The 72,089-nt window shown below is 44.7% G+C and overlaps 4 protein-coding genes and 1 pseudogene across 5 annotated transcripts; 2 read left to right on the top strand and 3 right to left on the bottom strand.

The window, feature by feature from the left end:
• The first annotated feature begins 16,903 nt into the window (after positions 1–16,903).
• On the top strand, positions 16,904–17,701 carry LOC109785157 (uncharacterized). The gene has a single exon (XM_020343769.4). The coding sequence runs from the start codon at positions 17,052–17,054 to the stop codon at positions 17,517–17,519; it is 468 nt and encodes a 155-aa protein (XP_020199358.1). The 5' UTR covers positions 16,904–17,051; the 3' UTR covers positions 17,520–17,701.
• Positions 17,702–17,793: 92 nt separating this feature from the next.
• Positions 17,794–22,845, bottom strand: LOC109785156 (4-diphosphocytidyl-2-C-methyl-D-erythritol kinase, chloroplastic). 2 transcript variants are annotated; one of them, XM_020343767.4, is made up of 11 exons: positions 22,418–22,845; positions 21,364–21,459; positions 21,192–21,260; positions 20,593–20,697; positions 20,441–20,497; positions 20,129–20,329; positions 19,156–19,248; positions 18,989–19,088; positions 18,759–18,858; positions 18,251–18,336; positions 17,794–18,064 (listed from the first exon to the last, which is right to left on the bottom strand). In XM_020343767.4, the coding sequence occupies exons 1-11, from the start codon at positions 22,619–22,621 to the stop codon at positions 17,952–17,954; spliced, it is 1,224 nt and encodes a 407-aa protein (XP_020199356.1). In that variant the 5' UTR covers positions 22,622–22,845; the 3' UTR covers positions 17,794–17,951. The 2 variants fall into 2 exon arrangements, with proteins under 2 accessions (XP_020199356.1, XP_020199357.1); XM_020343768.4 differs by lacking the exon at positions 21,364–21,459 and having other exon boundaries at positions 22,418–22,812.
• Positions 22,846–23,173: 328 nt separating this feature from the next.
• LOC109785155 (probable E3 ubiquitin-protein ligase RHC1A) lies at positions 23,174–26,397 on the bottom strand. Its single transcript, XM_020343766.4, has 2 exons — positions 26,198–26,397; positions 23,174–24,405 (listed from the first exon to the last, which is right to left on the bottom strand). Exon 2 carries the CDS (start codon positions 24,396–24,398, stop codon positions 23,403–23,405), a length of 996 nt encoding a protein of 331 aa, XP_020199355.1. The 5' UTR covers positions 24,399–24,405; positions 26,198–26,397; the 3' UTR covers positions 23,174–23,402.
• A 9,045-nt stretch (positions 26,398–35,442) lies between these two features.
• Positions 35,443–37,068, bottom strand: LOC109785154 (basic leucine zipper 23). Its single transcript, XM_020343763.4, has 3 exons — positions 36,808–37,068; positions 36,619–36,711; positions 35,443–36,370 (listed from the first exon to the last, which is right to left on the bottom strand). Exon 3 carries the CDS (start codon positions 36,318–36,320, stop codon positions 35,676–35,678), a length of 645 nt encoding a protein of 214 aa, XP_020199352.1. The 5' UTR covers positions 36,321–36,370; positions 36,619–36,711; positions 36,808–37,068; the 3' UTR covers positions 35,443–35,675.
• Positions 37,069–42,735: 5,667 nt separating this feature from the next.
• LOC120962192 (small nucleolar RNA SNORA57) lies at positions 42,736–42,867 on the top strand (annotated as a pseudogene).
• The last annotated feature ends 29,222 nt before the right edge of the window (positions 42,868–72,089 follow it).

The following is a 72,089-nucleotide window of genomic DNA, read 5'->3' as shown; positions in this document are numbered from 1 at the left end:
GGGTGTCAACGGCACACCCTCTTCCCAAGAAGAATTGCACCTGCTTGTTAGGGTAGCAACGACGCATCAGCTCTTTTTTATCTCTTTGCTCTGTCTTCCCCCTCCCCCGCTCAACCCATGTCATAATTTTTTCGGCCTCAAAACAAACATAGTACTGCGTTGTTTTTGGGACTTGATGAAAAATCGAGTGCTGCTTTCTGTAGGTTGGCCGCCCAACAAATGGGCTGCTGGTCCACAACAGACTGGGAGGCTAACAGTTGTATGGTGCAGAGGCAAGTAAAAAAACGCCATCGAGAGCCATCCACTGAAAAAAAATCGCGTCTAATGTGCTTCTTCAGTCGTGCCGCTGGCCCCCTCTTTAATCCAGTTCGCTTCATTCCCCGACTGGCAGCACGGGACGGAAGTTTATTTCCCCCTCGCGCTACTGGGGGATTGAAGAAGCGCGGCATCGAATTCAACACCGGTGATGGCTGCTTGTCCAAGTGATTTTCAGATAAGAAACTGCATGTTTCAGAGGCAGCGCATTTAAATCAACAGGCACTTTTCAAACATGGATAACAGAATGTTGGAAATTTTATTCATGGTAAAAAATGGAACTAACAACAGGTTAACATCATGTTGATCAACATTCATGTATAGCACATCTTCATATGATGCAAAGTCAAAAAGATATGCTATTTTCAAAATGGCAAGACAATGTTGAGTGTGCGAAAAACTGGGTAAACTAGGGACAAAATTTTGGCAAGTGTTAGATATTTTTCAACTGCACCAGTTGGAATCAAACCCGGGCAGTACAACTTTTGGGTGAGAGGGCTGCAGCCACAGGGCTAGTGCGGTATGTTTGAAAGAATGAAGGCATCTTCCCCGGCTCCGGTTCTTTCCCATCCGTGTGCGCTTGCCGTGGCGCCTCCGTATGCCGTTGTCAACATGCTCAACAAACGAGAGGAATCCAGAGAGGACTGTACGCCGAGAGACTGACAGTGGGGACCCACCAGGTCCAAGGCGTACACAAGCAAGTGCCTCATTGGAAAAAAAGCTTCCTCCTAATTGTATACTGACATTGGGCCCACGGATTTGTCAACCTAGTCAATAAAGGAAATAAATTTCCAACAATGATTGTCTTCAGGGAGCTTTTTTTTCAGGGGTATCGGGGATCTTTTATTTTTTTTGTTGCGGGAAAGGGGTATAGGGGATCTAGCTGGTATCATTTTTTTCCAGAGGGCGAACAAGTATCAGCTAGGCCTAGGTTTTGTTTTTTACCATGTGTAGCCCACGACATATCGAGACAGTGGTTTCAACTTATTTTTTGAGTTCCATCATGTACGTACCGGCCTATGGGCCTCCCAGCGTAGGTTTTACCTTTTCCTAAAGATCGGCAGCCCAATGTATTCTTTTAATAAAACACAGATCTTTGTTCTATATATCTATATATAAGAATAATAATGTTGTGTCCAATTTATGTTTTCCCTTCTAACCACACTATATATATTTATATTGTTACTATTATCGTATATTTAATAGAGACTTTAATATACATTATAAAAACATCCCATGTCTTATTAACTTATAAAAGTAAATGTTTAACAGAAGTTGGCAAGGAAAATCCTGGTTGTTTTTGACTCATAGGCAAGGAAAATCCTGCCGATTGCGTACAAAAGCTTGCGAGGATTTTAAGGACCAATGTAATAATAACGTGCTCATTTTTCTTTCGAGCAATAACTCGCCAATTTGTTAATTTTATATATATATATAAATGTGTCGCTCCGGTCTATTTTTTGATATTAATTGCTCCTTCTAACCTAACATTATATATAGAACAAGCCCAGCTAATTTGTGTATTTCAAGAAAGTGCAAATGGGCTGAGATTTCTTAGAAAATATTAAATGGGCCGCATTGTAGCAAAATTATTTGTTCACCCAGCCCAGGAAATGGAATGTAAATTTTAGAAAACATGGGTTAAATATATGCCACATTTTTGCAGGCTGACATGTGGGTCAATAGGTCGAAACCTACGCAAGGCATTGTCAACTTGGTCAACAAATGATTTTGACATCCACAGCCATTGGATTTATATCCAATGGCCGGCATGCACCTTCAATCTCTCATCTTCTTCCTCCAGCGTTGGCAGGACTGCCTGCTCCGGCCTCCGGCGGCTAGCGGCTCTACTTAGCATGCATCGCTGCGAAGCGCTACCCCACCGCCGGCCAGGCTATCCCTCCACCCCTCCACACCTCCTGTTATTCTCCACTGACTACAGCCCCACGCCGCACCAGAACTAGTTATAACCCTTGTACTCCTCTCAATCTGTGACTCCACTGCCACGTCTTCCCATCTCCGGGTCGTTCCCGTCCGGGGCCGGCGCGGCATGGTCAACAAACGAGAGTCATCGGAAGAGGACTGTACATGGAGAGCCTGACGGCTAGGACCCATGAGGTCCATGGTCACATGCAAGGAAAGTTCCTCCTTATTAAGCTGGAAAAAATGGTTCCTCCCCCTGACAGCTGGGACCCACCGGTTGTATCTTTGCACGGAAGGAAGTGCCTCCTTGTTATGTGAAAAAAAAACTATTCCTCCCGATGACAGGTGGGACCCGGCAGATTTGGTGGCTGACTTGTGGGCCTGCTAAGCTGACGTGTACGCAAGGCTTTGTAACCTTAATCAACAAATGATTCTAGCAGCTGGACCGTTGGATGTTAATCAACCAGCCGTGCTACTTCTTCAACCTCTGTTCTTACTCCTGTCTCCCATGGGTGGCAGTACTGCCGCGCACCAGAACCAGTCAAGTTTCCCACTCCACTCCATCTATGACTCCACTATCGTGTCTTCCCCATCTGCGGGTCGTTCCAGTCTGGGGCCTCACCGTCGTCCACCGGCCTTGGTGCACTCGGCATGGTGTGGTCAACATGGTCAACAAACGAGAGTCATCAGAAGATGACTATACGTGAGAGGCTGCCAGTGGGGACGCACCACGCCCATGGACGCATGCATGCAACTGCATCCTTTTTACCCTGAAAAATAAATCTTTCTCCCCCTGACAGCTGGGACCCACTAGCTACATCTTCGCACGCAAGGAAGTGCCTCCTTATTACGGGCAAAAAAAATTCCCCCCCAGACAGCTGGGACCCAGCAGCTATATCTTCGCACTCAAGGAAGTGCGTCCTTATCCTCCCTGACACCTGGGACCCACCCGGTCGAAGCGTACGTAGCGTTGTCTGTCTTGTCACGAACATGTATGTACATACTGGTCGATCGGTTGCTTTGCAACGACGAACCATGGCCGAGTAAGTAGCGGCACATGTCATAGTAGAACCCCCCACGTAGCAGTTTAGGTTGTCTCGTCTAAACCGTGTACACGTACATACAGCCACACGCCAAAAAATACGGCCACGTATGTACATACGAGCGGGGTCTCGAAATGCGTACTCGCGCATACGGACGGCCATGGCTCGTGTACATGGAGAGGCAATGGACGGCAGCGACGTTGTCCTGTTAATGTTCAGCTAACCGGCTGGGTCGAAACAGAGGAAACAACGCCGTGTTAACCGGGAGCCAAGTGACTGGGTCGGAATGCGTCCTGTTCATCGGGAGGCAACAGATTGGGTCAGAATGGGTCGTGTTCAGTGGGAGCCAACTAGCTTGGACGGAACAGCCAGAACAGGGTCTGGTGTACCGCAAAACGGAGGAAAACCGCCTTGTGTTCGACCGCGTATGGTCGAAACGGGGTCCTGTTCATCGGGAAGGGTCTGGTGTACCACAAAACTGAGGAAATAGACTTGTGTTCGAGCTCCTACAGTGGAAATGGGGTGCTGTTGATCGAGAGGGGTGTGGCGTACCGCAAAACGGAGGAAACAGACTTGTGTTGGAGCGCCTACGGTTGAAACGGGGGTCATGTTTATCGAGATGGGTGTGGCGTACCACAAAATGGGACTCCACGGGCTACTGTTCATCCGCCGTCTACTGCCTCACTCCAGCCTCCACGGGCTACTGTTCATCCACCGTCGACCTCCTCCAGCCTCCACCTGCGACTGTTCATCCATGGCGTCTTCCTCCTGCATCCACCAGCTACTATTCATCCACGGGCTCTTGTTCATCCAGCCTCCACCACTCCTCCATCGGCTACTGTTCAACCACCCCTCCACGGGCTATTGTTCATCCAGTCCTCCACCAGTTACTGTTCAACCAGCCTCCACGGGGTCCTGTGCATCCACCCCCAACCGGCTCGATCGGGGTCCTGTTCATCCAGCGGCAACGGCCTCTACTACCACGGGGTCCTGTTCATCCAACCCCCACCGGGAACTGTTCATCCACCCCCCAACAAAGCTCACTGTTCATCAAGAGGCAGCATGTTCCATCGGCTTCAGTTAGCAGCAGCAGCGAAGGAATCGCTCGGGTTTAGTTAACAGCCAGGGATCGATCGCTAGGGTTCAGTAACGTAGCCAATTCAATCGCTCGGGTTCAGTAAGCGAATGCCTCGCTCGGGTTCAGTTAGAGCCCAACGCCTCGCACACACGCGCGTACGTGTACGAGAGAAATGCGCAAACCTCCGTGCATCGCTCGGCCCCGACCACCCACCGTAACCGGGAACTCCCTGAAATTTTCCTCGCCCTCGCTTCTACCACGATTTTTTTCCGTCATGGACGACCCAAAGAATGTCATGCAGGTGCGTCTCCGGCCCGCCTAGGACAAAAAGCCCATTTTCTGTCATGATTTTTTGTCATAGAAGCAGGAGCCCACCACATCTATGATGATACCTGGTTTTGTTACAATTATCGTCATAGAAGTGTCATAAGCATGACAGAAAAAAATTCGTTCGGCCCAAAAAGTCACGGATGTGTCTTTTTTTGTAGTGGTTGATGGTTAATAAGACCACTAGTTTCAAGAAAAAGGGCAAGGGAAAGAAGGGAAACTTCAAGAAGAATGGCAAACAAGTTGCCACTCCCGGGAAGAAGCCCAAAGCTGGACCCAAGCCTGAAACTGAGTGCTTCTACTACAAAGGGACTGGTCACTGGAAGCGGAACTGCCCCAAGTATTTGGCAGATAAGAAGGATGGCAAAGTGAAGAAAGGTATATTTGATATACATGTTATTGATGTGTACCTTACTAATGCTCATAGTAGCGCCTGGGTATTTGTTACCGGTTCGGTTTCTCGTATTTGTAACTCGAAACAGGAGCTACGGATTAAACAAAAATTGGCTAAGGACGAGGTGACGATACACGTAGGTGTTGGAAATATGCCCTAGAGGCAATAATAAAATGGTTATTATTATATTTCCTTGTTCATGATAATTGTCTATTGTTCATGCTAAAATTGTATTGATAGGAAACTCAGATACATGTGTGGATACATAGACAACACCATGTCCCTAGTAAGCCTCTAGTTGACTAGCTCGTTGATCAATAGATGGGTACGGTTTCCTGACCATGAACATTGGATGTCGTTGATAACGGGATCACATCGTTGGGAGAATGATGTGATGGACAAGACCCAATCCTAAGCCTAGCACAAGATCGTGTAGTTCGTTTGCTAAGAGCTTTTCTAATGTCAAGTATCATTTCCTTAGACCATGATATTGTGCAACTCCCGGATACCGTAGGAATGCTTTGGTTGTACCAAATGTCACAACGTAACTGGGTGGCTATAAAGGTGCACTACAGGTATCTCCGAAAGTGTCTGTTGGGTTGGCACGAATCGAGACTGGAATTTGTCACTCCGTGTAAACGGAGAAGTATCTCTGGGCCCACTCGGTAGGACATCATCATAATGTGCACAATGTGACCAAGGAGTTGATCACGGGATGATGTGTTACGGAACGAGTAAAGAGACTTGCCGGTAACGAGATTGAACAAGGTATCGGGATACCGACGATCGAATCTCGGGCAAGTAACATACCGATGGACAAAGGGAATTGTATACGGGATTGATTGAATCCCCGACATCGTGGTTCATCCGATGAAATCATCGTGGAACATGTGGGAGCCAACATGGGTATCCAGATCCCGCTGTTGGTTATTGGCCGGAGAACGTCTCGGTCATGTCTGCATGGTTCCCGAACCCGTAGGGTCTACACACTTAAGGTTCGATGACGCTAGGGTTATAGGGAATAGATATATGTGGTTACCGAATGTTGTTCGGAGTCCCGGATGAGATCCCGGATGTAACGAGGAGTTCCGGAATGGTCCGGAGGTAAAGATTTATATATGGGAAGTCCTGTTTTGGTCAACGGAAAAGTTTCGGGTGCTATCGGTAACGTACCGGGACCACCGGGAGGGTCCCGGGGGTCCACCAGATGGGGCCACCAGCCCCAGAGGCCTACGTGGGCCAATAGTGGGAAGGGACCAGCCCCTAGGTGGGCTGGGGCGCCTCCCACCAAGGCCCAAGGCGCCCTCAAGAGGAGAGGGGGCAAACCCTAAGAACAGATGGGCCCTAAGGCCCACCCTAGGTGCGCCCCCCTCTCTCTCCCCCTTGGCCGCCACCCAGATGGGATCTGGGGGCTGCCGCCACCCCTGGGGAGGGAACCCTAGATGGGGGCGCAGCCCCTCCTCTTCCCCTATATATACTTGAGGTATGGGGGCTGCCCAATAGATGATTTGATCTCCCCCTTGGCGCAGCCCTTCCCCTCTTCCATGTCCTCCTCCTCTCCCGCGGTGCTTGGCGAAGCCCTGCAGGATTGCCACGCTCCTCCATCACCACCACGCCGTCGTGCTGCTTCTGGACAGAGTCTTCCCCAACCTCTCCCTCTCTCCTTGTTTGATCAAGGCGTGGGAGACGTCACCGGGCTGCACGTGTGTTGAACGCGGAGGCGCCGTGGTTCGGCGCTTAGATCGGAATCAATCGCGATCTGAATCGCTACGAGTACGACTCCTTCATCCGCGTTCTTGCAACGCTTCCGCATGGCGATCTACAATGGTATGTAGATGCACTCCCCTTCCCCTCGTTGCTAGATTACTCCATAGATTGATCTTGGTGATGCGTAGAAAATTTTGAATTTCTGCTACGTTCCCCAACAGTAGGGAATGGTTCCAAGGTCGATGTGATCGTCGTCGGCACGCTACCTCTACATTTACCTCCGGGGTTAGTTTTAGCCTGAATAATTGTTATTTGGTGCCAACGTTGAGCATGAACATTATATCTGGATCTTGTTTAGAGCGAGATGGTTATTCATTTAATCAGAGAATAATTGTTGTTCTATTTATATGAGTGATATCCTTTATGGTCATGAACCCTTGAAGAGTGGTCTATTTCTGTTGAATCTCGATTGTGGTGATACACATATTCATAATATTGATGCCAAAAGATGCAAAGTTGATAATGATAGTGCAATATTTGTGGCACTGCCGTTTAGGTCATATTGGTGTAAAGCGCATGAAGAAACTCCATGCAGATGCACTTTTGGAATCACTTGATTATGAATCATTTGATGCTTGCGAACCATGCCTCATAGGCAAGATGACTAAAACTCCGTTCTCCGGAAGAATGTAGCGAGCCAATGACTTATTGGAAATAATACATACCGATGTGTGCGGTCCGATGAGTGTTGAGGCACGCGGCGGGTATCGTTATTTTCTGACCTTCACAAATGATTTGAGCGGATATGGGTATATCTACTTAATGAAACACAAGTCTGAAACATTTGAATTGTTCAAAGAATTTCATAGAGAAGTAGAGAATCATCGTAATAAGAAAATAAAGTTTCTACGATCTGATCGTGGAGGCGAATATTTGAATTATGAGTTTGGCCTTCATTTAAAACAATGTGGAATAGTTTCACAACTCATGCCACATGGAACACCACAGCGTAATGGTGTGTCCGAACATCGTAACCGTACTTTATTAGATATGGTGCGATCTATGATGTCTCTTACCGATTTACCACTATCGTTTTGGGGTTATGCATTAGAGACAGCTGCATTCACGTTAAATAGGGCACCATCTAAATCCGTTGAGATGACATCGTATGAACTGTGGTTTGCTAAGAAACCTAAGCTATCGTTTCTGAAAGTTTGGGGTTGCGACACTTATGTCAACAGGCTTCAGCCTGATAAGCTCGAACCCAAAGGAAACAATTGGGTACACCTTCTACCACAAATCCGAAGGCAAGATCTTTGTTGCCAAGAATGGAACATTTCTAGAGAAGGAGTTTCTCTCGAAAGAAGTGAGTGGGAGGAAAGTAGAACTTGATGAGGTAATTGTACCTTCTCTCGAATTGGAAAGTAGCACATCAGATAAATCTGTTCCCGAGATGCCTACACCAACTACAGAGGAAGCTAATGATGATGATCATGAAACTTCAGATCAAGTTACTACTGGACCTTGTAGGTTGAATAGAGCACGTTCCGCACCAGAGTGGTATGGTAATCCTGTCCTGGAAGTCATGTGATACGTCTCCAACGTATCTATAATTTTTTATTGTTCCATGCTATTATATTATCTATTTTGGATGTTTTATATGCATTAATATGCTATTTTATATGATTTTTGGGACTAACCTATTAACCTAGAGCCCAGTGCCAGTTCTGTTTTTTCATTGTTTTAGAGTTTCACAGAAAAGGAATACCAAACTGAGTCCAAACGGAATGAAACTTTCACGATGATTTTTCTTGGACCAGAAGACATCCAGAGGGCTTCGAGTGCACGTCAGGAAAGCCACGAGGCGGCCACAAGGTCGGGAGGTGCGCCCCCCACCCTTGTGGGCCCCTCATGACTCCACCGACCTATTTCTTCCGCCTATATATTCTCATATACCCCAAAACCTATCAGGGGAGCCACAAAACCACTTTTCCACCGCCACAACCTTCTGTACCCGTGAGGTCCCATCTAGGGACCTTTTTCGGCGTCCTGCCGGAGGGGGATTCGATCACGGAGGGCTTCTACATCAACACCATTGCCTCTCCAATGAAGCGTGAGTAGTTTACCACAGACCTACGGGTCCATAGCTAGTAGCTAGATGGCTTCTTCTCTCTCTTTGATTCTCAATACAAAGTTCTCCTCGATGTTCTTGGAGATATATTCGATGTAATACTCTTTTGCGGTGTGTTTGCGGAGGTCCGATGAATTGTGGATTTATGATTAGCTTATCTATGAATATTATTTGAATCTCCTCTGAATTCTTATATGCATGATTTGATATCTTTGCAAGTCTCTTTGAACTATCGATTTGGTTTGGCCAACTAGATTGGTTTTTCTTGCAATGGGAGAAGTGCTTAGCTTTGGGTTCAATCTTGCGGTGTCCTTTCCCAGTGACAGTAGGGGCATCAAGGCACGTATTGTATTGTTGCCATCGAGGATAACAATATGGGGTTTTCATCATATTGCTTGAGTTAATCCCTCTACATCATGTCATCTTTCTTAATGCGTTACTCTGTTCTTATGAACTTAATACTCTAGATGCATGCTGGATAGCGGTTGATGTGTGGAGTAATAGTAGTAGATGCATGCAGGAGTTGGTCTACTTGATACGGACGTGATGCCTATATTCATGATCATTGCCTTAGATATCGTCATAACTTTGCGCTTTTCTATCAATTGCTCGGCAGTAATTTGTTCACCCACCGTAATATTTTCTATCTTGAGAGAAGCCTCTAGTGAAACCTATGGCCCCCGGGTCTACTTTCCATCATATAAGTTTCCGATCTACAATTTTAGTTTCCTATTTACTTTCTTTGCAATCTTTTACTTTCCGGTCCATAAACCAAAAATATCAAAATAATTACTTTACCGTTTATCCATCTATATCAGATCTCACTTTGCAAATAACCGTGAAGGGATTGACAACCCCTTTGTCGCGTTGGGTGCAAGTTGGTGTTTGTTTGTGCAGGTGTTCGGTGGCTTGTGCGTCGTCTCCTACTGGATTGATACCTTGGTTCTCAAAGCTGAGGGAAATACTTACTCTACTTTGATGCATCACCCTTTCCTCTTCAAGGGAAAAACCAACACAAGCTCAAGAGGTAGCATCATGTTACTAGACCATGGCGAACCTACGAACTATGAAGAAGCTATGATGAGCCCAGATTCTGATAAATGGCTTGAGGCCATGAAATCTAAGATAGGATCCATGTATGAGAACAAAGTGTGGACTTTGGTGGACTTGCCCGATGATCGCCGAGCCATAGAGAATAAATGGATCTTCAAGAAGAAGAATGACACTAATGATAATGTTACTGTCTACAAAGCTCGACTTGTCGCGAAAGGTTTTCGACAAGTTCAAGGAGTTGACTACGATGAGACTTTCTCACCCGTAGCAATGCATAAGTCTGTCCGAATCATGTTAACAATTGCCGCATTTTATGATTATGAAATCTGGCAAATGGACGTCAAAACTGCATTCCTTAATGGATTTCTTAAAGAAGAGTTGTATATGATGCAACCAGAAGGTTTTATCGATCCTAAAGGTGCTAACAAAGTGTGCAAGCTCCAGCGATCCATCTATGGACGGGTGCAAGCATCTCGGAGTTGGAATATATGCTTTGATGAGGTGATCAAAGCATATGGTTTTATACAGACTTTCGGAGAAGCCTGTATTTACAAGAAAGTGAGTGGGAGCTCTATAGCATTTCTAATATTATATGTGGATGACATATTGTTGATTGGAAATGATGTAGAATTTCTGGATAGCATAAAAGGATACTTGAATAAGAGTTTTTCAATGAAAGACCTCGGTGAAGCTGCTTATATATTGGGCATCAAGATCTATAGAGATAGATCAAGACGCTTAATAGGACTTTCACAAAGCACATACCTTGACAAAATTTTGAAGAAGTTCAAAATGGATCAGTCAAAGAAAGGGTTCTTACATGTGTTGCAAGGTATGAAGTTGAGTCGGACTCAAAACCCGACCACGATAGAAGATAGAGAGAGAATGAAAGTCATTCCCTATGCCTCAGCCATAGGTTCTATAAAGTATGCCATGCTGTGTACCAGACCTATTGTGTACCTTGCCATGAGTTTGGCAAGGGGGTACACTAGTGATCCAGGAGTGGATCACTGGACAGCGGTCAAAATTATCCTTAGTTACCTAAGAGGACTAAGGAAATGTTTCTCGGTTATGGAGGTGATAAAGAGTTCATCGTAAAGGGTTACGTCGATGCAAGCTTTGACACCGATCTGGATGACTCTGAGTCTCAATCCGGATATGTGTTGAAAGTGGGAGCAATTAGCTAGGTAGCTCCATGCAGAGCATTATAGACATATAAATTTGCAAAATACATACAGATCTGAATGTGGCAGACCCGTTGACTAAACCTCTCTCACCAGCAAAACATGATCACACCTTAGTGCTCTTTTGAGTGTTAATCACATGGCGATGTGAACTAGATTATTGACTCTAGTAAACTCTTTGGATGTTGATCACATGGCGATGTGAACTATGAGTGTTAATCACATGGTGATGTGAACTAGATTATTGACTCTAGTGCAAGTGGGAGACTGAAGGAAATATGCCCTAGAGGCAATAATAAAGTTGTTATTTTTATATTTCCTTATTCATGATAAAGGTTTATTATTCATGCTAGAATTGTATGGATCGGAAACTTAAATACATGTGTGAATACATAAACAAATACCATGTCCCTAGTGAGCCTCTACTAGACTAGCTCGTTGATCAAAGATGGTTAAGGTTTCCTAACCATGGACATGAGTTGTCATTTGATAACGGGATCACATCATTAGGAGAATGATGTGATGGACAAGACCCATCCGTTAGCTTAGCATTATGATCGTTCAATTTTATTGCTATTGCTTTCTTCATGTCAAATACATATTCCTTCGACTATGAGATTATGCAACTCACGGATACCGGAGGAATGCCTTGTGTGCTATCAAACATCTTAACGTAACTAGGTGATTATAAAGATGATCTACAGGTATCTCCGAAGGTGTTTGTTGAGTTAGCATAGATCGAGATTAGGATTTGTCACTCCGAGTATGGGAGAGGTATCTCTGGGCCCTCTCGGTAATACACATCATAAGATTGCAAGCAAATGACTAAGGAGTTAGTCACGAGGTGATGTATTACGGAACGAGTAAAGAGACTTGTCGGTAACAAGATTGAACTAGGTATGAAGATACCGACGATCGAATCTTGGGCAAGTAACATACCGATAGACAAAGGGAATAACATATGTTGTCATAATGGTTCGACCGATAAAGAACTTCGTAGAATATGTAGGAGCCAATATGAGCATCCAGGTTTCGCTATTGGTTATTGACCGGAGAGGTGTCTCGGTCATGTCTACATAGTTCTCGAACTCGTAGGGTCCGCACGCTTAACGTTCGATGACGATGTTGTATTATATGAGTTATGTTATTTGGTGACCGAATGTTGTTCGGAGTCCCGGATGAGATCACGGACATGATGAGGAGTCTCAAAATGGTCGAGAGGTAAACATTGATATATAGGACAATAGTATTCGGACACCCGAAGTGTTCCGGAGGGTACCGGGTACATATCGGGTCAACAGAAGGGGTTCCGGGCACCCCAGGCAAAAGATATGCGCCTTATGGGCCAAGAGGGGAAACGCACCAGCCACAAGGGGCTGGTGCGCCCCCCATATGGGCCGAACCAGGAGGAGAGGGAAAGAGGGGAAGGGAGAAGGAAAGGGGGGATTCGGCCTCCCCCGTCCTTCTCTCCCTCCTCTCTTTCCTTCCCCTCCGGCAATAAGGAAGGGGCGCCACTTGGGAGGACCCCAAGTAGGATTCGGCCTACTTGGGGCGCCCTCCTGGCTGCTCCCTCCTCCCCCAACCTATATATATATGTGGGAGGGGGCATCTAGCACAACCAGACAGTTGCCTAGCCGTGTGTGGCGCCCCCCCTCCACAGTTTACACCCCCGGTCATATTCGCACGGTGCTTAGGCGAAGCCCTGCAAGGATCACTTCGCCATCACCGTCACCACGCAGTCGTGCTCACGGAACTCATCTACTACCTCGACGTCTTTCTGGATCAACAAGACGAGGGACGTCACCGAACTGAACGTGTGCAGAACTCGGAGGTGCCGTACGTTCGGTACGATCGGTGGAGCGCGAAGAAAGTTCGACTACATCAACCGCGTTGTGAAACGCTTCCGCTTACGGTCTACAAGGGTACGTAGACACACTATCCCCCTCGTTGCTATGCATCTCCATGGATAGATCATTGTGTGCGCTTACGGGTCCGTAGGCAGTAGCTAGATGGCTTCTTCTCTCTTTTTAATTCTCAATACAATGTTCTCCTCGAGGTTCTTGGAGATCTATTTGATGTATTGAATTTTTGCGGTGTGTTTCTTGGGATCTGATGAAGTGCGAGTTTATGATCAGATCTATCTATGAATATTATTTGAGTTTCTTTGATCTCTTATATGCATGATTGTTATAGCCTCGTATTTCTTCTCCGAAACTTTGGTTTGGTTTGGCCAACTAGATTGATTTTTCTTGCAATGGGAAGATGTGCTTTGTGATGGGTTCGATCTTGCGGTGTCCTCACCCAGTGACAGAAGGGGTAGTGAGGCACGCATGTATCGTTGCTATTAAGGATAAAAAGATGGGGTCTATCCCTACATTAATAGATCTTGTCAACAGCATGCCATCGTTCTTATTGCATTACTCCGTTTCTCCATGAACTTAATACACTAGATGCATGCTGGATAGCGGTCGATGTGTGGAGTAATAGTAGTAGATGCAGAATTATTTCGGTCTACTAATCTTGGACGTAATACCTATATACATGATCATTGCCTTGGATATCGTCATAATTATTTCCTTTTCTATCAATTGCCCAACAGTAATTTGTTTACCCATCGTATTCTATTTTCTCGAGAGAAGCCATTAGTGAAATCTACGGCCCCGGGTCTATCTTTTATCGTATTTTTTTCAGATCTATTATTCCTAAATCCCAAAAATACCTTCCTGCACTTTTTCTTTACTTATTATTTTTTGTGTTTTTGCAAGATCTATTTATCCAATCTCGTACTAATTAATCTATCTTTTTACGGTAGAGGGATTGAAAACCCCTCTTGCGGGTTGGGTTGCAAGTATTTGTTCTTTGTGTGCAGGTACCGTTTACATAGTGTTGCTTGGTCCTTCTACTGGATTAATAACCTTGGTTTCATAACTGAGGAAAATACTTGCCGTAGCTGTGCTGCATCATCCCTTCCTCTTTGGGGAAATACCAACGCAGATCTAAGCCACGTCAAAGGAATTTATGGCGCCGTTGCCGGGAGACATCATCAACATCTATCAGGTTCCTAATCACAAATCTCATCTCCTTACAATTTACATTATTTGACATTTACCTCTTGTTTTCATCTCCCCCACTTCACAAAAATTTACCTTTTTATTTGCCTTCTTTTTTGTTCATCTTTTTTCTCGTCAGATCTCTTGTTTGCTTGCAATCTTGTTTGCGTAGTCACGATGTCTTAAGAAAATACCAAATTGTGTGATTTTTTCGAACACTAATAATAATGATTTTATTAGTACTCCGATTGCTCCTCCCGCCACTAGTGTGGAGTCTTGTGATATTAATGCCGCTTTGTTGAATCTTGTTATGAAAGATCAATTTTTCGGTACACCTAATGAGGATGTCGCGTCCCATCTAAACACATTCGTAGAATTGTGTGATATGTAAAAGAAAAAAAGATGTGGACAATGATATTGTGAATTTGAAATTATTTCCTTTTTCCTTGAGGGACCGTGCAAAAAATTGGTTTTCTTCTTTGCCTCGCAATAGTATCGAGTCTTGGGATAAGTGTAAAGATACTTATATTACTAAGTATTTTCCGCTCGCAAAAAATATTTCCCGTAGAACTCAAATCATGAATTTTAAGCAACTTGAGCATGAACATGTTGCACAATCTTGGGAAAGAATGAAATTGATGCTAAGAAATTGTCCTACTCATGGTTTAAATCTTTGGATGATCATACAAAATTTTATGCGGGATTGAATTTTGTCTCTAGAAATCTTTTAGATTCCCCCGCGGGAGGTACTTTTATGGAAATTACTTTGGGTGAAGCTACTAAATTGCTTGATAATATTATGACAAATTATTCACAATGGCATACCGAAAGAGCGCCTACTAGTATAAAGATCAATTCCATTGAAGAAATTAGTACGTTGAGTGAAAAGGTTGATGCTCTTATGAAATTGGTTGCTAATAAAAATGTTCCTATTGATCTTAATGATATGCCTTTGTCTACTCTGATTGAGCAAAATAGTGATCCCGTAGATGTGAATTTTGTCTTGTGAAACAATTTTAATAACAATGCTTATAGAGGTAATTTCGATTTTACTTCATCACATTGCCAGAAAAAACGAGACCGATAGAAATCTAATCTTTCGTACCCCTACCGATACCTCAAAAAAAGATAAGAGGAACATCGGCATGCTAGTTAGAACTGAGTTTATCAACACTAGCCGACCCCCATATGACATAAGCTTGCCCTTCCAGCAACTTAGTTTTTTTTCTCAAATTGATCTTCAATGCATTTCCACTACTTATTCGATAATTTCCGATGGTGAATCGGTATCCCTAGGTACGTGAATGGTAGGGATCCCAATTCACATCCGAATATATGCATCTTGTTCCTCTTTGGCTCACCCAAAACAGAACAATTCGCTCTTGTTAAAATTAATTTTCAGTCCGGACAATTGTTCAAAAAGGCAAAATATCAGCTTCATATTTCTAGCCTTAGCAAGGTCATGTTCCATGAAAATAATAGTATCATCAGTGTATTGTAGTATGGATATTCTCCCATCCACAAGATGTGGGACTAGTCCTCCTACTTGGCCATTCTCCTTGGCCCTACCGATAAGCACTGCCAACATATCTGCTACTATGTTAAACAGAATAGGAGACATCGGGTCTCCCTGTCGTAAGCCCTTATGTGTCTGAAAATAATGACATATGTCATCATTCACTTTGATTCCAACAGTTTCTTTTTGAATAAAGGAGTCTACCTGTTTCCTCCAGGCATCATCAAACCCCTTCATGCGTAAGGCTTGTTGGAGGAAGGGCCATTTGACCTTATCGTACGCTTTCTCATAGTCCACTTTGAATATAACCCTGTCAAGTTTCTTCGAATGGATTTCGTGAAGAGTTTCGTGTAAGACAACAACCCCTTCTAGGACGTATCTCCCCAGCATAAACGTAGACTGTGTTGGGTGTATCACCGAATGGGCATTTTGTGTCAACCTATTTGTGGCAACCTTAGTGAAAATTTTGAAACTCACATTGAGCAGGTAGATCGGCCTGAACTGCTCAATGCGCACAAACTCCTCCTTCTTTGGCAACAATGTTATTGTTCCACAGTTTAGGTGAAAAGTCTGTAGGTTAGAGCTAAACAAATCAAGGATCATAGGCATTAGGTCATTCTTAATGATATGCCAACACCTCTTATAAAACTCTGCCGGAAAACCATCCGGACCAGGAGCCTGTTGAAAACAAATAGCTGCAGGAAACAGATCTTACTAACAAGGAGAAGTCAAGGTCGATCATTTCGGACCTTTATATTCCACATACCATGTTGTTTGTTATCATAGGACCTTGATATTTCATACGAGGTCTGCTAGAGATGCTCTTAAGAGGCGGGGGTGGGAAGAGGAGTATCCGATGGATCACGGCAAACGGCTCGGTGGCTTTTACATTTCTGTTTTACCTTTCCAGTAAACTTGTATCAGAGAGAGACCACCTATCGCAATTGAGCTGTGAAATCAATAGAGAGGACGAGTAGATCCTAACAAAAACATAGAGACGGTCGTGGCGGTAACGCAGCAGAGAGGCGCCTGCGCGCGTCGCAGCAAAGGTGCCGCCGCTGTGCAGCAACGACGACAGGAGAGGGCAGCGTGGGCGGTGTCGTCCCGTCCCGTCCCGTCCAGCAGGGCTCGCATGTTACCCTCACGCCGTTAATCGTCATCAACTGGCCACAAAAAGGAAGCTGGCGGAGGCGAGCACGCGCACCGTGACTCGGCCGGAATAGAAAACTCCACTCCCGATCCCACCCCGCGGATTCCCCGAGCCTCACTCCGCTCCGCCTCCACCCCTTGGCCGCCCTGCCCAATTCCGCTGTCTGCTCTCCAAGCCCGAATGGCGGCGGAGGCCCGGGCCGAGGGCTCCGGGCCGCCCGCGCCCCCTCCGCTGCCCGTCCCCGAGAAGCGCCCGGCCCCGGTAGACGGCCGGGAGGAGGAGCGGCCCGGGACGAAGCGGCGCCGCGCGAGCGTCGCGGCGCTCGACGGCGTGCCCTGCGCCGCGGCCAAGGGCGCGGACGGCGAGGCGGACGGGAACCGTGACGGCGGCTCGTCCTTCTCCTTCCAGCACTCGCGCGGCGGTTTCGTGGCGCTGGAGACGACGCCCAAGTTCGGGTCATTCAACCCGCCGGTGGCCGCCGAGCAGGAGGCCCTCCACCCGGAAGATTCACCGGTTGTGAAGGAGGAGGGGGATACGGCCTCGGCCACCGGAGTTGAGGTTGGCAAAGACGGAAGTTCGCAGTCAGTGGCGGCGGTGGACGATCAGGGCCGTCGCCATCCGGGAAGACAAACTGAATCGGAACGATGACTCTCTGGATTTGATTAGTTTCTTCTCCGCAGCCCGGTTTAGATTTCAAGGGCGTCAATGTTGTTCTCTTCCTTCCTACTAGATCATGTGATAGTTTCAGTTGAAGGGAATGTATGTCAAAGCTTTGTTTTCTTATGGAATGGAGGATTGGAAGTCAACGTTGATTCCTGTGTAGAACCAAACCTGGCGTTTTTTCCTAGATACCTACTGAAATACTCCCTCCCTCCCATAATGTAAGACCATTATGGGACGGAGGGAGTAGTTAGTTCCAGGATTTGCTTAATTTAATTACCGTTTCCCTTTACAAAATCGAGTTTTCTTATCAACAAACTTGATGGTGTAGCTGCTCTTCTCATGTCAACATGGATTGAACAAATCCACACCTGTGTGCCACAGCCACAAAACTGAGACCAAATACAGAACCTCACTCGGTCAGTCCACGACTGGTGCTGCCTCTGACAGTGAATCTTCTTTGCTAAACGTGGCATTCGATGACATTGGTTCCCTGTACCACTCATTCTCCTCGCGAGTGAGGAAGCGAGCCTCTGCACCAAAGACATGGAGGATTCAAAATTAGCGCAATACAGGTTCCAATTTTTTGTTTAACACAACTTTTGTCTATTCGGATATCAGCAATCCAGTTTTGTCTATGTGTTCGGCAATTCGGCTAAGCGTTTTGACCTTATATAGATGAGAAACATAAATTTTGTGAAATGCAACAGGCAACATACCTGACACAAAAACATCCTTGTAGTCATCATCGTCATACACAAACGCAGGTGGATCTGGGGAACCAATTCCAACTATAGTGCTTCCACTGCATGAAACATTCACAATGTTGTCCCGATCAAATAGTTTGGCTACTAAATGCATTTCCAAATTTCAAATGCAGATACGAGTGTTGAATAGTCAACAGGGGGTTATATTTGCCCTGATTGTTATAATCAAACTTGTACCATGGAATCTCACACCTTAAATACGTTATTTTTGCTACTGAAATTTGACAGAAAAGCACTTAGGTAGCTTACAATGCTAACTACACAGCTAAAATTTCATATTTGGAACTCTCAAAAAGACTCATCTAATCGACCCAAGACCAGGGCAAAATATAATTTTCTGAGGGAAGTCAAATATAAATTGAGGCAAGAGGCAGAGAATAATATGATGGTGATTAAAGCTAGAATAAGGCTACTTTGGAAAAACCAGATTTAGTTCAGCAAGAGAATGTGCCCTCCTTACCTTCCTGACATAAAAACAGCGCTGTAATCTCCCCGGTTGGATGCAATAAATCGTTTCTTCAACTTCTTTAGTGAACGCAACACCTCAAAAGCTGGAGGCTCTGAAAAAAGAAAATGAGGAACGAGAACCAGTTTTACTAAATGTTCTCCAGCAACATACTAAAAAGACAAAGAATTGAAGATACATCTAAGTGATAGCATGTAACAAGTTATTGTAGTCACACTCCATACCTAGATCATTTACACAGACATCTTGTGATATTCCGTTTTGCGTAATCTCCTTGAGCAAAGCCAGAGGATCAGCTTTACTAGTCTGGTCTAACCGGAGTCGCTGCAGTATACAAAGCTTGTTAAGAAAAGCATGCACTTTTAAGTTAAGCAAATTTAATACATATTACCTTGTAAACTTCAGCAGTTGCGCATGCTTCAGGTGGCTTTATTAGAACCATTGGCAGATTCTCTGGCAACAGGTTTGGAATATCTTGGACAATCTGCATACATTTAACTTGAAAGTTGTAGATTATGATCAGCCACTTCAGCAGTAAGGTAAACATAGATCATGGACATACATTTCCATGTCAGTTTCTAGTTTATAGTAATGAATAAATAAATTTGGAATCTGAAAGGACCCCTCTATGAAAGTGGATATTTGCTCGAACACAGTTGAACAAGGATAACTCCTGTAAATAAAAATCAGTAATGTAGTATGCCACAATTGCGATGTATCAGCTAAACCAATTATTTAAGCAACTGTCAATAGGTTGAAACAGGGTTCAGTATGATACTTCACTCTTTCTGGTCCAGGATATCATAGATGAACTTATAAGAAATTGAATGATGGATCTGCTCCAATCGTATTAATGTGGCCTGGCATTTCTTCTAGATTTTCTTTCTAACATATAAGAAACTGAAAAAGATACTGAAGTTCTTTTGGGAAGACCGAGAATGTGCTATCAGGATTGTAACAAAGAGTTTCATGCCAGTATCACAGAAAATCGTCACCCAATTCGCAGCAACTTCAGGAAAGGTTTTGGTGGATTTCAACCTGGGGGAACTAAGCTTTGGGTGTTGGCAGGTGTCAAGGTGCTCCGGCGCCTACCACTCCATGCCCTGTCTCCCTACGCCGTACCCTAGCTTAGCTAGCTCCCTGTATAGTCTTTTTCTTTTTGCTGTCTAGTTGTTTTTGTTTCCTTAGCTAGGCTGCTTTGTATCAGTTTCAGTCTTTCGTTTGCCTTCTACTTTGCATCATCTTAATGCCTTCTTCTGATATACAATGACACATATTTTGGTTTCTGTTCGAGAGAAGAAGAAAAACACACACACGCCTTAATGGAGTAGGGACTATTCACTAGGAAGTAGTGCTTCACATACCTCTCCTCTGCCGGTACAATATGCTGCTCCTCGTGAAAAGAAGAAGGGGATATCTGATCCAATCTCACCAGACCATTCTTGAAGATCTTTTTCTGAAGCAATGCCACCACTAAACTGGTTAGCAGCCCATAGTGCAGTTGCAGCATTACTGCTTCCTCCACCAAGACCAGCACCAGTTGGGACCTTCTTATCAAGATGTATCTACACTTCAACAAGGACAAGAGTAAAAGATAAAATCTATAGCAAACATACCAAGTAAAATAAAATAACCTTCACTCCCTTTAATGTCAAAACAATGTATAGGTTACATACCCAAAAGTGCTTATCAGTGCCAGTTTTCTTGCGGTAAAGGTCAAGTGCCCTGATGATCTGTGAATTCATGAAATAAAAAAGTAAGGTAAGGTAATAAAGATGCTTCAAGTGTATTTGTAAGTCCATATAAGAAGTATCTATATCAAACATACCAGGTTACTATCATCAACTGGGACACCTGCAACATTGGTTGATAGCCGATCTTTGCTCTTACTTGGCGACAGTGAGAATTTGATAGTATCACCCAAACTAACCACCTGGTTCATATATATGATTATCAAAAGTGATACAAAGAACAGCTCTATAAAGCAGAACGAATCATAACCATATCAATAAAAAGGAAGGACACACCACTATAACATAGGGCTAAGATCAGATCTGGCAACTTAATTTGGAGAAGGAATAATGTACATTGCAGAGCCAATTGTTTATTACTAGCTCTAATTACCCGATGCACAAGAACTTAGGGGGAAACTGACATATTAGTAAATAGAATTGTTATAGCTAGACCAGAAAATATCATACAGCTGATAAGTTGGTACATCTGACAGATTATGCGAATAAAAGAAACATCTCTATAGATTTATTTTTAATCTTCCACCTGCTGGGTTTTCCCCCAAAAAATATTAATCTTCCATACTACAACTCCATGAAAAGATGAATGGTGCTAAAATTATAAAATCACCCTTTCCACATATGTTCATGCAGATATCACTAAATATCACTAGAACAAGCACAAGAAATAACTCACGTGAAACAGAGAAGCCAGGTCATGGAACCCATCTGGTCTCTTCCCGGTTATCCTCAAGAAGACATTAATCTACAAGGTAAAATGCTATACAGGTCTAGGTCAATAGGCAAAACAATAAGAACCAAATTTAACCTTTCCCTTGCTTATCAGAAACATAACAACTGGTACATACTTTGCAAGGTGAAAACAGGTTGAGCCGTGTAATCCCTACATCCTTATCAATCTGGTCGGCTAGCTGGTTAAACTTGGCTTGTGCGTCATACGTAAGCTTAACAAAAGAACACAGCTATAAATTAGAACACAAAATATCCAGGAGAAACAACAGCTGCAGTAGATTTTCTTAAATTGCCAAAACTGCAGGGCAGATAGTTTACTTTAGAGAAAAGTATGTTTTTGGTCCCTCAAGTTCCCAAAAAGTACAGACTTGGTCCCTCAAGATTTTTTGGTATACATTTGGCCCCTCAAGTCTCAAAACCGGACAAGTTTGGTCCTAAACCAGATTTTGACCCCGTTGACCGGGTTTGACCGCCACAAAACCGCCCGATGAACAGTAAATTCGAGTTAAAAAATGCTTCAAAAAAAGCTGAAATTTTTTGGGGTCCAATATGCTTACATGCGCAAGGTGTCCAATATGCTTATATGCTTACATGCGTAAGCATATTGGACCGCAAAAAATTTCAGATTTTTTTGAAGTTTTTTTAAAACTCGAATTTACTGTTCATCAGGTCAACGGGGTCAAAATCTGGTTTAGGACCAAACTTGTCCGGTTTTGAGACTTGAGGGACCAAATGTATACCAAAAAATATTAAGGGACCAAGTCTGTACTTTTTGGAAACTTGAGGGACCAAAAATATACTTTTCTCTTTACTTTATGGCAGGCACATATCGTAGCACCTAGTTACAGCAAGGAAAATAATGCATCACAACAGAGCTTGAAGCAATTCACTATGTTATAAGCAAGACAAATGCTGTTCTCAGAGTGAAATACTGAATCAGTTGATACCATACAACTATGATGATATACACTTGGTGCTTACTCGACAACACGAAGAAATGGAAGTCCATGATTGTTGTCCAGAATTTTTATTCTATTAATTTGCAGTAAAGCATCATGGGATGAGCGGAATCACATGAACCACACAGGAAATTGCGCCGGTGACTTAACTAATTGGAGGGGGTCAGAAATCACAGATAACGCACGGAGAGAGTGCAGAGCGATCAATTACCTCGATTTTCTTCCTCCCTTGCTCGGCCGACGCGGCGACTCTTACGCTTGGAGACCGTTGGCTCCTGGTGCCGGAGCTGGAGCTGACGCCGGCGGAAGCCGCCGCCGCGGGTCGGGCCTGGAACCGGAGGTGCTTGGACGGGGCCGGGCAGGAGCGGTGGGACTGGTACAGGCTCTGCGAGAGAAGATGAGCGGAGCAAACCATGGCTGCCGGCGGGCGCCGGCCGGAGTCGGGCTGAGAAACGGGGAAGGGCAGCGGGGGGAGGAAGAAGAGACTCGGAAGAAGATAACACGGTAGCTAGCCGGCCACTCTGGCGGGGCGACGGGTTTGAGCAGTGGCCTCTCTGCCTCCGGTCAAAGAGGCCCTCCTCGTCCTCGACATGTGTTTGGAATTTTGGCGAACGTGAGATAGATAAGTCTGGACGGCCTGACTAAACAAGTAGTGGTAGCAGGACAAAATGGCATCTCCATGCCTCGCTCGCTGCCACGTTTCTTTTGTGCGGCACACAGAGAACAAAAATGCCGTTTCAGACTGAATTCTGCTTGCTCACTGCTTATAATCGCGTGATAATACAAGTTCAGCTGAAACTGAACCAGTACAGTACAGTCCGATATACTCACTCCGTTCCTAAATATAAGTCTTTTTAGACATTTCAAATAGACTACATACGAATGTATGTAGACATATTTTAAAATATAGATTCACTCATTTTGTTCCGTATGTAGTCACTTGTTGAAATCTCTATAAAGACAAATATTTGGAACAAAGGGAGTATTTTACTACAGAATATACAGTAGTTCACACTGCTCACTCAGTAGACAGCTTACATTTTATACACAGCTCCAGCCAACATAAGGTGAACGTTACAGGCACCCATCACAGATTCATCATATATATCTAAACTCCACACCACGCCTCCAGCTTGGAGCATATATATCTAAGCTTCACACAACGCCTCCAGCTTGGAGCAGGAGCTCAGGGAGTGTCACGGATCATAGTGCCACTCAGAGTAGGTTATCTGGCCAGGGTCGTCGTTGTAAACCGCAGGCGCAGGCTCACCCCCGCCTCCTCCGTACTGGTAAGAACTGGGACCGGGGCTCGACGACCCAAACGGCCAGAGGAACGAGAAAGGGCTCCCTCTGTCGTCGCCGCCGTTCCTCGTGACAGGCCCAGGGTCGGCTCCGGCACCGGTGACCCCACGGTTCACGGCTTCGCTGGCGTGGGCCGAAGGTTGTGGGCGGGCTGCATTGTTGTCTGATCCTCGCTGCGGCGGCAGCGGGTGGCGGCAAACTGGGCAGGAGTTGTGCTGAACCAACCAGGGGATGATGCAGCTGGCATGGTACAGGTGCTTGCACGGCATCTCCCTCGCCTCCGAGCCAACTTCAAATCTGTCCGTACAGACTGGGCAGACTGGATCATCGCTCAGATGCCTGCGGGTTATCCTCACCACCGGCATGGAGTCGATTGCAGACTGTGGAGCCGGCGCCGGCCCTTGACGGTTGCCGGTCTGCAGTAGCAGCTGCTCGAACAGAGCTTCGAGGCTGGGGCCACCGACAAGGAAGCCGCTGAAGTTTGGACGGTCAGCGCCGATTCTGCGGCCTCCCCTGACAAGCACGTTTACTCCGCTGTCCTCGCTCCCCTGAGCAGGCATGTTGCTGCCGAATATCAGCCTAGGGCCAATCGGGGACGGCCTTCCTTGTGTGGTACTTGCCCAAGCTGCATTAGGATCAAACACAGGATTGCTGCTCATTTCTGCCATCCGTCGACGCATGAGGGCAGACATAGCATCCATCATTCCAAATCGTCCATCTAGGCGATCATCGAAGCGTGGCCCAAACATACCGTAGTTGTTCAAAGCGCCTCCTATCTCACTGATCTCTTGTATGAAGCCATCATTGCAATTCGGGCAGATTATCTCTTGGCCACGAAGACGAATTGGCCGACGGCAGGCATAACACCAATGTGTGGCTCTGTTTGACATCTTGTATCTGTGACAGGTTAAGCTCCCAGAATTAGCAGGAAGTTTCTATATTTTGGAGTACCAACGACGAGCAACATTTGAAAACATACACTAGCACAAATGAATACTAAGGGGAAAAGGTAAGCCAGATAACTGTACTTGGTTAATATTACACCTAACTCATCATTCATCAAATAGCAAGTTTGCTCATATAGATTATGCATGTCATGAAACAGAATCAATGTGTTTGGCTGCACATATCACCTCTATATTTCCGAATTTGGATTTCTATTGTTGATGCATACAACAATTTAACTCCATGTTAATCCATATCAGAAAGAGAACAAGACAATGGTGTCAGAAGGTACTGTGCTACTGCAGTGATAATATCTTACTCAACTTATCACAGATAGAATGCAATCCATTTGGCTACGCTGTGATAGAAAAGATAACTTTATCAGTCCAATTAGGTGTGATTTGTACCGTATGCAGTGTACACGCTGGAATGCTTTTTCTTAAATGTAATTTTAGGAAAATTGACTGTAATCTGAAATGCTTACTTGTCTGCGCATTTCATTACAGTTACCATTTGAGGGCTATTGCACAGTTTGTTTTTCAGTAGACTGGAAGGAAATAACAGATAAGAACAACTCACGTTTCTCACTAGAACTTATCCCACTGAGGTTTGGAAGACTGCAGGCAGTGCTTATTGCTGCTTTCTCTACGCTGAATTGAATTAGTATCTTAGATATGTTTCGGGGATAAACCCTAACCCCCAGGGTACTACAAGGAAAACTCACCACTTACAATTGGTTATGTATGCTATCCAGATTTCATATGGTTGCCTGTGAGCATGCTACAGAATGGTGTACTCTGAATAAACAAGGTATCACCTCAGTTTTGAATTATACTACGTTTTGGATATTTCAATATGGACGACATACGGACTGAAATGAGCGAACAAACACACTAAAACGCGTCTATATACATCCGATTCAGAAAAAAGTTAGAACATCTTATAATACGGAACGGGGGGAGTAATTGCCAGTGATTTCTTAGTGAACGATCCCACTTACATGATTACTGAGAATAAGGCTCTTGAACCAATTAACCTACTAGACCAAAGTTCAGCATCATTTGCCCATTACACTGCCTATGCTTTGCCTGTCGAAGCAACTTCAGTTATCCACATGATCCAGACGCACTATGATTCTGCTAAGACGTTAAGACGCGATACGAAACAGAGTGCACTTGCTAATAGGCTATCCAGCCTGTGTGAGAAACCCTATTTTGCTGCGTGGCTGCTATGCTAAGTGGTGCAGGATGAGTATTTAGAACCGCTATGTCGGAGTGCTTTTGTTAGTAGTACTGCCAGATAAAAATACTGCAGGTTCCAACAACTTGTTCCCCCGAATCCAATTCCAATTTTAAAAGGGGAAAGAAAGATCTTCGTACCCAACCAACCCTAGGACCACGCATTGTCTCGTGCAAAAGAGAACAGTAAGGCTACAGAACTCATAATCTCACACCTCGCGTCAGAAATCAGAACGAGTTCATCAGGACCCATAATCTCACAACAGGCCTCAATTCGCCACTGACAGGAAGGTAAACAAGAGACGAACAGTGCCATCAATCATTCAATGCATGAATCTAGCAAACCATGCGTTCCCAATTCGGCGACAGCCCACCCTCGCCCCAAATCTCGCGCGGCCGGGCACGGAAAGGGGCGACAGGAATCGGCGCTCATGCAGAAACCCTAAGCGATTAGCACCAAGAGCATCGATCGGGGGAGGGGGCGGTGAGGGTTGGTGGCACGGTACCTTTGATCCCGGCGGGGAGGAGGGATGGCGGAGGTGCGGGCAATTGGGGGCGCTGTGGGGAGTGGCGAGGAGTGTGTGCGTGATGTGTGACGGGGAGTGATCAGGCGCTACGGTCATATAAACGCGGCGGGGTTTGCGGCGAAGCGTGGCACGCCGGTGGCACCGATCGAGTGAGCAGTGCGCCGTTCGCTGTACGCGCGGGGCCCCATGGCTAGGTGGCGTGCGCGAGGGTGGGAGGAGGCGTGGCGCGCTCCAGCACCACTCGACCATCACGCTACGCGCGCCCCTTGCTTCCTCGGGTCACCACCACCCAACACCACCAAGCATGGGTCGAGACGAGTATATACTCCCTCTGTTCCTAAATACTTCCTCCTTTCCTAAATATAAGTCTTTATAGAGATTACACTATGAACCATATACGCATGTATATAGATGCATTTTAAGTGTAGATTCATCTGTTTTGCTTCCTATGCAGTCCACCTAGTGGAATCTCTACAAAGACTTATATTTAGGAACGAAGGGAGTATAAGTCTTTGTAGAGATTTTACTATGGACCACATACAGGTGTATCTATGCATTTTAGAGTATAGATTCATGCTTCGTATGTGGTCCATAGTGGAATCTCTTCAAAGACTTATATTTAGGAACGGAGGGAGTATAATACTACTGGAGTATCAAATAATTTTGAAAAATATCTAGGCATGTAAATGTCTTTGTCTTTCGTATGCTTCTAAAAGTTCTCACAAAAAAAACTTGTCATTAAAAGAACGAGAGCTGGCTAGCTTTTCGGGCCTGGACTCGCGTCCGCGTCGCTCCAAGGGAGCGGCTCGGGCGAACCCTAGTGCCGCCACCGCCGCCACCCTACCTCAGCCCCTCCCCTCGCCGCCGTTGGGCAACGTCGGCGGGCAAAGCCAGCGCAGCAGCCGGCGGCGGCGGGACCTTTCCTCTCGCACGAGGAGAGCCCCTGTCGGAGCGGCGGCCTTGGATGAGGCGCGCGTCCGGCGGCCCCAGGACCTGGCGGTGGTGTGCCGAATCCTGTGGCTGCTGGGGCAGCATAGCGGCCGGATCTGGCAGTGTTCGATGGTGGTTTGGCCATGGTGTCTCGGTGGCTCAGATCTGGCGTCATGGCCATGGGTTGGGCGGCTCGGCGGTGGTCGGGTGGCTCGGCGGTGGTCGAGCGCAGCGAGAGGGGCACGGGAGCGGCATGGGGCTGGCAGCGCGGCTGCTAGCGCGAAGGGCCGCGCGTGGCCGCTGGGGCTGCGGGTGGCGTCGGGGACTCTCGTCGTTCCTCCGGCGTTGGTACACTAGGGCGGCGTCCCCAGGCTGCGGTGGACTCACCCTCCTTTTTCCGGAGCGGAGGCGCGACAAGGTGGATGGCCGGACATCAGGCGGCGGTGCTGCATTCCCTGCCCGTGAGGGCGACGGGGCTGTAGCGGGTGGATGCAGGTCCTGGTCTTCCTCGACCAGGGGCTACGATGGTCTTGCCGGTCAACGGCGCGACATCATCCGAGTCCCCTCCCCCCCCCCCCCTCCATGGTGATGGCCCAAGGTGGCAACTTTGCCCTCCCTTCCAATTTGTCGTGCTTCGGATTTTGATGGACAGGGCCGAGGAGAAATCCGGCGTGGCTGCGGCTGCGGGTAATGACGACGCCTGTGGGCGCCGTCTCCTCCTTGGGGGCGTTGTCATGGCCATGTCCATCCCCTGTTCTGTCACCGGGGAAAACCCTAGGCTCGGTTCGCCGGGCCGGGCAGCGGCGACATCTCGGCACCGTCCCCTTTTTGGAGGTGCTGCCTAGGTTCTCAGGGTGCGTCCGGAGGAGCTACTGGTGGGTTGCCTCGCTCGCCTCGGCGGCGAGTCTTGGGGTGCCAAGTTGTCATGTGCGGGTTGTTGCTGTGGGCAGGAGCATCCGGGGCGCCATGTACTCCATCATCGGCACCTCTTCGACGACGTCTTCTTCGAGTCAGTCTAGCTCCCGCTGTCCGCCTGCCGATCCTCTAGGCACCAAGGGTGGAGAGTACGATGATATAGTTTGGTTAGATGTTTTTGTCGTGTTTTGAGGTGTTTGATTCAGGTGTGTTCTCTGTCCGTCCTCTTCGCTATTGTTTGGCTTGAGTACGGGCAAGGCGGGTTAGTTGTCTGTGTTGTCACTATGAGTGTGGCTCTTTTTCTTTAATATATAATATGCACACTCATGCGTATTCGAGAAAATTAAAAGAACAAACGTGTGATCGGATGGTTAGGAGGATCGTTGTGTTGTGTCCCCAGCCCACCAGGGAAAAAACATGGGTTTACATGTGTGCGTTTATAGGGGTGAGTGCATGTGGGTGCATATAAACATCTACGTCTGTATTGTATTTCTCACAAAAAACTTGTTGTAGGTTAGATTTTGCATCTGGCATAAAAAAATTAATTCTGAACTTATTGTTTTTGAAGTACCAAAAAATGATCATTCCTCTTATGCAAAAATGTTCTTTTGGTTATGAAGAGTTCGAAGGCACATACATGAACACATATTTGCAAGTGTTTATAGAGAATTTTTGACATTTTAAACATTTCAATGTTCATCACAAGAGAAGTCGTTTTCGCATCTCTATGTACTTAGAGCATCTTCAGCCGCGCCCCTAACAGGCCCCCCTGGGCCACTTTTTCGGCGCCGGTGTAAAAAAAACGCCCCAGTCATGCCCCCAGAACGCCGAAAAGCGCCGGTTCGGCCCTTTTTTCCGCCCGGCGGTCACGGGCCGAACCCGGCGCACTGGGGGCCATTGGGGGCTCCGGCGCAAGGGAAAAGCGCGGCTGGCCCACACCGTCAGGTGAAAAGTCAAGATTTTCTTCACCGACTCGCCTCCCACCCCCCGCGCCCTCGGCCGCCACTAGCTATATCCCGGCGCCGCCCCCCGCCCTTCACCGCTAGATAGCCATTCCCCGCCAGAAAAATAGCAGCGGTTCGCCGCGGCAGTCCATCCAACAGCAGCTGGGCGTTTCCGGCCGCCGTTTCCGGCCGCGGAGGGGCAGTTTAGCAGCGGGTACACGCCCACTGGGCACAAGGTGTTCGGCGATTTGCCTGCCTCGGCGATGGACTCGGATGACGAGGAAGCGCTCGCCGCGCTGCTGGAGGAGGAAGCCGAGGCCGACGTCCAGGAAGAAGAACATCTCATGGTGCTCGCCGCCCGCGCCCAGCTGCTGGCGAGCAATGAAAAGCCGCGGCGAGGTGGCTCGGCGCCGGGGCGGGTGAAAGCAAAGAACCGGCATCGTCTCGAAGGCTACTGCATGCTCTACTCCAACTACTTCGCCGATGCTCCACTTCATAGCGAGAAAACATTTCGGCGCCGTTATCGGATGAGCCGAAAGCTCTTCCTCAGGATTGTGCATTCCATCCGGGAGTTCGACAACTACTTCAAGTGCAAGATGGATTGCACCGGCAAACTTGGATTCACCTCGATCCAGAAGTGCACGACAGCGATGAGGATGCTTGCATACGGAGCTCTCGGTGATTCACTCAACGACTATGGGCGCATGGCCGAGTCCACCAGCATAGAGTGTTTCTACAAGTTCTGTCGGGCAGTGGTGGCAGTGTTTGGACCGCAATACTTGAGAACACCCAATGCGGAAGACACTGCTCGGATCCTAGCACAGAATGCAGCAAGAGGATTTCCTGGGATGCTTGGAAGCATCGACTGTATGCATCGGAAATGGAAGAATTGCCCATTTGCTTGGCAGGGGATGTACAAAGGCGCCAAAGGGGGTTGCAGTGTGGTACTTGAGGCGGTGGCCACACAGGACCTCTGGATTTGGCACTCCTTCTTTGGTATGCCAGGAACTCACAATGATATCAACGTGCTGCAGTGCTCTTCTGTCTTTGCCAAGCTTGTTGAAGGTCATTCTCCTCCGGTGAACATCGAGATCAATGGGCGGCATTACAACAAGGGGTACTATCTAGCTGATGGCATCTATCCGAGATGGTCGACATTTGCATTTGTGAAGACCATCTCAAACCCTGTGGCAGGAGGCAAGAAAGCCTGGTTTGCGAAGATTCAGGAGGCTTGCAGGAAGGATGTCGAGCGGGCATTTGGTGTGCTCCAATCTCGATTTGCTGTTGTCCGGTACCCCGCCCAGAACTGGTCGAAAGATCAAATGTGGGAGATCATGACTTGCTGTGTCATCTTGCACAACATGATCATCGAAAGCGAGCAAGAAGACCCCGTGTTTGACACTGAACCATACTACAGGCAAGGCCCTCTAGCCGAAGTTGATCACCAGCTACCGGCAACCTGGACTGCCTACCTCAGTATGCGTCAGGAGATCCGAGACCCACAGGTGCATCATCAGCTGCTGCATGATCTGGTGGAGCACCTATGGAGGCTCAAGGGCGACGCCGGGCGCGACGTGTGATGAAATATGAATTTTTATTTGTTGAACTATATAATTTGTATTGAACTATTTGTTGTTGTACTATTTTGTTGAAGTATTTAATTTTTTCTGTGATGAAATATGTGATAAAAAATATTTAAATGTTCATAATTCAAAGCCGAGCCACGGCGAACCACGCCGAATATAGGGCTATTCTCACCCATATGGGCCCTTTATTCGCCAAAAGTGGGCCGAAAAGTGGGCCAATTTTGGCGTCTGGGAGCGACTTGGGGGCGACGGCTGGGTGCAAAACCGCCCCCAGCGCGGATTTAGCGCCGGCTCGCCCCCAGGGGGCGATTTTTATGCGTCCTGGGGGGCCAACGGCTGGAGATGCTCTTACTTTCTTAATTTCTTGACTTAGTTGTTATGATCTGTATTTTAAAGGGGGTCATGGACTCATGGTTATAGTCAGTTTTAAGTTTGGCAACTATTAAGGTAACTCCTAGTTAATCTTTAGCATAAATCAAGCAAGTTGAATAAGTAATGCAACGGAGAATGATAACTTGCATGAAAGTAAATAGTTGAGTGAAGATGATGTGAACATGGAGGGGCTTGAAGATGTTTTACCGAGGTTTGGATAGTTGCCGCTGTCCTACTCCTTGATGGAGGCTTTGAACCAAATGGTTCTAAGATCACAAGGACCTTGATTGCGACCCCCACCAAGCATAATGTTTCACCATGGTCTATCGACCTTTCATTGTCAAGTCTCGCAAAGGGGTAGATATTCACAAAGTAGGCAATTTCCTTGCTTTCACAAGCTCTCGGGTCCTTCACAAGTAGAGGATGAATGCTCTTAAGTAACTCGCAACTATCAAGGAGGCGCACATCCTTCAAGAGTAACAACAAAGCAAAGTCACTGGGTATAACTGCTCTAGAAGATCTTTAATCAAAGTTCTTCTCAAGAACCAATAGGATCTCTCTCTCTCTCTCACGCACACAAAGGATGTGAGTGGTGTAAAAAGAGATTAACACTAGGTTTGGGGGTTCAAGAGGAAGGGAGAAGTATTAGTATTCAAAGAATCAAAGAAGTATTCACAGAATCACCCATCACTTCTTGCCTTGTCTTCCTGCCTGGCGGCTCTCCGCACCCCCTGGACATGTGGATGTTGGATACGAGTGAAAATGAGTTGAATGGCTTGCCAGAACAAAGGTGCATGCAGATCTATATATGGAGCTCGGCAGAAATCTAACCATTACTTGAAAAAAAATAACTAGCTCAGAAGTTCCAAAGTGGAGGAAAAAAATCTTTGGAACTTTGAAACGCGTTCAAAATTTGATCGGCCAGAACAATTCTTGGGAAACGTAGGATAACACAGTACTCAAAAGTACCGGGATAAGAATAAGCGGTCCTGAAGACCAAAATGTGCCTTTTTGCGTGTAGAGAACTAAATTGGAAGTACCGGGTAAAACAAATTGTTCTGTATACCATAGTAGATGGAAAAGTTCTCAAACAAGGATCATCCTTAAATGTCAGGGTCACAACTCGGAAGTACCGGATGAAAAAGCTCTGAGGTACTGGGAGTTGTATTGTGAACATATAGAGAAGCAACTGAAAGGAGTTCAGAAGTGTCGTGTAAAAATTTAAACTTCAAACATGCCATTAGCACAAGAATCACGTATAAACAAACACATCATGTTAAAAAATAGACTTTTATTGATGGGCGTGGGTATAGTCTCGAATATATGCATATGTGTTGTAGCAATAATGTTAGCCACTGCCTATAAGATGCATAATCTCTATGATGGTATTCCTAAAAAGGAGTTTAAACTTAAGATTTTAGAACCCTTCTAAACTAGATTGTTTCTCTTCTACTTAATGAATATCCGGAGATTTTATCTCGAGTGTACACTATACATTGCTATTAATAGAAATATCTGCTAGCATAGTCGGTTTAACTTGAATTAACTATTTTGTTTCTTGGTTTCCAAAATTTTAAAAACTTTCAAAAAATTGTGCTTACAATTTTGCAACTGATGATTTTTATTTGTGTATATTGAATGATATTGTTATAACTAGAAGACTAATTTATAAAATCCCAGATCTGTTATTGGCTCAAATAAGCAACATGATGGTAGAGTCATTTTTAGCCAAATGACAACTAGCCATGTTATCTTCTCGTATATTGTAGCTTCCATGCCGTAGCTTTGATTTTAAAGAAGAAAGGGATTGTGTTTGTTTCGCCGGTGACTGTTATACTTCTTAATTGTTGTAAATTCTATTCATTCCTCTACAACTTCAATAATAATAATTATATTTACTTTAAAGTTGGCCAACTAAACAAGCCCTTACTAAACCAACCCATGTTTTGTCAGATTTACATTTATGTGTCAATACGCTCATAAAAAACACGAAAATGTATATTAGGAAACCATCACAATAAACATATGGATATTCTGTAATGTAAAAATATTTCTTGAAAGACAAGCACATGGCATAAACTCCTGCATAATAAATTAACAACATAAGTCTATGAATCATTTATAAATATCTTGGACATGAAATAGATTTGTATGTGGTTGAAATCATCACACTACAATGTTACAAACAGTTGTCTTTAGAGCATGAAGATTGCATAAAGTACAAAATAACTATTGTTTAGTTTTCCGGATCACTCATATTAGTTACAATAGATGGCATCATCATCTTACAATGTTACACGCGGTTGTCTTGAGCCCCAAAGTTCCCACAAATGACAATTGTTTAGTTTCCTGACTCACTCATATTATTTGTGCTTCTTCTCTCTTGGGATGCAGAAATGATATATCTGAAAAAATAAAGTTTATCAACACTTAGAAGATACTTTATTTTAGGTGGAAACAATTCTAGAACCATTTGATAGTTTAACTTGTTATTCTTGTTGGCATGAAGTAGCCATCATGATCTTTTAGAATGAGTACTCGCCTAGAATCATCCAATATTCTTGGTTGTTATTCGTTTTTGCACTTGCACCAAGTAGTCAACATATGCTCTATCTTTCCTTTTTTCTGTCCACATGCAAGCTGCATATCATATGAACACCACGTTTTATTTCATGTGTCCTTTTTCTAATGCATTAATAAAAGTGACTAAGGGTTTCTATAAAATTTATCTTCGTGTTTGTGTTTGTCCTTTTCTTTTCTTGCATTCAACATCATGTTTTATTAACATATTTTTGTATGCAAAAATATATTCTGCATTTCCAAAGTTGGCATAAGTATCAACAGACGTTATGTTTGAGGATATTTTTCAATGTGCCTAACTTAAGCTAGAATATCACAAAGTATCATGTTCAAATATTTTCCTAAATTGACGGTTGAAACACATGTGGTCCATAAATAGGACAAGTACTCATTAGTTATATTGTTGATGGGTTTCTTGTGTGTGGAAGCGACACGACTGGCATAGGTAGCTCAATTGGTCTAGCATGAGTACGAGTCAATTAGTCCCCTCTCATTCTCCATTTCGTCTATCGGCCCATCTGTGCACGCCTTTGCAACCTATAATAAATGGTGAACATCAGTATGTCTACATTTCATTTTTATCATGCGCCATTTTGCTTGAAACAGGTGGGCCAACACTACCAGGTTAGCAAGACAAGCTATATCATGCTATTTTGATACTAAATTAGTTGCATTGGTGAGAAAAACGTTAAATTAATTATTCTCTACCCGTGGTGTCATTTAGGTACAAAACAAACTTTACTAATATTCTATTTTAGCAAGGCTTCCTTAAGGTTTAGAATCAAACTAGCAAAATCTCATTGTCTAGACACTAACATAAAACCATGATTTCAACCCCACAGAGACGTGATTGATTGAAGTAACTGGTATCATCACAGTATGAAAATTCGACTCATGAAATCCAATAGACATGGCATCCCAGTTGACCTGTGGCAAAGTGGCACTGCCTGGCCTTGCCGAATCATCCTCTGGAATTCAAAGATCTAAATATATACTGCAAAACAGTGAAGCAATATGCATAAATTGCAGTTTTTGTGTGGGAATACGTAAATTGCAGTTAGTAAGTCTTGTGAATTTTGTTGTGCTTACGTTGTCAAAGGTCGTTGCTGTACAATAGTTGATGGTGTGAAAACACTTCTTGATGTCGAATTCCAAAAACCAGCAAGAGGTTCCCCACTCTTCTTTGATCCATCTGAGGGCTGAATGGCAGCCTCGACCCGAGCAAAAGTGCGATGTGTCTAGAAACTCGGGATTGTAACTAGATTCGGGTACCATTCTGATCGTCTCTTTCATGATCTTTTCTATGGGTAGAACTACTATGAGTGGTCTAAACTTCGCCCTTCTTTCTTTCTTCACTAAAAAAGGGGGAGCAAAGCAGACCTGTTTTTTGCTCCCTCAGTTTGATAGATTAGGGCTCCACCTGCCGCCCCAATGAAAGGCTCTTTAAAGAAGTAGTCCCATCACTCTCAGGCCCGGCACCAACCAAGAGGAGGCGGGGCTCTCTCCAATCATTCCGAAGAGCCGAGATCTCGTAAAGGAAGCATTAGCTAGCGCACTCCCATTTGTGTGACGATGTTTCTTCATCAAGACATTTAAATGGATGATGAAGATGGTTGCCAACATAAATTTGCAGGAGTAAACGTTTAGACAGTACATGTGATAAATATCCTAATTCTGTAACAGCAAAATCGATCTAGATAGTAAAATTATATCCAGAGAGCCAAGTATTCAAGGAAAAAAAAAGACATTTCCAGGTTGCATCTAACTGAAGATAACACAGTAAACAAATCATTATCCCATTACAGAACACAATTGAATTTTTAAACAGCGGTCAATTCTTCCAGAGAAGACCAACCTAAGGAACCAAGTTTAGCTCATCTCTTCACAGTTGCAGCACTTTGGAAAGCACAGATAATGCTGGGTCACACTTACTATTAACTCCATCCAATACAAACACAACAAGTACATTACAAACCGAACACTTCAGAACAGAAGTATAAGCAGCAAGACCTTGATACGGTGTCTCACTTCCACACTTCTGCTCCCAGCCACCATTTATTCAAGCAGGCTATATGAAAGGATGCCATGTTCTATCTGATACTGTATTTGGGTACAAAGAACTTCGTCAAATTATGCAGCAGAGTTCACGAAGCTGGCAACAGCATCCACCACTTCAGGAACACCGAGTTCTCCCGAGACGATGCCGCCGTCATCGACATCGCCAGCCTCCCGGACCGCTGCTACCTCAGCACCGCCAGCGTCAAAGCATGGCGTCGGTTCTGCAGCAGTACAGACGACAGAGCCGAAGCTGCACCGCTCCTCTAACGGCAGGGCGCCGATCTCTGCCGCGTCGATCTTGCCTCGGACATCGAGCAGGAGGCCCGTCAGCCTCGCCACCTCGGCCTCCAGGGCCGCGTGGCCCTGCAGCCGCCTCAGGAGCTGCTGGTTGGCGGCGCGGAGCTTCTTGACCTCCTCCTCGAGGAAGGCTGCGTGGGCTTTCTTCTTCTGCCGGTACTTGCGCACGGCCTCACGGTTCCCCAGCGGCTTCCGGAGATTCCTCAGTTGGTCATGCTCCGCGTGATCTTCACCGGAAGCTATGACTTGGGTGTGCGCGTGGAGGCACGTGTGGGCGTGCGCCGCGGCCGGCCATGATGGAACGTTGCAGCAGGTGTGTGTGTGAGTACACGCTAGGAACTCATCATCGAAGCCGTGGGAGATCTCAGGATATGGAAACAGAAGGTGGCTGGGGATCGGAAGGTATAGTCCGTCGTCCATTTTGTCACAAAATGTGCCAACAAGCTAGATTCTCCTCCTATGATTAGTAACTGGGGAAGTCGGACAAAAGCGCCAAAAAACAGTTCAAAAACTCGAGAACTTGTTACCCTACTTGCTCCATAAAAGCTTATTACCGATTCAGCAGGATCTTATTAGAGGCAAAATCAATTCGAAAGAAATTCACGTAACCCCTAGATTACTACTACCTCTGTTTTTAAACTGCCAAAACGTCTTATATTTAGGAACAGAGCGTGTACTTATTAGTGATTGAATGGTCAAAAGATCATGTAGTAAGTACCAAATTTGCATGATGGCCAGGAGCATGAACATGTCAACTACTCTCACCACAATCGCAAAACCTCACAGGATTCCAGTTAGGACACCAACGTTCCTGCATGTGAATACATGGTAAACAACATCAGTATATTTGAATTTAGAATGAGGAGTCAGACTGAATCAACAAAAGTAGATTGTGAGTGCAAAATACCTAGACTACCGAAGTGCATCAAGATCTCATCTGATGTGTAGACGTGTCAACAACGGCTGCTCCTTGCAACTGCAAAACCTCTTACTGTTGCCTCTCTTTCGATCTTTTTGCCTACACCTTTTGCTCGTCACCTCTCCATCAATCTTGTGTTGGTGTTCTCCTGCCCCCTCTCCTTTTATTTTGGGTATCTCGAAGGAGGAGAGACCTAGAGGGAATGAAGCAAGCGGTGGACAGCGATGCTATTGGATCGGAGCGGACAGGATAGAAAAGGTGGAGAATCCTAGTTCTGGCCAATGTTCTCCGTTTCCCCTTTTTTATTATGCTTGCCACTATTCATGGACTACTATTTTCTCAACATGATTTTCTTCTGCTACGATTCCTTTTATGTTCATTTCAACCAGTAGCATCTGGCACTGTGGGTTTCAGCAACTTGGCTGAATTTTTATCTCAGAATATAATCTCCAAAGGATGGAATTTGGATAGATTCTTTGAACCGTTGATTAGCTGGGAATTTTAGACATTTATATTCTCTTGCGATTGTGTTATCACGGGATAACATAGAGAGATAAAGAAAAAGAAATGCATAGCTTGTAATATTCTAGAAGGAATAAGCAATTATTTGGCGGCATATCATAAATTCCTTTTCATAAGTAAAGTCGGACACAAATATATTTGGGGGAGTCTAAGAAGAATAAAGGTTTTGAAGCTGAGAAAGAGATTATCAATTTGGGGAGTTTGTCTTTGGCTCAATATGAATTTGAAAGCTGATAAAATAAATGTAACAGAGAAAGTTGCTAGTGACACACATCCCATATTTGTTGAGCTGTTAGATGATAGACCTAAGTTGAATGCTAAAATGAAAGAGGTGGAATAAGAGAATGCTAAACAAACTGTTAAATTGCTATGGATAAAAAAAGAATGGGAGATAATGAAGCTGAAAGGAATAAGTTACAGGTGGAATTACAAAAACAAACTAAGATGCTCCAAAGAAGTTATGTGCCTCCTATAGAAGAAATAAGGAATTAGGAAATGGTACGGAGTAGAAGCTTGGGGATACATGAGATGACTATCTGGAACCTATTGATAATAATGCCAATTAGACTGAAGTAGTTCTGATTCCTTTGGAGTTGTGATGACAAGGATTACTCGTATTACTAATTTTGATGGGCAAGAGGAAGATATTGGGGAGGATGGCAAGGATAGGGTACCTACAAGATGCCCTAGACTTAAAGATAGGGAGGATGTCAGAGTGGAAGACATGGCTAAGGAAAGAGCAGCTGCAAAAGACACTTATGTATGGTAATGATTTTATCCCTAATCTTTTGGATGTTAATAATACTTCATTGCTAACCATGTCTTCCTGCGTTGGTATTGATTTAGGATGCACTATGTATTTGATTGGGCATAATATCGAAATGATGAGAACTCTAGAGATTGGTAGATTAGATATGATCTTTGGGCATGATAATAATACTGATAGTGATATGCTTGCTAGCTCTCCAGGTCCTATTGCCACTGGAGATGCTGAATTAAACGAATTATGTTCTGATAGGGATAACTCTGATGTTGACTTGGAAGAAAATATTTGGAAAATTTTAAAGTTTTTTTTCTCTCTATGAAAAATAGGGAGGTCTAATCTCTTGTAATTGCTAGGTTGAAGGAAGGTATAGAGAGGGGCGTTTTGGCTCCCGGGAGCATATGCTCCTGGATGAACAGGTAAATTCAAAAAACATGTAAAAAATCAAGAAATTCTGATTTTCTTGTAGATGTTCGTGTTAGTGTCGCAAGCATGCTTGACAAATTTCATGCGAAACGGAGCAGCAGCGTGTCGTCGGTGAAAAAAAACAAATTTGAGGTGACATTTGGTGTTCGATTTGTTTTTTTGCACATGCCAAAATGCTTAAACTTTTTGCCTCAAAATTTGCAAATAGCATTTGGACGTGAGTAAGAACACACAATTTTTTTTTGTCTTGATTTTTTTGACATTTCAAAAACGATTTTTGGGCCCGGGAGCACGTGCTCCCGGGAGCCGAATTGAACTTCCGAAAGGTATACATGTTAATAGATCTGATACAAAAAGCAAAAAAAACATTAAAAAGTGAGAACAAAAATGAAAGGCTTTTTTTTTGAATGCTGGAGGGAATGGTGGAGAAACTAAAAGACTATTTATTAGAGAGAGTGTAGTGGATTTCTCTTTAGATTTCTTGGGGATTCGGAAAACCATAAAAGATCACTTTACTAACAATGAATTGCACTCTTATTGTGGAGTGGGGGACCTTTAAATGGCATTGGTGCTCCTCCTAGAGGGCAACCTGGAGGAATTCTAATGAGTGTGAATGAAGATTCTTTAGAAATTTTAGATATTGAACATGGAGAATACTTTGTCAAGAATGTTGGTTTATGATAAGAAGGTTGATTTGACCATGAAATAAATTTAAATATTTTCTAGGGAGCCGCTTAACCTGAGAGGAAAGTTGAATTTTCAGCTAAAGTATCCATGTTATATATATAAAATGATTTGCCTTTCCTATTAGGTGGGGATCTTAACATAATTAGAAAGAGCTCTGAAAAGAATAAACCCAATACTCATGGCCATTAGAGTTTTGCTTTTAATGTTTAAACATGTCAGGCCTAGAGAACTACCCTTGGGTGATAGAAATTATACCTGGGCAAATAATTTGGAGGACCCTACATTTGAAAACTTGACAGAAATTTGTTGTGTCCTCATTGGGAAGAGAAATATCCTTGCAGTTACCCCATTACAAAGGGAGATTGTTGATCATATTCCCCTAATTCTAGACACTGGTGAACATAGTTGCAGAATTCCTATATTTATAAATGAAAATGCTTGGATTCTAAGAGAGGATTTGAATGAGGTGGTTTTCAAAGTCCGGGATGCTGGATATTCTCATTCCAGTATTGAAATATGGCAAAAGAAACTAAGAACACTTGGGAAAAAACTGAGAGGGTGGGATACAAATGTTACTTCTTGGTATAGAAAACTAAGGAAAAATATTGTAGGAAAATTAGATGCTATTGACAAACACTGAATATTTTGGACTCACCATTGATGTTAGGCAGAAGCAAAAAGATCTTAGGTTGCAATTGAATAGATTGTTGAGACAGGAAGAGTTAAAAGGGCTACATAGATGTATAGAAAAAGAAATCAAAGAGGGTGATTCTAATACTAGGTATTATCAAGCCAAGGCTAATGGGGGAATAAGGAAAACACTATTACCTCTTTGGGGCGGGAATTACTAGGAAAGATAATATCATGAAATATAATACTAACTTTTACAATAATTTGTTTGGCAAACCTGATGATTTTAGTATTTCTCTGAATATCTAGGAAGCTAGTAAAATATCTGAAGTTGATGCTAATAAACTTATTAGAGAATTTTCTATGGAAGAGATCCATAAGGTTTTTTTCCAATAGAACAAGATAAAAGTCGGGGTCCTAATGGCTTCCCAATAGAGTTCTATCAAAGGTTTTGGAATCTAACAAAAAATGACTTGAAAGCTATGTTAGATGAGTCATAGGAAAAATTGAATTTGTCTAGGCTGAATTATGGTATTATCACTAACTAAAGATGCGAGATAGGTACAAAAATTAGACCTATCTGTCTATTGATTGTAAGATTTTTTTTACCAAAACTCCGATGAGTAGACTAAGTGAAATAGTGGGATCTTTGATTCTCAAGTCCAAACAACCTTTATTAAAGGCAGACATATTATGGAAGGAGTGTTGATTCTTCATGAAGCTCTAAACTCTATCCATGTTTAAAAAATATAGTGCTATGCTTTTCAAAGTTGGCTTTAGAAAAGCATATGACAAATGAACTGGCCCTTTGCACAAAAAAATGTTTAAATTGAAAGTTTTTCCTAATAAATGGAATGATTTGTTTGTGGAAACTATGAGAGGGGGGCATTTAGGGATCAAAGTCGAGGATGTATGATACGTCTCCAACTTATCTATAATTTTTGCTTGTTCCATGCTGTTATATTATCATTCTTGGATGTTTTACAATCATTTTATAGCAACTTTATATCATTTTTTGGGACTAACCTATTGACATAGTGCCCAGTGCCAGTTGCTGTTTTTTGCTTGTTTTTTACTTTGCAGAATATCGGTACCAAACGGATTCCAAACGCAGCGAACCTTTTTGGAGAATTTTTATGGACCAGAAGAAACAACATGGGCCAAAGAAGTACTAGAGGGGTGCCCCGACGTGGGCACAACCCACCAGGGCGCGCCTGGGTGGCCTCCTGCTACCTCCTGAGCTTGCGTTGGTTTTCCCTTGAAGAGGAAAGGGTGATGCAGCAAAGTAGAGTAAGTATTTCCCTCAGTTTTGAGAACCAAGGTATCAATCCAGTAGGAGACAACGCACAAGTCACCGAATACCTGCAAAAACAGACACCAACTTGCACCCAACGCGATAAAGGGGTTGTCAATCCCTTCACGGTTATTTGCAAAGTGAAATCTGATAGAGATGGATAAACGATAAAATAATATTTTTGGTATTTTTGGTTTATGGAACGGAAAGTAAAAGATTGCAAAGGAAGTAAATAGGAAACTAAAATTGTAGATCAGAAACTTATATGATGGAAAGTAGACTCGGGGGCCATAGGTTTCACTAGAGGCTTCTCTCAAGATAGAAAATATTAGGGATTTTTATTACTGTGCCCCTGGTTCCTTAGCTCTACTCATTCATCCCCACTCTGTTAACTTTTGCTCACTTTTCCCCACTCCCTTGCCCGAAACCCTCAGAACAGGTTGTAACGGACGTTGCCGTCAGGTCACTGCCTTTGACCGTTAACACTGACGAGTGGGGCCGCGTATACGTGGGCGCATGCAAGACCGCGGTCGTGGGATAGCACCATGGACATGCCTGAAACGTCCCATCATATAAAGAGGGGCAACCACCTCCATCGCCCTACCATTTTCCCCCAAATCCCCTCCCTGCTGCATCGTCTTCCTCTCCCCCACCGGCGTCGTCTCGCTCTCCTCCACTGCCTCGACTGCACCGTCTCGCTCTCCCCCACCGCATCCTCTTCCTCACCTTCATCGCCTTCACCCAGAGATGGCCGAAGCCCGTCGCGGCGCCGGCGCAGCGGCCGGAGATGTGGTCGATCTGCAGGGCGCGGTGACCGCGGATGCCGGCGGCGTCCATGGCGGTGCGGGGAAACTCGCAATCGCTGCGGATGTGGAGAAGAAAGTGGCGGGCTCCACCTCAGCGTTGCAGAAGGTGACGGCGTCGAGCGGCACAGTCAATCCCGATACCGCCATGCGCAGCCTGGCGAGAAGCAGGAGGTATTTGCACTTGCTTTGCTCTAGGATATTAGCTTGTAGACTTAGTTGGATTGGTTAGATTATGGATTCATACCGTAGTTCAGATGGTTAGAGTAGTTGGTTTGACGGATGGGCCGGGGTTTTCTGTATTGGAGGGATGGGGGTTTTTGTACTAGGGTTTGTTGGATAAATTCGTTGCAAAAAATGCTAGATAGATCTGTTTATTAGATGTGCTTCAATGCTACACAGATGTATGCTTATTAGATTTGTTTTTAATGCTCACAGATTGGGGTTTTTAATGCTACATACATGTATGCTTATTAGATTGGGAGATTGGGTCCCTATTAGCTTTTTTTTTGAATGCTACTCAGATTGGGGTGTTGAATGTCATATGCCCAAATGGAATCCATTGATTAAGAAGTTAGTTATGTTTAGAATCACAATCCTACCGTATGAATCACAATATAAATTTGAATGTCAACTAGTAGAAAAGGGGGCTTTCGTTCGGGCCTGGCCAGCCCATTAGTCCCGGTTCTGCCACGAACCGGGACCAATGGAGGCATTTGTCCTGGTTCGAGAGCCCAGGGGGCCGGCCGGGGCCTCGTGGGCATTGGTCCTGGTTCGTCTGGGCCCATTTGTCCCGGTTCTTGGCACGAACCGGGACCAATGGGCCTCGCTCCTGGCCCACAACCATTGGTCCCGGTTCGTGGCAGGAACCGGGACAGAAGGAAGGCCTTTAGTCCTGGTTCCATCCACGAACCGGGACAAATGAGTTGCCTATATATATACCCCATCGCCGGCGAGCAGAGCACCCCACAGTGCTCTATTTTTTGCTAGCCGGCGAGGGGGAGGGCATTGGGTGCTCTAGCTCACCTCCTATGCACATGAGGTGTTCGATGAAATGTCCGAGCCACACTAGTTAAGCTTTCTCCTCTCGAAGCTCGACCTCCGAGCTCCATTTTCCCCGAGATTTGTCTAGGTTTATATTAGCGGTCCGTCACGCCCCGTCCCCGTCTTCACCGCCGTCGATCGCTCGCGCCGATCTCGTCGCCGGGACCACCATGGTGAGCCTCTTGTTCTTATCTTCTTTCTGAAAAAAATCTTACTTTACATAGATACTTGTCTAATTTTCTTACTTTTGACACACATAATTATATATAATGCACGCAGATGAACCGACAATGGATGTATGGTGACAGACACACCTCCGAGTACATTAAGGGCGTGCATAATTTTCTCGAAGTGGCTGAGGCAAACAAGCAGAATGGTTTTATGTGCTGTCCATGCCCTAGCTGTGGGAATACGAGGTCTTACTCTGACTCGAAAACCCTTCACACCCACCTGCTTTATAAGGGTTTCATGCCACACTATAATGTTTGGACCAAGCACGGAGAAATAGGGGTTATGATGGAAGACAACGAAGAAGAAGAGGACGATGACAACTATGTGCCCCCTGAATACGGTGATGCTGCAACGGTGGAAGCTGCTGAAGATCAAGAGGAACCAGACGATGTGCCCGATGATGATCTCCGCCAGGTCATTGTTGATGCAAGGGAAAAGTGCGAAAGTGAAAAGGAGAAGCTGAAGTTCGATCGCATGTTAGAGGATCACAAAAAAGGGTTGTACCCCAATTGCGAAGATGGCAACACAAAGCTCGGTACCATACTGGAATTGCTGCAGTGGAAGGCAGAGAATGCTATGCCTGACAAAGGATTTGAGAAGCTACTGAAAATATTGAAGAAGAAGCTTCCAAAGGATAAAGAATTGCCCGACAGTACGTACGCAGCTAAGAAGGTCGTATGCCCTCTAGTATTGGAGGTGGAGAAGATACATGCATGCCCTAATGACTGCATCCTCTACCGTGGTGCGTACAAGGATTTGAACGCATGCCCAGTATGCGGTGCATTGCGGTATAAGATCAGACGAGATGACCCTGGTGATGTTGACGGCGAGCCCCGCAGGAAGAGGGTTCCTGCGAAGGTGATGTGGTATGCTCCTATAATACCACGGTTGAAACGACTGTTCAGCAACAAAGAGCATGCCAAGTTGATGCGATGGCACAGTGAGGACCGTAAGAAAGACGGGAAGTTGAGAGCACCCGCTGACGGGTCGCAGTGGAGAAGAATCGAGAGAAAGTACTGGGCTGAGTTTGCAGGTGACCCAAGGAACGTATGGTTTGCTTTAAGCGCAGATGGCATTAATCCTTTCGGGGAGCAGAGCAGCAATCACAGCACCTGGCCCGTGACTCTATGTATGTATAACCTTCCTCCTTGGATGTGCATGAAGCGGAAGTTCATTATGATGCCAATTCTCATCCAAGGCCCTAAGCAACCCAGCAACAACATTGATGTGTACCTAAGGCCATTAGTTGAAGAACTTTTATAGCTGTGGAATGGAAACGGTGTACGTGCGTGGGATGAGCACAAACAGGAGGAATTTAACCTGCATGCGTTGCTGTTTGTAACCATCAACGATTGGCCCGCTCTCAGTAACCTTTCAGGACAGACAAACAAGGGATACCACGCATGCACGCACTGTTTAGCTGACACCAAAAGTATATACCTGGACAGATGCAGGAAGAATATGTACCTGGGCCATCGTCGATTTCTCCCGACCAACCATCAATGTCAAAAGAAAGGCAAGCATTTCAAAGGCGAGGCAGATCACCGGAAGAAGCCCGCCATGCGTACCGGTGATCACGTACTTGCTATGGTATCTGATTTACACGTAATCTTTGGAAAGGGTCCCGGCGGACTAGCTGTTCCGAATGACGCTAAGGGACGCGCACCCATGTGGAAGAAGAAATCTATATTTTGGGACCTACCCTACTAGAAAGACCTAGAGATACGCTCTTCAATCGACGTGATGCACGTGACGAAGAACCTTTGCGTGAACCTGTTAGGCTTCTTGGGCGTGTATGGGAAGACAAAAGATACACCTGAGGCACGGGAGGACCTGCAACGTTTGCACGAAAAAGACGGCATGCCTCCAAAGCAGTATGAAGGTCCTGCCAGCTATGCTCTTACCAAAGAAGAGAAGGAAATCTTTTTTGAATGCCTGCTCGGTATGAAGGTCCCGACTGGCTTCTTGTCGAATATAAAGGGAATAATAAATATTCCAGAGAAAAAGTTCTAGAACCTAAAGTCTCATGACTGCCACGTGATTATGACGCAATTGCTTCCGGTTGCATTGAGGGGGCTTCTACCAGAAAACGTCCGATTAGCCATTGTGAAGCTATGTGCATTCCTCAATGCAATCTCTCAGAAGGTGATCGATCCAGAAATCATACCAAGGCTAAGGAGTGATGTGGTGCAATGTCTTGTCAGTTTCGAGCTGGTGTTCCCACCATCCTTCTTCAATGTCATGACGCACGTCCTAGTTCATCTAGTCGACGAGATTGTCATTCTGGGCCCCGTATTTCTACACAATATGTTCCCCTTTGAGAGGTTCATGGGAGTCCTAAAGAAATATGTCCGTTACCGTGCTAGGCCAGAAGGAAGCATCTCCATGGGCCATCAAACAGAGGATGTCATTGGGTTTTGTGTTGACTTCATTCCTGGCCTTAAGAAGATAGGTCTCCCTAAATCGCGGTATGACGGAAGATTGGCTGGAAAAGGCACGCTAGGAGCGAACTCAATAATATGCAGGGACGGGCATTCTTGGTCTCAAGAACACTACACAGTTCTACAGAACTCTACCTTGGTGACCCTGTATGTCGATGAACACAAGAACATTCTGCGCTCCAAACACCCAGAGCACTGTGACGACTGGATTACATGTGAACACATCAGGACTTTCAGCAGTTGGTTGGAAACACGTCTCAGAGGTGACAACACTGTTTGTGATGAGCTGTACTCGTTGTCCAGGGGACCATCTTCGACTGTATTGACTTAGAAAGGATACGAGATAAATGGGAATACATTTTACACGATCGCCCAAGATCAAAAGAGCACCAACCAAAACAGCGGTGTCCACTTTGATGCAACAACCGAGAGGGGAAAGGACACATATTATGGTTACATAGTGGACATATGGGAACTTGACTACGGACATGATTTTAAGGTCCCTTTGTTTAAGTGCAAATGGGTCAATCTGTCAGGAGGCGGGGTACAGGTAGACCCACAGTACGGAATGACAACAGTGGATCTGAACAATCTTGGGTACACTGACGAACCGTTCGTCCTAGCCAATGATGTGGCACAGGTTATGTATGTGAAGGACATGTCTACCAAACCGAGAAAAAGAAAAGATAAGGAAGCGAATACATCATACGATGAGCCAAAGCGCCACATAGTTCTTTCAGGAAAAAGGGACATCGTGGGAGTGGAGGGCAAGACAGACATGTCTGAAGATTATGAAAAGTTTCATGAAATTCCTCCCTTCAAAATCAAGGCTGACCCAAGCATCCTGATAAACGATGAAGATTATCCATGGTTACGGCGCAATAAGCAAAGCACACAAGCGAAAAAAGTGAAGACTTTCTCTCCACAACTATTATGATGATACCATGCCAACTTTCAACCTTTTCGTAGTTCATTTGAAATGCCTGTTGTAACAGACGAGTTTCCGTATGAAATCCTGATACTTTGAAACAGATTGTCCGTTTCGTATACGAAGTGCATCCAGTTTTTTCCGTAACCCTCTCAACTTTCTTGCACATGCTATGTGGGTGAAATGGTGATACCATGCCAACTTTCAACCTTCTCAGAGTTCATTGTAGTGCTTTTCAATTTCAGGGTCTTATAGCTCAAAATAATCAGTAAATACATGGAAATAAAAAATAAGTCAAAAAGGGTTGAAAATTGATGATGTGGCTTTGAATGGTGCATTTTGAACACAGAAAAACTATGGAGTTCAAATAAGTTCTAAAAAATGAAATCCCTTTGTAACAGATGAGTTTCCGTATGAAACCCTGATACTTTGAAAGAGATTGTCCGTTTTGTACACAAAGTGCATCCAGTTTTTGCCGTAACCCTCTCTACTTTCTTGCACATGCTATGTGGGTGAAATGATGATACCATGCCAACTTTCAACCTTTTCAGAGTTCATTTGTAGTGCTTTTCAATTTCAGGGTCTTATAGCTCAAAATAATCAGTAAATGCATGGAAAATAACAATTATCATAAAATAAAATAAATAAGTAATTATAAAGAGAATAAAATAAACTTTAATAAAACATATAAGTAGAAACAAAATAAAATAAAATAAAATAAACTTTAATAACATAAGTAAAATTTATGAAACTAAAATTATCAACGTATTTTCTGTTCAAAACGTTATAAGCAACCTCTAGTATTATTGAAACTAAAATTATATAAAATTGATGCAATTAAAATTATCAAAGTATTTTCTGTTCAAAATCATTAAAAGCAAAAAAAATCATAAAGAACTTTTTTGTTAGAAACTTTAGTAGCAAAAAGAATTATCATAAAATAAAATAAATAAGTAATTAGAAACAAATAAAATAAAATAAATAAGTATTTTGTTGTAAGTAGAAACAAAACAAAACAAAACAAAACAAATAAAGCAAAAAAGAAAAAAAACTAGGAAAAATAAAAAAAAATGCCACCTACTGGGCCACCATGGCCTGAATACGACTAGAAACCCATCCATGGGCCAGGATTCAGGCCCGCAGCAAGGCCAGCAGGCCCATCAGGCATAGCAGTAACAAGTAGGCCTGTAAGCCTGCAATGGAGAGGAGGTTGAGAGGGGTGCATCAGTGGGGCTTATAAACCACTGCGCGCCCCTCTCAACTAGCGAGGTGGGACTAAACTCCCACCACCACGCCGCTGTGCAAGGGCATTTAGTCCCGGTTGGTGCCACCAACCGGGACCAAAGGCCTCTGCTTCCCGCCCTTTCGGCTGCTGAAAAGAGACCTTTGGTCCCGGTTGGTGTCACGAACCAGGACCAATGCTCTGTCTATATATACAGCACTTAGGAAATTTTCCCCCACCTCCCATTCTCCTCTCGACGCCGACACCCTGCCCCGACGCCGATCGACGCATACGCCGACGCCGCCAGGCTACTACTGCGCCGCCCTTCCCCAAGCTTGCACGCTCCCCCAGTGAGCTCCGCCGCCCCCAGTGAGCTCTGCCCCCTCTTCCCCTGCCCTACGCCACCGCCCCTGCCCTGCACTACCGCCGCCGCCGCTGCCCTGCCCTGCGCGCCTCCGCCGCCGCTGCCCCCGCCCCTGCGCGCTGCTGCCGCCGCCCCCCAGTGAGCTCCGCTCCCCTTCCCCCTGCGTCGCCGCCGCGCGCTGCCACCCCTGCCCTGCGCTGCCACCGCCGCCGCCCCTGCCCTACGAGTTGCCGCCGCCACCGCCCCTACGCGTTGCCGCCGCCGCCCCTGCCCCTGCTTCCTAGAATTTTTTAGGTTCATAGAATTTTTGTCTTTAATTTTTTTCATATATATAGATGGATGGATTGATGTATTTATATATATGGATGGATGGATTGATGTGTATAGATTTTTTATGTACATATGCAAAGAAAAAGTCTATTTTTTGGTGATATGTATGTTCATATGCTCATTTAAGAAAATGTTCATATGTTACATTTAAGAAAAAAAAGTAAATGTATGTATGTTCATATGCAAAGAATGTGCAAAGAATTATTTTTGGATGAAATGAGATGAGATGAGATGTGTTTTGTGGAGACGAGATGAGATGTTTGTGGAAAAAAATTTGTTCATAGAATTTACTAAGTTAAAACTCATATTAAAATTGTGTATGATCAAAGTCTTTTATGTATATGTTCATATTTAGAAGAAAAAGAAGAGGAAAAAGAAGAAGAAAATGAAGAGGACTAGTTTATTTTTAGCAAGAAAATTAATAGAACTAGTTTATTTTTTTAGTTCAAGCAATTATTCCCGCATCGACGTCGATGATGCCTATCCCGCATCCTCGTCGTCGACTCGGCGGAGGAGGCCGGCTTGATCAGAGGGGCCATGTCCGGGACTGGGCTCCACCGGGCTGGTATTGGGAGGTGCTACCTTCCGGGGGGCGTAGGTTGGTGAGGAGCCAGCCCGTCGTTGACCCGATCCTTGTTTGGTGGCGGTCGCGTGGGCCTGTGACGGTGCCGAGGCTTTCGGACACCGCGGAGGTGGTACCTCACCGTGTCAGCGAGGAGGACGAGCACGTCCGTCGCTACATGGTTGCGTTGGAGGGCAGGTTCGACAATACCTGGCAGCTTCTTCAGGGATCTCACTGGAGCTATGATCCTGTGATGGTTCCTTCTCTTTGGGTGTCCACCGCCCGCGCCGATACCCGTCAGGCGCTACGGTTCTAGCTGTACTAGCGATGCTATATGTATGATAGTATTCGAGGTGTATTAGTGATAATATTCGACGATGTATGGACGCAAGAGATGATGTAGTTTTGCTTATAATTGAATGCATCCTAATATGAATACTACTTTATTTTGCGATTTGATTTTGCTTATTGAATGCTCAAATTGGAAAACTACTCCTACTTTGAATGCTAAAATTGGAGAGCACTATGCAAGGCGTATGCATATGATTAGTTGATAGCTTATAGGGTTTTTGTTGTCGCGGAAATCAAGGAGCCCCCCTCCATCATCCCCATCGTCGTCCCCGTCACCGACCCCCTCCGACCTCGTGGTGAGACTAGCCAAATCCTTTTTTAGAAAGATAATTAAACGATATTTTGGGTTGACTTTAAGTCTGTCGAGTCTCCACCATATATGAGAAGACGAAGAATCCCGACTGTTGTCGTGGGGGTCGCTTCTCCTTAGTTCCCGTGTGCTACACATTTTGGTGTAATGCACTCGGGGACGAATGGAGGAGCGACAATCACCAACGGTCGAATGTATACACCACGTGAGCTGAGAGTTTTCAAGAAAAGACTCGACAAACCGATAGTCAACCCGTGATGAATAATAATGATCTAATTTAGTTTTTGTAGTACATATATTTAATTGTACAAGTTTAATCTTTGAATTATGAACGTAGGAAATGTCGTCATCGGATGACGAAAGACTCTCGGGGGAGTGCGGCTGGTGCCACGACGATCGAGGTCTGTGCGACAGGACTCACCTGGACGATGATCGGCGCTTCAGCATTAAGCTCGAGGAGACCTTCGATGTTGAAACGGTACGCAACGACGACAAGTGTTTTTTTCGTAATTAAGCATGACTTCAACTATTTCAACGTGTAATTTTCATCTTTTACAATTCGAGTATAGCTTATCCCATGCCATGCAAGATGCTATGTCTTGGAGAGGATGGATTTTGAAGACCATGAAAATTTTGAAACTAAGAAAATTCACCTAAGGACCCATCATGATGTGGATTTTGAAGTAAATCTGTATAATGCTGAGAGCGTAACCCATTTTGGTTGCAAAAATTGGGAAGCATTTTGCAAGATGTATGGTTTTGATGAGGGTATGCTTGTCACCATGGATCTTGGTGATCCTGACATCGACCAAGACAATATGGACATTTGGGTCCTTGTTGATACGCCTCCAGTTCTACCGCTATGTGAGTTTCTCAAACATAGTTAATTATTAACTAATTTATATTGTTCATTTCAAAATAGTTGACAACTTATTTCCATTGACAGCTTATTTTGATTGTTCAAAGAATGTGCGGAAGATGGTAGACAGAACCTACTACACCGATGGCTCTGAGTTAACTTATAAGGAGAAAAATCATCTGGTCGGATTTTGTACTGATCTTGAGAATTACAATATCTATTGTAAAACTCCTCAACATTATGGTCAATACGTGCCACTAGTGCACGTGTTGAACTACGGTAACTACTATGGAGATACCCTGGTACGATTTTCTACTATTACGACATTCGTGCATCTTTTGCATACTTCTAAAACTAGTACATCATTGCTAACTATGAAGTTATTACTATGTTTTTCAACAGAGAATCCCGACGGATTGTGTGCCTCATTTGATGTATGAGTATGGTAGCCTTCATGTTTTGAACACACAACCAGGTCATCCTACGAATCTCAACTGTCCATACCGGATTTCTAAAAGAAGTGGAGACATGCTAATCAGAGAATGGAAAAAATGTATGGACAGTCGTAAGGAGGTTCTTGGAAGCAAAAGGAAGCGCCGCGCAAGAATTGGAGACAGGATGATCTCCATTCTCCATAATGGAGAGTCAGGGTCTATATTGTTTTATGCTATTTTACCTTAAATAGGGTATTTAGGTCCTGCCTAATACTGATGATCATGTGCTAAGAACAATTAAGTAGGGTTGGTTCGATGACTATCAGGATGATGATCGTATGACTTGTTATTAATAACGAGTAGAAGTTGTATGATGATGATTAGTAGGACTTGTTATTATGATGATGCATGATGCGAGCATGAAGAGTTATTATATATCTGTGGGTGAAATGAACATGGATTGGATTGAAGTGAAGCCAACATGCATGTGGTGCATGTCGAAAGTAGTACAATCCAAACTTGATCAAGTTAGGATTAGTATTACTTTCGACATGCACCACATGTTGCCTCACTTCAATCTAAGTCATGTTTAGACATAGCAGTAGCAGTAGCACGGAGATAAGAGAGGACACATATCTCTATTAGCTACCTATAACAACCTAAATTAACCCCCAAAACCCCAAAACCACCTCCTTTCAAAAAAATAGCCCCTGAAATGCTGACGCGTGGAATCTTATTGGTCCCGGTTGGTGCTACCAACCGGGACCAAAGGCCCTCTTGCCTGGGCTCGCCGGAGCGGCCACGTTGAGGCCCATCTGTGCCGGTTCGTATAAGAACCGGGACTAAAGGCCTAGGGCATTAGTAACGACACTTTAGTCCCGGTTCCCCAACCGGGACAGATGGGCCTTATGAACCGGGACAAATGGCCCTTTTTCTACTAGTGGTCATAACCAAAAGTAACCCTTTGTCCACAATATGTAGTTATATTAGCTCTGTTGTTCAATTTGTGTGCATGACAATGGAAAATGCAAAACAATGATCATAGTATATTGGGAGTATATTAGCCCTATGATCAATGTGTCATGTGTGCATATCTAAATTTTCAACATTTTCAATTGGCTTCCGTATTTACTAGTGATGGATGTAAGCCTACTTGTATTTGTATGTTCCGGAGGATGATGGTTGGGGGGGGGTAGAAAGAGGAAGCTGGCCCAGTACAACCCGTATGATCCAGAGGAAAGTGATGATGAATAATATGAGGTAAGCCTACTTGAAATTTAGATTGTTCATTTAGTTCCTTTGACATAGTGTATCCATGAATCTATAATGTATTAATGTAACTCATTGATGTGTGCATTATGATTCTGGAGAAGAAGTGTACAAGGGCAACGTCGCATCCTTCACAGCCAAGGAGGTGGTGAAGATCAAGGCCAAGGGAGTTGCTTCCTTCCACAACTGCAAGACCAAGAAGTGGCACTGCCCCTACTGCACCACCAAGTCAAAGCCAAGGGATGGCCGCTTCGATCACCTTCTGTCTCATGCGGAGGATGTAGCGATTCGCGGGGAGGACTACATGATTAGGGGGCAGCATGCCGCCCTCGCGAAGGCCCTGACTCCGGCGTGATGTGATGTTGTGAACTAAATCTTTAAGTTTATCTGTTGGGTTACTTTTGGTTTGTTGAACTGAATCTCGTTGGTTATGGTTTGTTGAACTGAATTTAGTTTTCATGAATTTGGTTATGGTTGGCTATGTTGATGCTAGTAATCTGGTTGCTATCTATATTTGTCTGTCCTTAAATTTGAGTCTGGTATATTTTGTTGGGAACGTAGTAATTTCAAAAAAAATCCTACGCACACGCAAGATCATGGTGATGCATAGCAACGTGAGGGGAGAGTGTGTCCACGTACCCTCGTAGACCAAAAGCTGAAGCGTTAGAACAACGCGGTTGATGTAGTCGTACGTCTTCACGATCCGACCAATCCAAGTACTGAACGCACGGCACCTCTGAGTTCAGCACACGTTCAGCTCGATGCATGAGTTCCGTCAGCACGACGGCGTGGTGACGGTGATGATGATGCTACCGACGCAGGGCTTTGCCTAAGCACCGCTACAATATGACCGAGGTGGATTATGGTGGAGGGGGGCACCGCACACGGCTAAAAGATCAACTGATCAATTGTTGTGTCTATGGGGTGCCCCTGGCCACGTATATAAAGGAGTGGAGGAGGGGGGGCCGGCCTAGCTATGGCGCGCCCTGGAGGAGTCCTACTCCCACCGGGAGTAGGATTCCCCCCTTCCATGTAGTAGGAGTAGGAGAGAAGGAAAGGGAAAAGAGAAGAGAAGGAAGGAGGGGGCGCCGCCCCTCCCCCTAGTCCAATTCGGACTAGACCTTGGGGGGCGCGCAGCCTCCTTTCTCTCTTTCGCCTAAAGCCCAATAAGGCCCATATACTCCCCGGCGAATTCCCGTAACTCTCCGGTACTCCGATAAATACCCGAACCACTCGGAACCTTTTCGATGTCCGAATATAGTCGTCCAATATATCGATCTTTACGTCTCGACCATTTCGAGACTCCTCGACATGTCCCCGATCTCATCCGGGACTCCGAACTACCTTCGGTACATCAAAACACATAAACTCATAATATCGATCGTCACCGAACGTTAAGCGTGCGGACCCTACGGGTTCGAGAACTATGTAGACATGACCAAGACACGTCTCCGGTCAATAACCAATAGCGGAACCTGGATGCTCATATTGGTTCCTACATATTCTACGAAGATCTTTAACGGTCAAACTGCATAACAACATACGTTGTTCCCTTTGTCATCGGTATGTTACTTGCCCGAGATTCAATCGTCGGTATCTCAATACCTAGCTCAATGTCGTTACGGCAAGTCTCTTTACTCGTTCTGTAATGCATCATCTCACAACTAACTCATTAGTTGCATTGCTGGCAAGGCTTATAGTAATGTGCATTATTGAGAGGGCCCAGAGATACCTCTCCGACAATCGGAGTGACAAATCCTAATCTTGATCTATGCCAACTCAACAAGTACCATCGGAGACACCTGTAGAGCACCTTTATAATCACCCAGTTACGTTGTGACATTTGGTAGCACACAAAGTGTTCCTCCGGTATTCAGGAGTTGCATAATCAAATAGTCATAGGAACATGTACAAGTCATGAAGAAAGCAATAGCAATATACTAAACGATCAAATGCTAAGCTAACGGAATGGGTCAAGTCAATCACATCATTCACTAATGATGTCATCCCGTTAATCAAATGACAACTCATGTCTATGGCTAGGAAACTTAACCATATTTGATTCAACGAGCTAGTCAAGTAGAGGCATACTAGTGACACATTGTTTGTCTATGTATCCACACATGTACTAAGTTTCCGGTTAATATAATTCTAGCATGAATAATAAACATTTATCATGATATAAGGAAATATAAATAACAACATTATTATTGCCTCTAGGGCATATTTCCTTCAGTCTCCCACTTGCACTAGAGTCAATAATCTAGTTCACATCGCCATGTGATTTTAACACCAATAGTTCACATCACCATGTGATTAACACCCATAATTCACATCGCCATGTGACCAACACTCAAAGGGTTTACTAGAGTCAGTAATCTAGTTCACATCGCCATGTGATTAACACCCAAAGAGTACTAAGGTGTGATCATGTTTTGCTTGTGAGAGAAGTTTAGTCAACGGGTCTGCCAAATTCAGATCCGTATGTATTTTGCAAATTTCTATGTCTATAATGCTCTGCACGGAGCTACTTTAGCTAATTGCTCCTACTTTCAATATGTATCCGGATTTTGACTTAGAGTCATCCAGATCGGTGTCAAAGCTTGCATCGATGTAACTCTTTACGATGAACTCTTTATCACCTCCATAACCGAGAAATATTTCCTTAGTCCTCTAAGGGTAATTTTGACCGCTGTCTAGTGATCTACTCCTAGATCAAAATTGTTCTCCCTTGCCAAACTCAGGGCAGGGTATACAATAGGTCGGGTATACAGCATAGCATACTTTATAGAACCTATGGCTGAGGCATAGGGAATGACTTTCATTCTCTATCTATCTTCTCCCATGGTCGGTCTTTGAGTCTTACTCAACTTCACACCTTGCAGCACAGGCAAGAACTCTTTCTTTGACTGTTCCATTTTGAACTACTTCAAAATCTTGTCAAGGTATGTACTCATTGAAAAAACTTATCAAGCGTCTTGATCTATCTCTATAGATCTTGATGCTCAATATGTAAGCAGCTTCACCGAGGTCTTTCTTTGAAAAACTCCTTTCAAATACTCCTTTATGCTTTCCAGAAAATTCTACATTATTTCCGATCAACAATATGTCATTCACATATATTTATCAGAAATGCTGTAGTGCTCCCACTCACTTTCTTGTAAATACAGGCTTCACCGCAAGTCTGTATATGCTTTGATCAACTCATCAAAGCGTATATTCCAACTCCGAGATGCTTGCACCAGTCCATAGATGGATCGTTGGAGCTTGCACACTTTGTTAGCATCCTTTGGATCGATAAAACCTTCAGGTTGCATCATATACAACTCTTCTTCCAGAAATCCATTCAGGAATGCAGTCTTTACATCCATTTGTCAGATTTCATAAAATGTGGCAATTTGCTAACATGATTCGGACAGACTTAAGCATCGCTACGACTGAGAAGGTCTCATCGTAGTCAACTCCTTGAACTTTGTCAAAACCTTTTTCGACAAGTCTAGCTTTGTAGATAGTAACACTACTATCAGCGTCCATCTTCCTCTTGAAGATCCATTTATTTTCTATGGCTTGCCGATCATCGGGCAAGTCAACCAAAGTCCACACTTTGTTCTCATACATAGATCCCATCTCAGATTTCATGGCCTCAAGCCATTTTGCGGAATCTGGGCTCATCATCGCTTCCTCATAGTTCGTAGGTTCGTCATGGTCAAGTAACATGACCTACAGAACAGGATGACCGTACCACTCTGGTGCAGATCTCACTCTGGTTTACCTACGAGGTTCGGTAGTAACTTGATCTGAAGTTACATGATCATCATCATTAGCTTCCTCACTAATTGGTGTAGGAGTCACAGGAGCAAATTTCTGTGATGAACTACTTTCCAATAAGGGAGCAGGTACAGTTACCTCATCAAGTTCTGCTTTCCTCCCACTCACTTCTTTCAAGAGAAACTCCTTCTCTAGAAAGGATCCATTCTTAGCAACGAATGTCTTGCCTTCAGATCTGTGATAGAAGGTGTACCCAACTGTCTCCTTTGGGTATCCTATGAAGACACATTTCTCCGATTTAGGTTCGAGCTTATCAGGTTCAAGCTTTTTCACATAAGCATCGCAGCCCCAAACTTTAAGAAACAACAACTTTGGTTTCTTGCCAAACCACAGTTCATATCATCTCAACGGCTTTTGATGGTGCCCTATTTAACGTGAATGCAGCTGTCTCTAATGTATAACCCCAAAACGATAGTGGTAAATCGGTAAGAGACATCATAGATTGCACCATATCTAATAAAGTACAGTTACGATGTTCGGACACACCATTACTGTGGTGTTCCAGGTGGCGTGAGTTGCGAAAGTATTCCGCGTTGTTTCAAATGAAGGCCAAACTCGTAACTCAAATATTCTCCTCCACGATCAGATCGTAGAAACTTTATTTTCTTGTTACGATGATTTTCCACTTCACTCTGAAATTATATGAACTTTTCAAATGTTTCAGACTTATGTTTCATCAAGTAGATATACCCATATCTGCTCAAATCATCTGTGAAGGTCAGAAAATAATGATACCTGCCGCGAGCCTCAACACTCATCGGACTGCATACATCAGTATGTATTATTTCCAACAAGTCTGTTGCTCGCTCCATTGTTCCGGAGAACGGAGTCTTAGTCATCTTGCCCATGAGGCATGGTTCGCAAGCATCAACTGATTCATAATCAAGTGATTCCAAAAGCCCATCAGCATGGATTTTCTTCATGCGCTTTACACCAATATGACCTAAAATGGCAGTGCCACAAATAAGTTGCACTATCATTATTAACTTTGCATCTTTTGGCTTCAATATTATGAATATGTGTATCACTACGATCGAGATCCGACAAACCATTTTCATTGGGTGTATGACCATAGAAGGTTTTATTCATGTAAATAGAGCAACAATTATTCTCTAATTTAAATGAATAACCGTATTGCAATAAACATGATCAAATCATATTCATGCTCAATGCAAACACCAAATAACACTTATTTAGGTTCAACACTAATCCCGAAAGTATAGGGAGTGTGCGATGATGATCATATCAATCTTGGAACTACTTCCAACACACATCGTCACTTCACCCTTAACTAGTTTCTGTTCTTTCTGCAAATCACGTTTCGAGTTACTACTCTTAGCAACTGAACCAATATCAACTGCCGAGGGGTTGCTATAAACACTAGTAAAGTACACATCAATAACATGTATATCCAATATACCTTTGTTCACTATGCCATCCTTCTTATCCGCCAAGTATCTAGGGCAGTTCCACTTCCAGTGACCATTTCCTTTGCAGTAGAAGCACTCAGTTTCAGGCTTGGGTCTAGCTTTGGGCTTCTTCACGGGAGCGACAACTTGCTTGTCATTCTTATTGAAGTTCCCTTTCTACCCCTTTGCCCTTTTCTTGAAACTAGTGGTCTTGTCAACCATCAACACTTGATGCTCTTTTCCTGATTTCTACCTTCGCCGTTTTCAGCATTGCGGAGCTCGAGAATTACTTTTGTCATCCCTTGCATATTATAGTTCATCACGAAGTTCTAGTAACTTGGTGATAGTGACTAGAGAACTCTGTCAATCACTGTCTTATCTGGATGATTAAGTCCCACTTGATTCAAGTGATTTTCGTACTCAGACATTCTGAGCACATGCTCACTAGTTGAGCAATTCTCCTCCATCTTGTAGGCAAAGTGCTTGTGAAAGGTCTCATACCTTTCGACATGGGCATGAGTCTGAAATACTAATTTCAACTCTTGGAACATCTCATATGCTCCGTGGCGTTTCAAAAACGTCTTTGACGCCCCGATTCTAAGCCGTAAAGTATGGTGCACTAAACTATCAAGTAGTCATCATATCGAGCTTGCCACGTTCATAACGTCTGCATTTGCTCCTGCAATCGGTCTGTCACCTAGCGGTGCATCCAGGACATAATTCTTCTGTGCAGCAATGAGGATAATCCTCAGATCACGGATCCAATCCGCATCATTGCTACCAACATCTTTCAACTTAGTTTTCTCTAGGAACATATCAAAAATGAAACAGGGGAGCTAAACGCGAGCTATTGATCTACAACATAGATATGCTAATACTACCAGGACTAAGTTCATGATAAGTTAAAGTTTAATTAATCATATTACTTAAGAACTCCCACTTAGATAGACATCCCTCTAATCATCTGAGTGATCACGTGATCCAAATCAACTAAACCATAACGGATCATCACGTGAGATGGAGTAGTTTTCAATGGTGAACATCACTATGTTGATCATATCTGCTATATGATTCACGCTCGACCTTTCGGTCTCAGTGTTTCGAGGCCATACCTGCATATGCTAGGCTCATCAAGTTTAACCCGAGTATTTCTGCATGTGCAAAACTGGCTTGCACCCCTTGTAGATGAACGTTGAGCTTATCACACCCGATCATCACGTGGTGTCCCGGCACGACGAACTTTGGCAATGGTGCATACTTAGGGAGAACACTTGTACCTTGAAATTTAGTGAGAGATCATCTTATAATGCTACCGTCAATCAAAGCAGAATAAGATGCATAAAGGATAAACATCACATGCAATCAATATAAGTGATATGATATGGGCATCATCATCTTGTGCCTTTGATCTCCATCTCTAGAGCACCGTCATGATCACCATTGTCACCGGCGCGACACCTTGATCTCCATCGTAGCATCGTTGTCGTCTCACCAACTATTGCTTCTATGACTATCGCTACCGCTTAGTGATTAAGTAAAGCAATTACATGGCGATTGCATTTCATACAATAAAGCGACAACCATATGGCTCCTGCCAGTTGCCGATAACTCGGTTACAAAACATGATCATCTCATACAATAAAATTTAGCATCATGTCTTGACCATATCACAAAACAACATGCCCTCCAAAAAGAAGTTAGACGTCCTCTACTTTGTTGTTGCAAGTTTTATGTGGCTGCTACGGGCTGAGCAAGAACTGTTCTTACCTACGCATCAAAACCACAACGATAGTTCGTCAAGTTACTGATGTTTTAACCTTCACAAGGACCGGGCATAGCCACACTCGATTCAACTATAGTTGGAGAAACTGACACCCGCCAGCCACCTGTGTGTGAAGCACGTCGGTAGAACCAGTCTCGCGTAAGCGTACGCGTAATGTCGGTCCGAGCCGCTTCATCCAACAATACCGCCGAATCAAAGTATGACATGCTGGTAAGCAGTATGACTTGTATCTCCCACAACTTACTTGTGTTCTACTCGTGCATATAACATCTACGCATAAACCTGGCTCGGATGCCACGGAACGTAGTAATTTCAAAAAAAATCCTACGCACACGGAAGATCATGGTGATGCATAGCAACGAGAGGGGAGACTGTGTCCACGTGCCCTCATAGACCGAAAGCGGAAGCGTTAGAACAACGCGGTTGATGTAGTTGTACGTCTTCATGATCCGGCCGGTCCAAGTACCGAACGCACGGCACCTCCGAGTTCAGCACACGTTCAACTCGATGGCGTCCCACGAACTCTGATCCAGCAGAGCTTCGAGGGAGATTTCCGTCAGCACAACGGCGTGGTGACGGTGATGATGATGCTACTGATGCAGGGCTTCGCCTAAGCACCACTACGATATGACCGAGGTGGATTATGGTGGAGGGGGGCACCGCACACGGCTAAAAGATCAACTGATCAACTGTTGTGTCTATGGGGCGCCCCTTGGCCATGTATATAAAGGAGTGGAGGAGGGGGGAGGGCCGGCCTAGCTTCTCTCTTTCCCCTAAGGCCCAATAAGGCCCATATACTCCCCGGCGAATTCCCATAACTCTCCGTTACTCCGATAAATACCCGAACCACTCGGAACCTTTCCGATGTCCGAATATAGTCGTCCAATATATCGACCTTTACGTCTCGACCATTTCGAGACTCCTCGTCATGTCCCCGATCTCATCCGGGACTCCGAACTACCTTCGGTACATCAAAACACATAAACTCATAATACCGATCGTCACCGAACATTAAGCGTGCGGACCCTATGGGTTCGAGAACTATGTAGACATGACCGAGACACGTCTCCGGTCAATAACCAATAGCGGAACCTGGATGCCCATATTGGTTCCTACATATTCTACGAAGATCTTTATCGGTCAAACCGCATAATAACATACGTTGTTCCCTCTGTCATCGGTATGTTACTTGCCCGAGATTCGATCGTCAGTATCTCAATACCTAGCTCAATCTCGTTACCGGCAAGTCCGTTTACTCATTCTGTAATGCATCATCTCACAACTAACTCATTAGTTGCATTGCTTGCATGGCTTATAGTGATGTGCATTACCGAGAGGGCCCAAGGATACCTCTCCGACAATCGGGTTGACAAATCCTAATCCTGATCTATGCCAACTCGACAAGTACCATCGGAGACACCTGTAGAGCACCTTTATAATCACCCAGTTACGTTGTGACGTTTGGTAGCACACAAAGTGTTCCTCCGGTATTCGGGAGTTGCATAATCTCATAGTCATAGGAACATGTATAAGTCATGAAGAAAGCAATAGCAATATACTAAACGATCAAATGCTAAGCTAACGGAATGGGTCAAGTCAATCACATCATTCACTAATGATGTGATCCCATTAATCAAATGACAACTGATGTCTATGGCTAGGAAACTTAACCATCTTTGATTCAACGAGCTAGTCAAGTAGAGGCATACTCGTGGCACTCTGTTTGTCTATGTATCCACACATGTACTAAGTTTCCGGTTAATACAATTCTAGCATGAATAATAAACATTTATCATGATGTAAGGAAATATAAATAACAACTTTATTATTGCCTCTAGGGCATATTTCCTTCATATTTGTCTATCCTGAATCTATGGTTAGTTATGTTTAGATGTTGTGAATCTATGGTGTAGGAAATCAAATGCATGCTCCAAATGAGATCATGTAAACATTGGCAAATCCGGACAGTATAAATTCAAGAAAATACAAAAACAAGTAAAACCTTGGCAAACTATCTATGTTTGTGTAGGAGATCATGTGTGCAAAATTTGAAGTGATTTAGAGGAGGTCAAATAAATTTGAATTTGAGAAATGTGCTCCAAATGAGCTCCCAGGCTAGAGTAAACAGCCCATTTGTAATCAAGTTTTTTTGGACCTACTCTAAATGAACCAAATGTTTTTTTATTAACACATATTCACTTTCCATAGTGTAGATTCGAAGTCTCACTATGTTTTGAATTAATCTTCATATTTTTACATTTTCTTTTGTAAACATATGCTTTAATATAAAAACTATTAAAAACACATTTGAAATATGAAAATGGAAAACTAACTTCAGATCCTTCTTATTCACTTTGAAATAAAGCTTTGGTGATTTTTATATTTTTTTTAAATTCAAAAACAGAAGGTAACCCTACCTCCTCTCCTTAAACTCTATGAAATCATGTACATGATAGCGCATATGTTTGAAGGTTTTCTCATGAAAATTACCATAGACCAAGTTTATGATTTTTGGTTGGTAACATGTCACATAAGACAACATTGTGCGCAGGTTTTATAATTTTTTTTTGATTTTTTTAAAGTAATGATGCTCATTTGACCTCGATCGTGCCAGCTAGGGTTTTTTCATGAAAATGACCACAGACCAAGTTTAATATTTTTCCTCGTTAGTTTGTCTTATAAAACAACGAACGACAAAGGTTTTATATTTTTTCGATTCTTTTAAGTTAGTTATGCTCAGTCAAAGCCTTCGAAACCCCGTTGACCAGCTCAAAACCCCTCTAAACCCTGCGGGGTTTCGCCTAACCCTAGCTCCCAACATCAGCCATCCGATCATACCCTCGCGCCAAGCGACATCCCTCAGATCTGTTCTTCTAGAAGGAATTAGGTGGGCTGGCTGCGTGCAGCCTCCGCGCCGTTGGATCACAAGGACGGCTCCGCATCGTTGGATCATGGGGCGATCCACGAGAGGCGATCCTATTGGTTGTGCTCGGCTGCTCGCCCACCACTGACTCTGCGAAAAAAACGTTGTTATTGGGCCCAAAAGGAAACCAAGCTCTGGTTGGGCCGTCGAATTGCGTCGTTTTTTGCATCGTTTGCTTTGTTTTTGTGAACGTGCTGGCTCTGTATTTTTTTGAATCATTTGAAATCAATTGACATTGCATAGCAAAATTTAGTTCTTTTTGTTCTATACAAATGCAAAATGACCAAATTTTTAAGGGCCAAATTTATTTATATCATGCAAAATGACCACAAACTATTCAAAAATCGTCTCTTTTTGACCACGGATTCCCACGCTGCAATTAGCTTCTTTTTCTTCTTCTTTTTCAAACCACAATTTCCCACGCGTGTACACTCCCGATGCTGCGGTGGGTTTGAAAATGGGCTACTTCACATTTGACCCCGGTATTTCCACGGCCAAATAACACGTAGCACTATGGCTATTTAAGCCACCCTCTGCCTCTGCCATCCCTCATCCATCTCCCACCCTCTCTGGCATGTGCCCTTCTTGCTCTTCGACCACTTCTCCTTCCTCTAGCACATCCTCAGCCATGCAGTACACCGGACCAACCTACCACTTCCCACCCACCATGCCGGAGAGGCTCTATCCTCCTGGCGTGTACATTGAGCGCACACTACGTGTGTGGGCGATATCAAGGTGGAGGACCGCAAGGAACTTCACTGAGTTCTTCCTCGCGTCAGGCTACCATGCACCACCTCCCGCGAGGATCTCCAAGGATATTCCGTGTCGAGGAGGTCATCCAAAACAGGGTGGTGGTTGCTCTCCTTGCCCACTTCACCAACACATTCGACGCCTTCTACCTCCTCGGCCGGGTGTTTTGGTGTGGCTGCGAGTTCATCGCTTTCACCACCCACAACATGTTCACGGAGTACACCAACATCTTTCCCACCGCGTCGCGCATGCACACTCTTCCGTACCCCATCGTCAACGCCTCGGAGGAGCAGTGAAGGGCGCCTGGAGGAGGAGCGAGGTGGAGAAGGCGACGTCTAGGGTTCTAAACCCTCTATCTATTTTCCTTTTTTTGAGTCTATGTTATGTTAAGTTGTAATTGAACTATGTTGGAGATGATATGGGCTTGTTGGCCCTTTTATCAAGTTCTATTATTAAGTTTTCTATCTATTCTATTATGAAGTTCTTCCTAGATTCAACTATGTGATCGTGCTATGGGCTTGTTGGCCCTATCTACATGTTTGTTGATTGTTTTCTTAGAGAGCTCGCTTTGTTAGTAACCACCTAGTGCATGCAGCTACAACGAATCCTTCTTTTTTTACACAAGCCACAAATATGTAGCCACCTAGCTAGTGCATGCAACCACAACCTATTTGTTTAATTTATTTGTCGTAGCAAAACGTGTAAAAACGATGCTCTAAATCGAGGAGACAAGCATGCGAGAAGAGAGGAACCAGCGGCAGCGACCGTCGCTGCATCCGTGGCGGCTGGCGTGCACGAAATCGGCTCGGTCAGTGCATCGTGGTGGCACGCATCAGCGCATGCAGGCTCGGTCGGCGCATGCAGGCTCGGTCAGCGCATCGTGGCAGCGTGCATCGACGCATGCAGGCAGGCTTGTTGGGTGCATGCATAGCAGGCTTCTGTCGTGGCGGTGCGCGCATGCGTTTAATGCAAGGGACGGCCCAACGGTCGAATAGCTACACCACCCAACGCGGCCCCACTCGTCAGAGTTAACGGTCAAAGCACTGACCCGACGACGACATCCGTTGTGACCTCTTCTGAGGGTTTCGGGCAAGGGAGTGGGGAAAAGTGAGCAAAAGTTAAGAGCGTGGGGATGAATGAGTAGAGCTAAGGAACCAGGGGCACAGATGTAAAAATCCCAAAATATTATGGTGGGTGAACAAATTACTGCCGAGCAATTGATAGAAAAGCGCAAAGTTATGACGATATCTAAGGCAATGATCATGAATACAGGCATCACATCCGTATCAAGTAGACCGACTCCTGCCTGCATCTACTACTATTACTCCACACATCGACCGACTCCTGCCTGCATCTAGAGTATTAAGTTCATAAGAACAGAGTAACGCATTAAGTAAGATGACATGATGTAGCGGGATAAACTCAAGCAATATGATGAAAACCCCATATTGTTATCCTCGATGGCAACAATACGATACGTGTCAGTTCCCCTTCTGTCACTAGGATCGAGCGCCGCAAGGTTGAACCCAAAGCTAAGCACTTCTCCCATTGCAAGAAAAACGAATCTAGTTGGCCAAACCAAATCGATAGTTCGAAGAGACTTGCAAAGATATCAAATCATGCATATAAGAATTCAGAGAAGATTCAAATAATATTCATAGATAAGCTGATCATAAATCCACAATTCATCGAATCTCGGCAAACACTCCGCAAAAGAGTATTACATCGAATAGATCTCCAAGAACATCGAGGAGAACATGGTATTGAGAATGAAAGAGAGAGAAGAAGCCATCTAGCTACTAGCTATGGACCCGTAGGTCTGTGGTAAACTACTCACGCTTCATCGGAGAGACAATGGTGTTGATGTAGAAGCCCTCCGTGATCGAATCCCCCTCCGGCAGGACGCCGGAAAAGGCCCCTAGATGGGATCTCACGGGTACAGAAGCTTGCGGCGGTGGAAAAGTGTTTTCATGACTCTCCTGGTAGGTTTTGGAATATTTGAGAATATATAGGCGGAAGAAATAGGTCGGTGGAGTCACGAGGGGCCCACAAGGGTGGGGGCGCGCCCTCTGACCTTGTGGCTGCCTCGTGGCTTCCCTGACTTGCACTCCAAGTCCTCTGGATGTCTTCTGGTCCAAGAAAAATCATCGCGAAAGTTTCATTCTATTTCGACTCCATTTGGTATTCCTTTTCTACGAAACTCTAAAACAAGGAAAAAACAGAAACTGGCACTAGGCTCTAGGTTAATAGGTTAGTCCCAAAAATAATATAAAATAGCATATTAATGCATATAAAACATCCAAAACAGATAATATAATAGCATGGAACAATAAAGAATTATAGATACGTTGAAGATGTATCAAGCATCTCCAAGCTTAATTCCTGCTCGTCCTCGAGTAGGTACATAATAAAAATATAATTTTTGATGTGGAATGCTACCTAACATATTTATCCATGTAATTTATTTATTGTGACATGAATGTTCAGATCCGTATGATTCAAAACAAAAGTTTAATATTGATATAAAAACAATAATACTTCAAGCATACTAACAAGATAATTATGTCTTCTCAAAATAACATGGCCAAAGAAAGCTTATCCCTACAAAATCATATAGTCTGGCTATGCTCCATCTTCATCACACAAAATATTCAAATCATGCACAACCCCGATGACAAGCCAAGCAATTGTTTCATACTTTTGATGTTCTCAAACCTTTTCAACTTTCACGCAATACATGAGCGTGAGCCGTGGACATAGCACTATAGGTGGAATAGAAGGTGGTTGTGGAGAAGACAAAAAGAAGGAGATAGTCTCACATCAACTAGGCGTGTCAACGAGCTATGGAGATGCCCATCAATAGATATCAATGTGAGTGAGTAGGGATTGCATGCTGCGGATGCACTAGAGCTATAAGTTTATGAAAGCTCAAAAAGAAAACTAAGTGGGTGTGCATCCAACTTGCTTGCTCATGAAGACCTAGGGCATTTTGAGGAAGCCCATCATTGGAATATACAAGCCATGTTCTATAATGAAAAATTCCTACTAGTATATGAAAGTGACAATATAGGAGACTCTCTATCATAAAGATCATGGTGCTACTTTGAAGCACAAGTGTGGCAAAAGGATAGTAACATTGTCCCTTCTCTCTTTTTATATTTTTTTCCTTTTTGGGCCTTCTTTTTTTATTTGGCCTTTTCTCTTTTTCTTATTTCCTCACATGGGACAATGTTCTAATAATGAAGATCATCAAACTTTTATTTACTTACAACTACAAAATTAAAACTCGATACTAGAACAAAATATGACTATGTGAATGCCTCCGGTGGTGTACCGGGATGTGCAATGAATCAAGAGTGACATGTATAAAAAAAAGAATGGTGGCTTTGCCACAAATACGATGTCAACTACATGATCATGCATAGAAATATGACAATGATGGGGCGTGTCATAATAAATGGAACGGTGGAAGGCTGCATGGCAATATATCTCGGAATGGCTATGGAAATGCCATAATAGGTAGGTATGGTGGCTATTTTGAGGAGGTATAAGGTGGGTGTATGGTACCGGCGAAATTTGCGCGGTACAAGAGAGGCTAGTAATGGCGGAAAGGTGAGAGTGCGTATAATCCATGGACTCAACATTAGTCATAAATAACTCACATACTTATTGCAAAAATCTATTAGTCATCGAAACAAAGTACTACGCGCATGCTCCTAGGAGGATAGATTGGTAGGAAAAGACCATCGCTCGTCCCTGACTGCCACTCATAAGGAAGACAATCAAAAAATATCTCATGCTCCAACTTCGTTACATAACGGTTCACCATACGTGCATGCTACGGGACTCACAAACCTTAACACAAGTATTTCTCAAATTCACAACTACTTACTAGCATGACTCTAATATCGCCATCTTCATATCTCAAAACAATCATAAGGAATCAAACTTCTCATAGTATTCAATGTACTTTATATTAAAGTCTTTATTATATCCTTCTTGGATGCCTATCATATTAGGACTAATTTTATAACCAAAGCAAATTACCATGATGTTTTTAAATACTCTCAAAATAATATAAGTGAAGCACGAGAGTTCATCAATTTCTATAAAATAAAACCACCGCCGTGCTCTAAAAGATATAAGTGAAGCACTAGAGAAAAATTGCCTAGCTCAAAAGATATAAGTGAAGCACATAGAGTATTATGATAAATCACGATTCATGGGTGTCTCTCTCAAAAGGTGTGTACAGCAAGGATGATTGTGGAAAACTAAAAAGTAAAGACTCAAATCATACAAGACGCTCCAAGCAAAACACATATCATGTGGTGAATAAAAATATAGCCTCAAGTAAAGTTACCAATAGACGAAGATGAAGGAGGGGATGCGTTCCGGGGCATCCCCAAGCTTAGGCTCTTGGTATCCTTGAATATTACCTTGGGGTACTGTTGGGGATATGACTATCAGGTATGACCCGCCCAGGAGGGGCCGGGTCCTCTTTGTGGTGGTTCATCTCAATGAAGCCCAAGAGTATAATAATATTGGCGGTTCATAGGTAGGCTTAGTAGAGGGCCCAGACCCGAAGGAGGCTCAAGGCCATGAATATAAACCGCCATGAATATGTGGATTTCTATTGTAAGGCATGTAAGAAAGGTTACCGAGCCGGACACGTGTATGAGCCGGCCGGGACTCTATAGGCCGCAGGGCATCAACCTATGTATATAAGGGGACGACCCGGCGGCAGCTTAGGATAAGAAACAATAGATCGAGAACCGGGCTAAGTGTATTCGCCCCCTGGTCATCAAAACCCTAGAAATACCACCACAAGCTGGATTAGGCCTTTACCTTCACCGCAAGGGGCTGAACCAGTATAAACTCCCCGTGTCTTTTGTCCTGATTAACCCCTTTAAGCTAATATCGTTGCGATGGCTCCATGACTAACTCCTCACACTAGGACATCTGCTGTGACAATTCCACGATAGTTGGCGCCCACCGTGGGGCTATCGCACGATGGTTTCAAGTTCTTAGAGGGCAACTTTGAAGGGATCAAGGGATACGCCGTGGGCCGGATGACCAAAAGTCGTCGTGGCAAGCTCTACATCGACGACGCAGACTGGGGCCCCGAGGCCGGCTCAATTGAGTACGGGTATTGGGTCCCCTTCGGCGGAATTCACGTCTTCATTGGCAAAATCGGCGAGCCGGGCCCTGAGCCGGACATCTGCACCGACATCATCAAGACAACTCAGCGTGCGAGACCCACCCGAGTTCACCCGCCATGAAACGTGCCTTCGTGGGATTCATCCATGGAGCGGAATCTAAGGATAGATCGGTGTCTGATGGTGAGATGGTCATTTAGTCCGATGGTGAGTCGTCCACCGGCGAGACCGAGTCATTGTATCAACTGCAAGACGGTCAGCTTGGGGGCTGTTCTGATGGCGACAGTATTCCGGAAGCCGATGAGCCTCCGAACCGGGTCGCGATCTTCATGGCCGGTACGCAGCCGGTACAACATTCTTCAACTGGAGCAGCATTGGTTTCCGGCCGAGGCAGGAGGCCCTATGCGCCCGCCGGCTCAAGTTTTGTCTGACTTACTAGACACCTTGGCAACACTGCTGGCGATGGAGGTGAACCCGGATAATCGAGATCAGCATAACGCGGAGGTCGCAAAGTTGCAAGATCAGATAGCTCAAGCTAAGGAGGATGTAATAGCTGAAGATGCTAGGATGGCCGTGGAGCGGGTTACATTGGATGCTCAGGCGCAGCGGATCCAGTCGTAGTCTTACCAGCTCATGCTAGATCAGAACGCTTCAAACAATGTCATGAGAAGGAGGCATCGGAGTCATCTGCCCCCGGTTTACGAGGCAAGAAATCTCTTTAACACGCCAGGAGCAGGAACCAGTAACCCGATAGTGGTAAACCGGGTCGAAACACCTGGGACGGGTACGCCGGTTCAGCCACGCACGACGGACCTGCCTCGTCAGAACAATAACCCGCCGCAGCACGTGCCGACGCCATCGGGTCATTATTCTAACCCTTTGGATAACATGATCGCTGCAGCGTCACGATTGGCGGCTCTTCCAGTTGAAGGCGAGTCTCTAGCGGCGGTTGAAACACGGAGGGCTAGAGAGCTCCTTCAGACAGCTTTGGTTCACCAGCAGGCTTATTCTTACAGTCGTGACAGGATTCATTCCACCCCTCGCCCGAGCCGGAGTTACAGCAGGCGTATGGATGAGCCGGCTGTGTCAAGCAGTGGACGGAACCATAACCCGCCCCGTGGACATAACCTGACGAGCGGAGGTGATGATGCTCAATACGTCGTGGATCAAGGTAGAGCACGTAGAGAGGCCAAACTAGCAGCCCAGTATGCGGCCCGTCAACCTACTCCGGTTCGTTCAACAACTTCGGTGGAGCCGGGTGCAACATTTAGGAATCTGAGTGTGCCATGCTTGGTGCCGGCTCTACGCAATGAGCGTCTGGCCAAGGATTTCAAAGGTCCTCGCAAGGTGCCTAACTACACAGCCGACTTACCTCCCGAGGCATGGATCGAGAGTTATGAGATGGCCATGGAATTGCTGGATGTTAGCGAGGCTGCGTGTGCTAAGTATTTCCCCCTGATGTTGGAGGGGACGGCCCGTACTTGGTTGAAGGGGCTCCTTGCCAACTCCGTTGGGTCATGGGCCGAGTTAAAGGCCCGGTTTATCCAGAATTTTAAAGACACATGCAAGCAGCCCATGTCAATTGTGGATTTAGCCGCCTGTGTCCAATAAGAAGGTGAGTCGATAACCCATTGGGTGCGCCGGGTCTCAACAATCCTGCACTCGTCAGATCGCATCAATGCCAACTCAGCAGTGTTGATGCTGGAGAACCATTCTCATTTCACGCCTCTAAAGCAGAAATTAGGGTGGCTCAAACGCCACTGCAATGACATGGGGACACTCATGGCGGCTCTAGTTAAGTACGCTAATCTGATGGTACCAAGGACCCCGAGTCTGATGATGAAAAGTCGGGAAAGGGAAAGAAGAGCAGCAACACCTAGGGGCAACAGCATAACCCGGCGAATCAGGGAGGCAACGGTAAGCGCAAAGCTGATAATAGTTTTGACTTTGTGGCTAACACAATGCACAGAATAATGGCCAGCGTTGTAAAGGTAAACCGCCCTGCGAGCCGGAGGGTCAGGCTTTAATCTTGAGCAGATGTTAAATCAACCCTGCCCAAGGCATGGGACGCGAGAGAGACCATCTAGCCACCTCTGGAAGGATTGTTACATTATGAAGGAGTACAGGAATTCCGATCTTTTTCAAGACAGTCATGGGCCAGGTGGCGGCTCAGGCTCCGGCTCTCATGGACCGGGTTATGGCGGTGGCGGCTCTAACTCTGGATTCCAAGGAAATCAAGGCAATCACGGTAGCCAGGGTGGTTACAATCAGCAAAGTAATTAGGGGAATCAACATCAACAACAATCTGGTTATCAGAGCAACCCGAAGCAGTTGAATAGTGGACAGTATCACGTCTTCACCACTAGCTTATGTAAGCGTGACCAGAAGCTTCATAAGAGGGCAGTCAATGCTATTGAGCCGGCTGTTCCCCATTACTTACGCTAGTCTGAGCAACCCATTGTGTGGAGTCGGGAAGATCACCCGCCCCGGGTCGATAATCCGGGTCACTTGGCCTTGGTGGTCGCACCTCAGGTTGGAGGATATAAGTTCACCAAGGTACTCATGGATGGAGGGAGCAGCATCAATATCCTTTATTATGAAACTTTCCATCGCATGGGGTTGACTGATAAAAATCTTAAGCCATCAAACACGGTTTTCCATGGCATGGTGCCTGGTAAGTCGGCCTACCCGGTTGGTAAGATAGCTCTGGAAGTTGCTTTTAGAGATGATCATGACTCTAGATCGGAGACACTGACCTTTGAAGTGGTCAAGATCCACAGCCCATATCACGCTCTGTTCGGATGACCGGCTTATGCCAAGTTCATGACGCGGCCTTGCTATGTGTATCTGCAGCTCAAGATGCCGGGTTACAAAGGAACCATCATGGTGCACGGAAGCCGAAAGATAGCCTTGGAATGTGAGGAAGGAGATGCTGCTTATGCTGAGTCTGTTTGTGCAACTGAGGAGTTGAAGTTTTATAAGGATAATGTTGACCTGGCGGACATGACGTCTTTAAAGAAGCCAACCACCGAGCATGATCCTTCACTCAAATTTAAGTCGGCAGATGACACTAAGATGGTTGACTTTATTCCTGGCGATTCATCGAAGCAGTTCAATATCAGTGCCAATCTGGATCCGAAATAGGAAAGCGCGCTCATCGAGTTCATCCGTGAGAACCGGGACATCTTTGCATGGAAGCCTTCAGACATGCCGGGTGTACCGAGAGAACTCACTGAGCACACTCTTAATATTGATCCAAAATTTAAGCCAGTCAAGAAGTTTCTTCGCCGATTCAACGAGGAGAGGCGGAAGGCCATTGGAGAGGAAGTGGCCCGGCTCTTGGTAGCCGGGTTTATCGTCGAAGTTTTCCATCCCGAGTCATTGGCTAACCCGGTGCTGGTACTCAAGAAGAATGGCACTTGGCGGATGTGTGTGGATTACATGGACTTAAACAAGGCTTGCCTAGCTGATCCGTTTGCTCTCCCTCGTATTGATCAAATCATTGATGCTACGGCGGGTTGTGAGCGTCTGAGTTTTTTGGATGCTTATTCTGGTTATCATCAGATCAAGATGGAAGTTAAGGACCAGGAGAAGACAGCTTTCATTACTCCACTTGGAGCCTTCTGCTATGTGTCTATGCCTTTTGGGCTCAAGAGTGCCCAGGCGACTTACCAGCGGTGTGTGCAAAATTGCCTTCACAATCAGATTGGGCGCAATCTTCATGCTTATGTCGATGACATTGTGGTGAAGTCAAGAAAGAAGGAGACCCTGATTAATGATTTGAAGGAGACGTTTGACAATCTCCGGGTCTACAAGATGATGCTTAATCCGGCTAAATGTGTCTTTGGTGTGCCCGCAGGCAAGCTCTTGGGTTTTTTGGTTTCTAACAGAGGCATTGAAGCTAACTCGGAGAAAATCAAAGCCATTACTTCTTTGGCTAAACCGGCGTGC

The sequence above is a fragment of the Aegilops tauschii genome, chromosome 3 (assembly GCF_002575655.3).
Source record: "Aegilops tauschii subsp. strangulata cultivar AL8/78 chromosome 3, Aet v6.0, whole genome shotgun sequence".
In the NCBI taxonomy this organism is placed as follows: Eukaryota; Viridiplantae; Streptophyta; class Magnoliopsida; order Poales; family Poaceae; genus Aegilops; species Aegilops tauschii.
This window is presented reverse-complemented; position numbering and strand designations above follow the sequence as displayed.

Coding starts and splice junctions, on each gene's coding strand:
- LOC109785157 (XM_020343769.4), top strand. CDS start 17,052: ATGGCGGCGGAGGCCCGGGCCGAGGGCTCCGGGCCGCCCGCGCCCCCT.
- LOC109785156 (XM_020343767.4), bottom strand. CDS start 22,621: ATGGTTTGCTCCGCTCATCTTCTCTCGCAGAGCCTGTACCAGTCCCAC. Junction 20,498..20,592: donor CAGTTGATGATAGTAACCTG/GTATGTTTGATA, acceptor ATGAATTCACAG/ATCATCAGGGCACTTGACCT. Junction 18,065..18,250: donor CAAGGATGTTTTTGTGTCAG/GTATGTTGCCTG, acceptor TCTTTGGTGCAG/AGGCTCGCTTCCTCACTCGC.
- LOC109785155 (XM_020343766.4), bottom strand. CDS start 24,398: ATGTCAAACAGAGCCACACATTGGTGTTATGCCTGCCGTCGGCCAATT.
- LOC109785154 (XM_020343763.4), bottom strand. CDS start 36,320: ATGGACGACGGACTATACCTTCCGATCCCCAGCCACCTTCTGTTTCCA.